This window comes from Notechis scutatus, chromosome 1, assembly GCF_049901735.1.
Source record: "Notechis scutatus isolate UNSWTSFEM ecotype Mainland chromosome 1, rNotScu1.2, whole genome shotgun sequence".
NCBI lineage: Eukaryota > Metazoa > Chordata > Lepidosauria > Squamata > Elapidae > Notechis > Notechis scutatus.
In genome coordinates, this window is record NC_142009.1 from 213289459 (window position 1) to 213361547 (window position 72089).

Below are 72089 nucleotides of genomic sequence, written 5' to 3' on the forward strand. Positions count from 1 at the left end.
TACAACTAAATCATTTCAGATCCCAAGGATGAATTCCAACCCATTCTATTATGCAGTAAGCAATATCAACTGCATGCAGTAAAAAAAAGTCATTTCAAGATACCTTTCTTATCAATTCCAGCTACTGTAGGGCATAGGGTTTTCTTTTTTTTTCTTTTTTCTTTTGTATTATTCTTTTGCTTCTTCTTTGTTTAAGATGACCTCTTTTTCAGAGTTTTCAATGGAAAACTCTTTTATGGAAGTTTTTTTATGGAAGTTTTTTGATCAGCTGCCAGCAACTAAACTCTTAAAATATGAAACATTTGTGAACAGATGGATTAAATATAAGCCTGTGCAAGAAACAGTGAGCGTATTTTATATCCTAAGGGTCAAAATATCCCATCAAATTTACCTAAGCCATATTTGGTAGGACTTTAAAAAGAATCAGTGCCACCAGATGCTCTCTTTGATCGCTCTGGTTAGAGGCAAAAAGACAGAAGGATTGGGAAGCAGATATCTCTGAGAGCTTAGTAGTATTTGTGAGGTTTTTGACTAACAATCCATAAATGGTTGACAAACTTTTTTTCCTCATACATGGTGTCACCCCAGTGTAAGAAATAATCAAACATACCGAAAATTAGACAGCTAGACCATTTAAATTATCCTGTGCATGTTCACTGTAGATTTCATTTTCTGAACTTGTTTCCCTTCAAGTATACTAGAATAGCAAGGAGCTTTGGCAGTGATCTACTGTGGCAAGTTCTTGTATTAAATAGAATTGCACTTTACCTCTGCAGGTGGGGGGCAGAGCAGGCATCACATTCTACCTTTTATGTTTGCAGTATTCATTTTGCTAAAACACTGAAACATTGAAACAGAAACATTTTAGAGCATTGAAATTCTCTGATGACACATGACAATCATTTGTGTGGTCAAAGAATGTTAACTTGCTGTGTGAGTAATTTGATAAATCCCTAAAAAGATCACATCTTCATTTATCATTCTGGCAGCATCGTTTTGCTTGCATCATTTAATGTGCCATAAAGTAGCCCATTTGGAGGTGAGTCAGTGATGTTATTCCGGCTTAATTTATGTTTTTTTTAATTTTTATTTCACTGATATCCTGCCCTTCTTCCAGTGACTTAGGTGGATTCTTTGCATGTGTACATCTATAGAGACACCACAACTGCAATATAGAGACCATAAGACATTCACAGTATATTTTTTTAAGGGATCCATTGAATTGTTCCAAAAATGTAGAGATAATTATTCTTAAAAGTGCCTTCTGTTTGTAATATTTCCCTTGCTGTTTCCAGAAGAGACTAATGCACACTTTAAGCCATATAATATTTTCAATGTTTGTGCATTTTCCATTGGGTCAATTTGCCATTTCAGTTTAACTATAATGATTAAGCTGAACTTGTGGCAGTGTGCATATGGGGCGGGGTTGCTCTAGTCTAGTAGAAAGGGTACAATGAGTATTAAATTGTGTATATGTGTAAATTAACTGTGGCTGTTCCTTGGTTGAATGGGATATAAATGGGCCCTGGTGGCTCAGTAGTTAGAATGCAGTATTGCAGGCTAATTCTAATCACTGCCACCCGCTTGGCTGATGACAAACAGTGTTTCACCAAATAGGCCAGGCAGAAGGGCATGGGGTGGAGGGGTGGAGGCCCATTGGCCAAGAGGAATGGCATGGGGAGGGCCAGCTGAGGAGGAAAGCTGAGGTAAATGGGCAGAGCCTGGAGAAGGAGGTACGGCCAAGGGTAGGAACCTGAAGGTCCCATTCCACACTGGAGAACTACCTAGCCTGGAGTTCAATCCTAATGGGGCTCAAGGTTGACTCAGACTTCATCCTTCTGTGGTCAGTAAAATGAGGACCCATATTGTTGGGGGCAATATGGTGACTATAAACTGCCCAGAAAGTGCTGTAAATGTATTATGGGGTGGTACATAAGTCTAAGTGCTATTGCGAACTCTATAAGCACAACATGTCCCCTGGGTAAAAGATAGAATGCTGAGAATTGGCAGTCATCTTGGGGGCTTGGTTGCTATTTAGATTGATCTCGTTCTTCTTGATGAGTTTTTCCAAGTCCATGTATATGATTCTGGTTTACGTGCCTCCCTTATATATTTTTAAAAAGTTGTTTTTAAAGAAACCACTGTTCCCCCTGTACATGTGCTTTGATTTATTCAATACACTGGAAGATCAGTGTCTATTAAAAACTGGTGTGGTAGGTGTTAGATACCCACAGTGGGACCTATTTTTTGAGGCCAAGCTTTTGTTTAAAGATGAAAGCTGAGATTATAGATATTCACAAGCTCAAAACCTACTGACTTGCTTCAAGTTGTGTTTGAGGGGGTGAGATCGACTTTTATCTCCTACCTCCTTTCCCCAGAATTCAGTAGTGATGTTCTCAGAGTTTTTTGAAATGGTTTCATCATGTTTTTCTGTGGATCAAAATTCTCATTCCATCCAATCTGAATGCTGTCCTTATAACCAAGTCAATTATAAGCTAAAATAACTTCGCTTACTGAAAGACAAGATTTGGATAACAAAATATTTCTTTTGTTCTTTTGAGGCTCACCAATCCAATGTCTGTGTTATACTTTCAAAACAAATCTTGTATTGCAATGAAAAATAAAATACGATCCCACATTCCCAATATTTTAAGAGTGTAGAGAGGCCTTAGTTCTAATTTATCATATATCTCATTGGTCTATTTTTATATATATACAGTATTTAGTTCTTTGTGGCTAAAATGCCCAAATTCCAGCTACTGATCCATGGATTAAAGTGATATGTTTAGGGGAAAATGTTGAAGTTAAAGATAATTTGCTAAAGTGTAGCCTTGTTCCTAGGCCTGATTAGCACTATAACCATATCAAAAGGATGAAGCATTCCGTGTTTCTGCCCAGGTCTGATTATTTTATCAGTGAAGAAGAGAACATTTGTAAAGGCAAAATGCAGGACCTTTCAAGCATAGATTTATTTTACAGTTAAGATACTATCCCATGGCAACAAGTGATAAATGTATGGAATTGCACACAATCCAAAATAATCCTCTTTTTCCTCGTTGTTTCTCTGTCTTTTATTCTCCTAGCCAAGATGAACCCCGCTTGATTGAGGCACATTCAGCACCTCAAAGAATTAACTTAACAAGGGCATTCAATGGGTAAATCAGCAACAAAGCAGTAAGATTTTTCCCTTTGTAGATCTTGCAGAAATGGAAAACTTTTTGGCCCAGTGACAGATGTGGAATTTTGAATGCAGGTTATGGTCTCTTAAGTCATGAAGGAGGAGAGAGAGTTGCCCAAAAGGTGAAGTTGTTCCAAAGCAATTCCCTAACATCCTAGCAGCTCTCTGCAATTTTTGTTTAATTCGCACTCTATTCCCACAAACCCAATCAGTTAGCAGTTGCCCAAACACAGTTCCCATTTGATGGACTTTTTGATTTTCTGAAAATGTCTCTGGGGTGTAAGTAGCATTATTAGAAATTCAGATTATGGCTGTTTTCTTTTCTTTTTTTAATTAAGAGAATCTAAGAGAAAAATGAAATCAGGGATGGTGGTAGGAGCCAAGGAAAAATTACTGAATACCCAGGTGGTGTTGCTTGCAGCATGCCAAAACTGGATGCAGATTTTATTTAAAGTATTTTTTTTTTAATCCCTTCTTTCCACTGCAAAACTTCCCAGAAGGCTTGCAAAACAAAAATTGCACGCAATTTGTTTTGGCATTTGTTTTAAGAACTGATACAGTTAGAAAGAAGGGGGGAGAAAGATCAAGGCAGCCTTGCTGTTTTTCAAATTCCTCTAATGCCAGAACACTATGAAATAGGATCTGAAAGCAACTGGACTTTCCTAATTTTTTTTCTTTGAAAATGTTTCACTTCTCATCTGAGAAGTGAAATATTTTCAAAGAAAAAAAAACACCCAAGTGTTCTATTGCCAGGACAAAACGGACTAGAAGACCGGAGTTGAATTCAGCTCTTTATTAGCAACCAGTAACTTCAACTAAAGTCGAGCCACGGCAGCCCTTTTTATAGAGGATGCTCGCGGCTCACAACCAATGGCGTTTATTTAAACTTCCCGCCACTTAGGCGGCCAATCCGAAACTGTCGTTATTAACCAATCGTTAAGCTATGTGGACTAACCAATAGAAATGTGGTATTAGAAGTATGTACATGAATACACTACAACCAAGAAAGTCCAATTGCCTTTTGGAAAAGCATCTTTGGGACCAACCATGACCTGGATGATTAATAATTTCCACAGATCTCTGAATAGTCCCATTGATATGATGAAGGCAAGAGGTATGATGGACTTTCATTCTTGCAGGGGAGCAGCTAAACTAGGCATAAACAGGCAGAGAAAGGAAAATTCTCAAACTTTTCTATAACTATAACTTTTCTATAGATACCAATAAGATCCCTTTATCCTTCAGTCTGAATTATTTCAGGAGCAATCTTCTTAGTCTTTTGAAATTTACCTTTCAAGAGGTCATCAACCTATCACACACTTTTTGTTTTGGCCTTATGTTTAGCTAAATGTCATTACTTAAGCTGGATACATCAGTGAGTCTGGGCTATTGCTTATGACTTTGATCAATTATTTCCACCTGGATGGGGATTGTGTTGTATTGATCTTTCCCTGCCTTTAAAATAAGAACAAAACTGCAGGCTTTCCATCAGGGGTGGGATTCAAATTTTTTAACAACCGGTTCTGTGGGCGTGGCTTAGTTGGTGGGCATGACTTGGTGGTTGTGTGACTGGGTGGGCATGGCTTGGTGGTCATGTTATTGGCTGGGCGTGGCCAACTCAATATCACTCACATCGAGGCACGCATCTCCTCGCCTCGCCTCTCATGGCTGTGGGGATGCTGCAACAGTCGTAAGTGTGAAAAATGGTCATAAGTCACCTTTTTCAGTGCCACTGTAACTTTGAATGGTCACTCCACACAAGCAAAGCACCAGCAAAGGAGGGAAAAATAACTCCAGAGAAGTTCCTGAGACAGGAAGTCCAGTCCTGCCAAGAATGTAAAAAGGGTTGACGGAGAGGCAGTTTCTGTAAGCAACACCAGAATGTTTCCTTCTTCCTGCCTTCCTTACAGGATTAGTCCAGTAATTTCTTCTAACAACCGGTTCTCTGAACTGCTTAGAATGGTAATAACCAGTTCTAGAGAATAGGTGGGAACTGGTAGAATCCCACCCCTGCTTTCCATCCATTGTTCATAAGATACTAATGACACGTGTGCATGATTTAGCAAAGCAGGCACTTGTGGGATCCTTTCAAAACAAAATGGTAGTATTTTCAAACATCAATATCAACACATTTTAAATAGTCCAGAATCTTTCAGCTCAGGAGTCAGTGAAATAAAATCACTTTTAAATGTCAAGTTAAATATAATTTAAGTACGATTACAGAATAGAATAAAATAAGAGTTGGAAAAGACCTTGGAGATCTTCTAGTCCAACCCTCTATACCCAAGTAGGAGACTCTATACCCATGATGGTGAACCTATGGCACGCATGCCACAGGTGGCATGCAGAGCCATTTATGCCGGCACGTGAGCTGCAGGCAACCTTACCTCACTGTGCATGCGCATGCCTCACAGCTGATTTTTGGCCAGTTTGAGGCCTTTTTCAACCTCACAAAGGCTTAAGGAAAGCTTCTGCGGGCTTAGCAGGCCAAAAATTAGCCCTGTTTCATCACTTCCTGTTTTTCTGAAAATACCGGAAGTGATGAAACTGGGCTAGTTTTCAGCCTGCAAAGCCTGCAGAAGTCTTCCTCAAGCCTCTGGGAGGCCGAAAAAGGCCTCAGACTGGCTGAAAATCAGCTGTGAGGCACAGTGCAGGTAAGGGGGCAGCAGAGGCAGGTGGGGATTGTGCGTGCATGTTTAGGGGGCATGGGGGCACATTGCCTTCTGGGTGCTGGCACACGAGTGCAAGCGTGCAAGCGCACGCACAGTTTTTGGCACAGGAGCCCAAAAGGGTTAGCCACCACTGTTCTATACCATTTCAGACAAGTGTCTCTCCAGTCTCTTCTTAAAAGCCTTCAGTGATGGAGCATCCATGATCTCTGAAGGCAAGCCGTTCTATTGGTTGATTGTTCTCACTGTCAGGAAATTTCTCCTTAATTCCAGGTTGCTATTCTCCTTGATTAGTTTCCATCTGTTTCTTTTTCCTTCCTTCGGGTAATTTGGAAAATAGGTTGATCCCCTCTTCTTTGTGGCAGTCCCTCAAATATGGGAAGACTGCTATCATGTCACTCTAGTCCTTCTTTTCACTAGACTAGCCATACCCAATTCTTGCAACCATTCTGATAGTTTTAGTCTTCAGTTCCCTAAACATCTTTGTTGCTCTTCTCTGCACTTAATAAATACAATAAATAAATATTAAACATAATATTAACATAAATGCTTCATCCCTGCAAATCTTCAAGGGGAGAAATTTATTTCAACCAAACTTTGAGAAAATCAAACTTTGCTTCATCAAGCACTTTGCTTGTTTGTAGGAGTTTCTAGCTTGTTTTGCTTTGATCTGCTTCATTTATCTCCTTTGGCACCGCACACTTTTCTCTGATGTTGTAATACCCAGAAGAGCTTCTGCATAGGCACAGAGCCTGCATAAAAGCTTCCTCCAGATTTTGCAAACAATGGAGAAGGCTGCATACATAAAGTAAGAAAAACAAAAAGGCACTTCATTGTGTTGCCTCTCTACCTTGACAACAATAATTCTTCCATCATGTGAGAAGCAGCTCATTGTTGAGGCCTGTCTAATGCAAAGAACTGCAGAAACTAATGATATAAGGAATGAGGCTTTGTAGAAAAAAATATACTTCCATTTTTCAGATCGTACTTCAATCTCATCTAATTCACTTTTCTTAATAATGGACAGACAATTAAGCATGCTCTTAAGAATAAAAAGATTAACAAGGTCAGTGTCAGCTTTGGAAACCATATTTTTCTTAGAAGCTTCCACACTGCCACGTTCTAGTGCCTTGGAATTTGGGAGGGGGGATCTCATAGAGAGGAGGAAATTAGTCATAACAACATTTTTCTTCTCAGTCAAGGACATGTTGTCCTGCACCTGGAAAAGGAGTAGTAGGAGGAAGGTCTCCAGTTGGGACAGATGGTGATTGGACCATGTGATGGACTGATGGGTGCAGGGGATGGGGTTTTGATTTTCAATTACCAAGGGAAAAACCCAGAACTCTCAGATTCGGTTTTCCCAGATGTGCCAATATGACAACTCTAATAAAATGGAACTTTGAGAAAATGTTTGTCTTGGAGTCTTTGGGTTGGAGTTCATTACTTGGAATGCTGACAGTCTTACCAAAGGCCTACATGGTATATTTAAAGTAATCTTCCCTTTGAATCACATATAGTCAACTAATATTATATACCAACAGACTGGTTCAGTCAATGTTCAGATTTGTTGTCAAACAAGAATCTAAATCCAAACACACAGACGTGATTACCTTTTCAAAGGAATTATTCTACCATTTTAATGTTCTCAGATATAGGGTTCTTTTTGCTGGAAACACCCAGCCCTGACATGCAGTTCAAAGTCAGCTCCATGATGATCTTGAACTGCATGTGATCGATGTTCCTCTTTCTCTTTGATCGATGTTCCTCTTTCTCCCCTTCAGCTAAAGAACCAACTGAGATGAATATGATAAGAATATTGAGCCAGGTAGCCCAGTATTGGCTCAGTTTAAAACATCTTCCTATATCTCATCATGGCTTCTAATCCTTGTGAAGATTTAAGGGCCAAAAGCAGATAGAAATAAGTGTGGGATTCTACCAGTTTGGACCAGTATGGGCGAATTCCTTGCTCCAAAGATTGAATGGCAGTGAACCAGTTCACAGGCCCACCCGCCTGTCCTTGCTCTTTCCTGTGCCTTATTTCCTTTTTTTAGAGCACAGCTGATTTGCGCGGCAGAGCGGTTTGCTGTGCTTCAGCTGTTTTATTCACAGGGACTGCAGTAGAAGGTAAGTATTAGAGCTTTTTTAAACGCAGTGCGCATGTGTGCGCACACAAAGCATGCAATCACTGAACCGGTTGTTATACCGGTGGAATCCCACACCTGGATAGAAAATAGGAAGAGTGACTGGTTATGTGTCATCAAGTTGGTGTTTTTAGTGACCACATAATTTTTTTCTGGCTCCAGCCTAGTCTTTCAGATCTTCCAACATTGCACCAATCACCACTATAACTGAGTCCATTCACCTTAGTATTGATCATCCTCTTCTTCTCTTTCTTTCACCTTTCCCAGTATTAGAATCTTTTCCAGAGAACTGGATCTTCACATAATGTGTCCAAGTAGAATAATGGAATTTGGTCATTTGTGCCTATAATGAGAACCTGAATTTTGTTGTTGTTGAACCATTGGTTGTTGTTGTTTTTTCTTTCACAGTAATCTCAGGAGTTTTTCCCAACAACAAAGTTCAGAAGTGTCACTATTCTTTCTATCCTGCTTCTTCAAAGTCCGACATTCACTTGCATAGAGTGTCATATGGGTTTACCATGGCTTACACAGTTCAGATCTTTGTAGGCATCAACTTATATTTGATTATATCTTTTTTCCAAGGATTTCATTGCTACTGTACCAGTCTGCAATGTTTTTTTTTTTTTTTACTGCTGGTTCCTTTATTGTTGTTAGTCAGTTATAAAAGGCAGAAGCTATCCATCATTTCATATCTTCATTGTCAGTTCTAAGGCTGGATTGTTGTACCTGTTGTCATTACCTTTATATTCAATCTTCATCCCATTTTACTATGCTCTTTGACTTTCATTACTCATTTGCAATTTCAGCTATCACAGAATGTCACCAGCATAGCACAGGTTATTGATCTTTCTTATCCTGATTTTAAAACCAAATTTACCATCTTCTAATCCAGCTGGATATCCAATATACTGTATATTCAGCACATACAGTAGGTTGAATAAATAAAGGAAGAGTATACAGCCTTATCTCCCTCCTTTTGTGTTTCACCATGTTCTAGGGCTTCCTAATAGAATAGAATAGAATAGAATAGAATAGAATAGAATAGAATAGAATAGAATAGAATAGAATAGAATAGAATAGAATACTTTATTGGCCAAGTGTGATTGGGCACACAAGGAATTTGTCTTGGTGTAAATACTCTCAGTATACATAAAGAAAAGGAACATTTGTTAAGAATCAAGAATCATAATGTACAACACTTAATGATAGTCATAGGGTACAATCAACAATCAAATCATACTAGGAAACAGTCAAGTGGGAGGGGTGATAAGGAGTGATGAGAATATTAACAGTAATAGTAGTGTACACTTTGTAAACAGTGTTGAGGGAATTATTTGTTTAGCAGAGTGATGGCTTTGGGGGAAAAAACTGCTCTTGTGTCTAGTTGTTCTGGTGTGCAGTGCTCTATAGCATCATTTTGAGTGAAGGAGTTGAAACAGTTTATGTCCGGGATGTGAAGGGTCTGTAAATATTTTCACAGCCCTCTTTTTGACTCATTCAGTATACAGGTCCCCAATGGAAGGCATGTGGGTAGTAATTGTTTTTTCTGCAGTCCTAATTATCCTCTGAAATCTGTGTCTGTCCTGTTGGGTTGCAGAACCAAACCAGACAGTTATAGAGGTGCAGATGATAGACTCAATAATTCCTCCATAGAACTGTATCAGCAGCTCCTTGGGCAGTTTGAGCTTTCTGAGTTGGCGCAGAAAGAACATTCTTTGTTGTGCTTTTTTGATTATGTTTTTGATGTTAGGTTTCCATTTTAGGTCATGTGATATAGTACAACCTAGAAATTTGAAGATCTCTACTGTTGATACTGTGTTGTCTAGTATTGTAATGGTGGTAGTATGGGAGGGTTACTTCTAAAGTCTACTACCATTTCTACAGTTTTGAATGTGTTCAGTTTCAGATTGTTTCGGTTACACCACGACGCAAGTTGTATAACCTCCTGCCTGTATGCAGATTCATTGTTGTCTCGAATGAGACCAATCACTATTGTGTCATCAGCAAACTTCAGTATTTTAACAGATGGATCATTTGAGATGCAGCCATTGGTATATTGGGAGAAGAGAAGTGGAGATAGCACACAGCCTTGGGGGGCCCCTGGGCTGATTGTACAGGTATTGGATGTGATTCCGCCTAGCTTCATTCACCTGTTGCTTCCTGTATGTTAGGAAGCTTATGACCCACTTACAAGTGTGTTCAGGTACTGCTAGTTGGTTTAATTGTCTAGAATGATAGTATTGAATGCTAAACTGAAGTCTACAAAGAGGACCCTTACGTAGGTATGTGGAGATTCAAGGTGTTGTAGGATGTAATGCAGAGCCATATTAACAGCATCATCTGTCAATCTATTTGCTCGGTATGCAAACTGCATGAGATCTAACAGCGGATCCGTGTTGGTTTTCAGGTGGGACAGCACAACCCTTTCAAAGATTTTTATAACTACAGATGTTAGAGCAACTGGTCTGTAGTCATTCAGTTCCTTGATGGAGGGCTTCTTTGGCACTGGGATGATGGTACAACATTTGAAGCAGGAAGGAACATAGCACATCTCTAGTGATCTATTGAAGATTCGGGTGAAGATGGGGGCCAATTGGTCAGCACAGACTTTTAAGCAAGAAGGAATAATCCATGCATAGGTTTTATATGAGAAGAATTAAATGTTCTGGTATTCCTATTTCTTATGCACATTCCACAGCATGATATGATCATCAAAATCAAAGACCTTTCCATAATCAGTGAAGCACATATTGACTTCATGTTGGTACTCTTTGATTTTCCACCTCCAGTATCTTCCTATGTTACTGCTACTCAGTATAGATACTTGCTTTAGCTGGGATGACCTTCACAATTTGCAGGTGACACTCTTGGGATTATATAGTCTTGGCATCCATTACCAGCATCCTTTGCTCATTCCTCCCACACCTTCCCGTAATAAAGCTCCCATCATTGTGCTTTGTTAATTAGTAAGCCAAAAGATAGCATTGAAAACAGAATAAGTGCTCCTCTGGGTGATATTACCCTTCTCTAGACTAAAATGATTTTATTCATTCATTGATTTCCACATGTCTGTACACATGATCATCGAAGCGAACCAGTTCGCTGCCAGTGATCATCGGAGCTAGGGATTCGCCTGAACCGGTCCGAACTGGGAGAATCTCACCCCTGGATCTATGCATGTGTTTAGAATATTGGCATCAGCTGGAGCAGCAGGTGTCCAACCTTGTCAACTTTAAGTCTTGTGGACTTTAATTCCCAGAATTGCGCAGCCAGGATGGCTGGCTAAAGAATTCTAGAAATTGAAGTCCGCAAGACTTAAAGTTGACAAGTTTGGAGATGTCTGAGCTAAGGGAATAGAAACAAATGCTATGGTGCTTACAACATTGTCCTGGCCCTTTTGTATGTGTGCTGATACCAGATGCTACAAAAGGGATGGGCTTCTCATTTTGATGGTTGTCATGCATGCACATATAAGCACAAGATGTTGCTGGTTTGATTAGTAGCAGATTTTGCTTTCTCAGTGCCAGTTCACCTGCATTTACTTGACAAACATTTCCTCTTAAGAAAAGATCCTTAATTTCATAGCAGGACTATGCTTTCACTACAGAAGTACACATCAGCCAGTTCACTGGGGATGCTGGAGGTTGTATTTCAGCAACATCTGGAGAATGCCTCTGCTTTATGAGTCCAGTCAAGAATCTGAAAGCATTCTTCAGAGTGTAAATCCATACAGAGCAATGAAGCACGTTTTATAACCATAGATTTATTTGCAGGAAATATATTAAAGGGGTAGCAAAATGTAGCTTTGGAGTTAAAGAAGATGTATCCTTGTATGTTGGCTTGTGAAGGAAGCCCAAGCAAATGACTTCAGATTAGCAACATCTAATATAGGCAGGCAAAATAATAGGTGAAGGGGAAGATTACAAAATAACTCTGATTATTCCCTGTTGTCTCCTTAGTCCATCATGAGATCCTGAAGATTCCGGTCTAATGGATCCAAGCTTTTAAAACAAATCTCTCAATAGGGGTAGAAAATTTCCACCATGATTTGTTTTCACACTGGGATCCATTGGTTAAATTTCTATACATTGGTATTTAAAGGGCAAAAGTTATGCTAGAAAAAAAAAAACTGGCAATCCAAAGTTTTAATTTTGTCTCAAGGGAACATATATCTTTTAAAATGTTGATAAAACTACCATATTTAAAAAGAAGGAAAATGTAATGACCACATGATGTGTTATTCTTTGCACATGACAAAACATGGACTTTATTTCCATTGGGGTAAATATTCAAGAGTAATTCTCATAGTTCAGATTGTCTGCAAGGCCTTATTTTTTTCATGGTGATGTTACTTTCTCTGTCCAGAAAGTCTACTAAGTGTAAGATATTTTATCTGTTACTTTTGAGTGACTGTAACATTTCAAGTAATTCCAAAACAGACTCATGCAGTATAACCTAATATATAATTAGCATCTGTTGGGTGGCTTAGTCTTCTGGCACATCTCCAGCTTCTGCTAAGGATCTTAGCATGAAATAAGCCAAACCAATTTGTCTAGGTTCTTCAGTGAGGCCATGGCGGCTTGCAAGGCATTAAAACAATTACATATATTTACGCAAACAACATTACCTACAGCTCATAAAAGGAGCATTTTGTTACATGGTGAAATAGTCCAATGAAAATAAGAGAAATCAGGCTGAAAAGCCACTTGCAAGCAACTCTGTACATTTGTTACTTTATTTTAAAATGGATCTATAGTTTTCTTTGAAGAATGCACTTAACATAATGACAAGGCTTAATTTTGATAAGATATCTTTCTCTTTCAGGAGGATTTGTTTTGAGATTGGTAAGAATTGTTATCAATTGCTAAGAGCTGATGGGAAATAAAAGAAAGATAAAAGAACATTTGAGTGCAATTGTTTTGCTTCCTGGGAAATGCTGCACATGATTATTTTTTTCCCAATGTCCTGTTTTCCTAACAATATGTTCTATCTTTATGGTCCTTCCCCTGCACATCATCCATCATACCAAAGCATATTCCCAAAACACTTAATTCATCACCCAGCTTGTAGGGTCATTGTTATAGCAATGTCTGAGTCTCTGGCAAAATTATCCTGGGTTTGACAATCCAGAGAACAATTGTTGACTCCCTGCACCCAAAGCCAGTGTCCCTATCTGAATAGTTTATGGACATTCTTGGCCCAATGAAGATGCTACTTGCTCATCACATCATCCTTTCTCATTTCTCTTCTTATTAAGAAATTTTTAAAAAGTTGCTGGTTGGGCATGTCACAGTTATGCATTTATGTTGGTGGAAGAAAATGATGCTTATGTAAAAACATGGCCATCTTTAAATATTAATTTATTCTAAAGCAGTGTTATGTCATATTCAATAGATGACAGATATCGGGTTATTTAACCCAACTGGCAGACTTCTAGATTTAAAGGGTCTGTGTTCTTTTCTTACAGGGGCTAATATAAATATTTTGCAACCTGTAAAGCCAGCAGAAACATCTAAGTGTATAGGTTGTCACAGATTTGTAAATTTATTTTTAATTGTGAAAGGAACTTTTTTCAATGTAGGTTCTTACCGAGGGTTTGGGGGCATCAAGACCAGACTGACTAGTTAGTAGAGGGGTTGAATATGTACAGAAGGCAGCATCTTGGTGAAAGTTAGTGTGCCAGATAGATTTCCAGCAAATGCATCTCCATAAAAATGGGGGGGAAATCTGCACCTGCTGAAAGCTTAAATATCAGAGTCAAGAATCAACTTTACTTTGTAAATTAGTGCTTGCCAATACGGTGCCCAACCACAGCAACCTACTGGCCTGCAAACTCTAGTTTATTTTGCTGAAACTGACAAGGAGAGATTCCCCCCTCCATCTATATAATTTCCAAACTGAGGCACCTATTTTGCAGCTGCTGGAAATAATAGGTTAACTGTATTTATGTAGATAAAGTCATGGCTTGCTGGATCATAATTTCATCAAGGGATGGAGCCACTGAATCTCAATAAATATTTTTAACATTTATGTTTTAATACATAGGTTTAAAGAACCATATCAACAATAGAAGATTATGAAAGATGAAAACAGAATTATCCTCTATATTAGTAGCTCTTATGTCTTTATCGTTAGCCATTCTCATTCCAGGTAGACGAAATAATTTCAAAAGCCATATTAGTAGGTGTATTTTAAAAAATTTCACTGCAATCAGTGTTATAGGAGAAAATAATATCTCATCACCATTCAGATTTATGAGCACACAAATTTATGAAAGTTTCATTATGATTACACTGTTATTATTTCAATAGATTCTCCATTCTACTTTTGACTTGGGAGATATAGATATAGATACACATGTAGATATAGATATATATCTTTCATTTATTCTATTCCACATACCTTTTTGTTATATTTATTGAGTGTATTATGCTGTTAGTAGCATGAACCATTATAAATACTAGGCAAAAATGGCCTTTAATAAAATAACTAAGGTATCTTGAGAACATGAAATGACATTTACAAGTTAGGAATAATGGGTTCATTTTTAAAAAAGAAAGATAAGTCCTGAAAAATTAAATAAAATATAACCCTATAATTACAGGTAGTCTTTGACTTACAACAATTTGTTTAGTGACCGTTACAATGGCACTGAAAAAAGTTACTTATGACAGTTTTTCACAATAATCACCTTTGGAACTTCTCCATGATTATGTGATCAAAATTCAGATACTTGACAAATTGTTCATATTCATGACAGTTGCTGTGTCCCAAGATCATGTAATTAACTTTTGCTATGTTCTGACAAGTAAAGTCAATGGGGAAGTCAGGTTCACTTAACAACCAGGTTACTAACTTATCAACTGCAGAGATTCACTTAACAATTGAGGCAAGAAAGGTCATAAAATGGGGCAAAACTCACTTAACAATTGTGATTGTAAGTCAAGGATTACCTGTATTGGTTGATATTAGCTGTGCTCAATCACATTATTAAACCATTCTGATTAAACAATTTTTATTAGGGTTACAGCCTAGCATTGCATTATCAAACCATTCTAATTATTTTGTTTCTTGGCATCATAGCTTACATATCATGGTTTGTCTCTTACCACTGTTTATGAATACAGCCAATGGTGGTTTATTTAGCAAGTTTTGCAGGAAGCATAAAACCAGTCACTGCATTAAAAATTTACCAGAGATCAGCAAAATCAATGCCCCCCTCCATGAGTCCGGCATCCTGGCTGCCAATAAGACATCATTAAAAACTTCCACCATAAGAGGTCCAATTTGTTCTGCAACTGCCTTGTACAGCTCCCCTGGAATCCCATCTGGCCCCGGGGCTTTATTGTTTTTCTGGTTCTCTATTGCTGATTTCAGTTCCAACCAAGTGATGTCTTTGTTTAATAGTTCTACCATTTCTTCCCCAATTGCTTTATCCTTCACTTCATCTAAATAGTTTCTTATTCTATCCTCATTAACTTATTCCTTTTTATATAACTCTTCAAAATACTTATGGGCAATTTCTTTTTTCTGTTCTATCTCCTGTTGTATATCCCCCTTTCCATCTATTAGCTGGTATATCAATCTCTTTTCTTTCCTTTCTTTTAGTTTGTAAGATAGCCATCTTCCTGGCTTATTAGCATGCTCAAAATAAGTTTGTCTAGTCATATTCAAATTTATAATCATTTTCTCTTGTTCAATTAAATTCAATTTATGTTTAGCTATTATTATCTGATTTTGCAATTTTGAATCCTTTGGGGTACTCTGTAATTGAATTTCTAGTTCCTTAATTTTTTGTTGTAATTTATTTTGCTGGGCATATTTTTCCTTATTCCTCTTGGCATTATAAGAGATTGTTATACCTCTTATTACTGCCTTCATTGTATCCCAAATGTTTTGTTTTGTAGTTACTCCATTATCATTTTCCTTTAAGAAATAATTTAATTCCTCCTTGAGTTTCTTAGTATATTCTTTTTCTCTTATTAATTGAGTATTTAACATCCATCTTTTATTTGGTTTTTCCTTACCCTTCCATATTATCTGAATTGGATTATGGTCTGCCCATTCATTAGGTAAAATTTCAATGCCTTTTATCTCATTTGCTATTTCCCCATTCATCCATGCCATGTCAATTCGTGTCCATATTTGATGCGGATTTGAGTAGAATGTGAATTGTTTTTTCTTGGGATGTAATCTTCTCCATATATCAATCAAATTTAACTCCTTCATCATTTCCCTACATATCTTGGGAAGCTCTCTTTTCCCCCCTTTATTCTTCCCCCCATTACTGTGGTCTTTTTGATAATCAGCAATAGAGTTGAAGTCTCCTATGATACAAATATTTCTTTTTTCCAATCCTACTATTTTTCCATAAAGATGCTTAAAAAACTCTTTTTGATCTCCATTCGGGGCGTAGATTACCACTAAGAGAATTGGGATAGGATTAATCCAGGTCTGCAAAACCAGAGTTCTTCCCTCAGAATCCGACCATATTAAATCTGCTTTCAAATCCTCTTTAACATATACTGCAATCCCTTTCTTTTTTCCCGTGTCTGCTGGTGCAGTAAATAGCTTCCCTAATTTCGGACATTCTAGGTGTTTTTCATCAGTTTTCTTTATATGAGTTTCTTGTAGGCATATTATATCAGCATTTTGTTTGATTAGTTTAGCTAATATCCTTTTCCTTTTTATTGTCGAATTTAAACCATTTATATTAATTGATAGTAGTTTCTTTTCTTCTTCCATTTAATTAATTCTGTTTCGCTCTTTGTCTTGTAATGACTCCGGTCTCTCCTTGTGCCTGAAGATGTGTAGTTTCTTCTCTCTCCTGATGTAAATGAATATTTCCTTGATTTCCTAAAGTTCCATCTTTATTTTTGTGATAACCTTGATCTTCCTGGGAGTTTGTTTCCAGTTCCTCCTTACTGTTCTGGTCTTCCGGACCTACCAGCCGCTCATAGAATTCCTGGGCCTTTTCCATGGAATCTATTTTAATTTTCCTTTTGTTCCAAGACACTAACATCCCCTCTGGGATTAGCCATTTAAATGAGATTCTTTTCTGATTTAAGTAAGCTGCTAAGAACTTGTAGTCTCGCCTTTGTTCTCTTACTCTTCTTGGTATTTGTTTGAGAATCAAGATTTCTTTACCTTTGTACGTGATTGTTTCATTTCTGGACATCCTATATATGATATCCCGGACACTCCTTCTCGTAAATCGTATATGGACTTCTCTTGGACATTTGTGGCATCTCGCATAATTAGTGCTAACCCTATAAACTTCATCAAACTCCCTTAAGATGTCATCTTTATCCTTTTCCAATAATCCAGCCAGTATTTCCGCCATTAGTTGTTCCAGGTTTTCTTCTTTGGATTCCACTACAAAGGAGGATTCGGATCCCCCATATATAAACAATTATAGGCCGATTTCACTTTTAAACACTGACTATAAAATATTTACTTCTATTATAGCAAGTAGACTAAAAAGAATGTTAAACGTGCATATACATGAAGATCAAAATGGATTTCTCCTGACCAGACAAATTAGGAACAACTTTAGAATAGTACTAGATGTCTTAGAATTTTATGAAGCCCACCCTGAAAAATAAATTGCACTTATGTTTTTAGACGCAGAGAAGGCCTTCGACAATTTAAATTGGCAATTTTTAATCCAAAAAAATTATAATATGAATTTAGGCACCAAATTTGAAAACATTATAACAACTATTTATGATACACAAGCTAATATTACAATAAACGGGGAATATACCCGCCCAATAAAAATAGAAAAAGGAGTCAGACAGGGCTGCCCACTCTCACCCCTGCTCTTCATATTATCATTAGAAACATTATTAACGCGAATTAGACAGAACCCAGCAATAAAAGGATTAAAGGTTAAGAAAGAAGAATATAAGTTGCAAGCGTTTGCAGATGATATGATTTTTTTTCATTAAGGAACCAATAGAAAGAGGGCAAAAATTGATGAATGAATTAGAACAATTTGGAGCAGTAGCAGGACTCAAAATTAATAGGAAGAAAATTAAATTAATGACTAAAAATTTAACAGAAAAACAGAAAATAGAATTAGAAGAAGTTATGGGAATACAAGTGATAAAGAAAGCTAAATACTTAGGAATATGGTTGACAGCACATTGTAAGACACTTAAGGAAAATAATTATGATAAATTGATGGAACAGGTAAAGAAGGATTTAGAAACATGGGGTAATCTGCAACTTTCATTATTAGGCAGGATCGCTGCCATTAAAATGAATATTCTTCCAAAATTTCTATATCTATTTCAGACGATCCCAATTAAAGTACAAATTTTTTTTTTTGAAGAACTTAATAAAATAACTGTTAAATTTATTTGGCAAGGGGAAAAAACCTAGAATAAATTTAAAGGCACTGCAGGATATGAAGAGCAGGGGAGGGCTGGCACTTCCAAATTGGGAGTTGCATTATATTGCTGCCTCTTTAGTATGGTTGAAGGAATGGGTGAATTTAACTAACAAGAGAATATTATTTTTAGAAGGCCATGATTTGCAGAGGGGGTGGCATGCTTTTTTATGGGATGTAGGGAAAACTAGCCAGAAATATTTCCACAGATTGCTAATCAGAGACTCATTATTAACTAATTGGAAGAAAATACGGAAAAAAACATTATTTAAAAGTACCAATTTGGATTTCAACAATGGAGGCGATGATTCACCCAAATAATCTGGATATCACTAAAATGAGTAAATATAAGGACCTATTGGATACACAAGGAAATTTGAAATCACGGCAAGAACTTCAAGAGCGGGGACTAAAAATTGATCAGTGGGCATACCTTCAAATTCAAAGTAGACATAAACAGGACAAGAAAGAATTCAGAATCAACAATAAACTCCAGCAATTAGATAAAATTTTATTAGGATCAGGCAAAAAAAATATAACAAAATTTTATAATTATTTATTAGAAGTAGAATTAGAAGAAGAAATTGTAAAAGGAGGAGGAATGTAGGACGTAGCATCACCCTAACAGAATGGGGAAAGGTCTGGGGTAGAAATAATAAGATTACAAAATCGGTAGCATATAAAGAAAATGCCTATAAAATGTTTTTTAGATGGTACCTTCCTCCTTCGAAATTGGCAAAGATGCACCCCAATATGAGTCCGAATTGCTGGAAATGCAAAAAAAAAAAGAGGGAACTTTTTTCCATATGTGGTGGTCCTGTACAGAAGCTCAAAATATTGGCAGAAAATTAGAAATTGGCTGGAAGAAATGACAAGAGAACAGATCGAATACAAACCAGAGTCCTTTTTGTTAGAGATCTTTGATAAACAAATATCAAAAAAAGCGAAATACACAATAATACACATTTTGACAGCAGCCAGATTAGCTTTTGCCCAATGTTGGAAGCAGCCCCATGTTCCATCAGAGGAGATGATCATTCAAAAAATTTCAAGTTGTGCAGAAATCGACAAATTAACTTTGGCATTAAAATATAAAGACACTTCAATATACTACAACAGCTGGAACTGCTGGTACAAATGGATAGACCAAAGATAGACTTTACACTATAAGGCAAAAGAGGATAGGATAAATCCATAGTAGTGATACACAGATATATGTAAGGATTAGGTGTGTGTATATGGCATAAATTAAGGATAAAAAAAAGAGGTCTTACAAACTGTTGAAGATGAATGTTTTTAATTGTTTTCTATTTTTTCTTTATATTTTCTTCTCCCTTTTTTCTCTTTTTTTTTTTCATTTGTGTATGTGTTGTCGGTTTGTTTTAATTGTAAAATCAATAAAATTTATTTATTAAAAACAAAAAAATTACCAGACTACTTTTTCAAGCTGAAGTTAGGAATTCAAAATAACTATCTAGGACTGATTATATGCATCATATTTTTCCCTGTGCAGTAGTTTGTTTTTGCTAAAATATAATTCTTACTTTTCACCTCATTTATGGAGAAATTTGCAAATGTTGGAAAGTGCCTATAAACATACTGTTGTATTGCAATAGTGAACCTGTAAAGCCCCAGACCTGTTAAAACGGAGGAATCAGAAAAAAAAGATGAAAATTCTAACTAGGCACTAGATATATAGCCGACTACCTAGACTTGCTTTAATTAAGTATTTCAAAACTCTTTCTTTGGATGGACGGCTCAGTCAATTCCAAATTGTCTTCCCCTTGGATGTTTTCAAAATCTCATTTACTTTCCTTCCCATTTATGTTATGTTTTCCATATTTTCCCCACTGTCTTCAGACCAATTTAGTTTGGGGTGAATAGGGTCTATTTAGGTAATGGGGAAAATCACAAATAAGGTTGTGAAGGAATTGACCTCTGTATCAAAACAATGGTTGTGTATACCAAGTGCTACTAAATTTCATTAATAGCGGCAAATAAGGAGATGCCTCTTCCTCTATGTCTTCTTCCTCTATCTCTTTCCCTCTCTTTTTTAAACTTGTATTAGCAAATACAGGCTTCACGCTAATAAGAAGGCTGAAATATGGACTACGTGTGCTTATAATCTTTCTAATGATGCAACAGGTTTTTATTGATTTGCCAGTCCCCACAATTTTATTTTGAAAGACCATTGATCTTGATTATACTGTTATATCAGGTGATCTTTGCTTACAAAAATTACATAAGAGAAAAGGATCAGGCAAAAGTAATATCTGCCTTTACTCTCTACCATTTATTATTGATATTCCAATCCTAATATTTCTTCTCATTTCCTAATCCAATACAAAACACTTTAATATGAAGCAGCTTTCATTTTCACGGAGGGCAAAACCCTTGGCTGAGATGCAAGAGGAAGTAGGGTTGTTTTTTTCCTTCTAATCTCTGAATCAGTGGGTGTCTTTTACATGCATGATTAAAAAATGTCAGGGTTTGGATTGGCTGATCCTACCTGTTATCTGACATTATTCACTCACAGAGAGATACACACATATACCTTTCTATCAGTGGTGGGATTCAAATTTTTTTACTACCGGTTCTGTGGGCATGGCAGGGGAAGGATACTGTAAAATCTCCAGTCAGAGGTGGTATTTGCTGGTTCTCCAAACTACTCAAAATTTCTGCTACCAGTTCTTCAGAACTGGTCAGAACCTGCTGAATACCACCTCTGACTTCCCCCCGTGATACTTCTTCTTCAGTTGGCATGGGAAAGGATTAGGTGTGAATAAGGCACTGGGCAGAGTTCTCAATGATTAGAACCAGGATTTAGTGGATTCAGATAAACTCAGCTACCTAGTCCACAAGAAAAATGATAACAACACATCAGCCCAAAGGAAGAGAGCTGGACGAGTATCATATTGCTTAAAAGAATGCCTTGGAGTTTCAAGCTATTCCAGAATAATATTCTATATTCTAAAATATATTTGTTTCTGTCAGAGGTCTCCAATCCACAGGCCGCAGCCCATTACCTGGCCATGGTCTGTTCAGAACCGGGCCACCTGAGTGTTTGGAGAGCATAAATGCATGCATGCACAGCTCTTCTTGCACAAGAGATGGGCTGGTTCCCCTCTCCCCTCCCCTACTGGGCCACCACGTAAAGGTGTTGGGGACTGCTGGTTTATGTGACCAGTGCTAGTTGTGTTTGAATGGAAACTGGAGGCAAGAAGTCCAACCTTGTATCTCTGGTGACCAGGTTCCAAACTTTGCCAAACTTTATCAACCTGATGCTTTGTTGCTCTGCCAGATGAACTTTCCCAAATTCTGGATGTCCTTAACTGGACTGTATTATGCCTTTGCCTTGTCATTCCATTACAAGTGCTTCTAGTAATAGTGAGTTTGGACTATATGATTACTCTGTAAATATTTGAGAAAAGAGATGATCTCTCCAGGGATTTAAACAAGAATTTTTCCCAGCAATGCTTGGAAACTGAAGTGGGATCTCCTATGTGTAAACTATGTGCCTGACCGCTGAACTCCTAATCCTTTTCCTCTCCTTTCAGTGAAGGTCCAATTGAAGAAGGCATCCTGCCGGATGATGGCTCCTGTCCTAATTAGGTTATGGCCCAAGTAGCCCTGATTTTATTTGCGTGAATACAGTGCCTTCTCCAGAATGGGTAACAGGCTGATCTGATTATCTGATCTGGCTCATTTATTAGCATTTCAAAGCATTGTTTCCTATGTTGGGGGGAAAAAGAACAGAATAAGAGGCAGACAATGAAAACACAGAGTCAGAAAAATTATCATTTTTATATGGTGTTGGAAGTTAAGACCCACCCCTCTCCTAGGAAAATGAAATATTTTAGGATATACTAAAAAGACAGAGTATTTCCCCTAAAAGAAAAGTAGAAACTCAGAGGCAGAAACTCAGCCCCACCCCACCCTCCACCTTTGCTAATGGACCATTACTCTGGGCTGGGTTAGTCTATTTTACATAACAAAGATTTACTCCAGGTAGAGCTATAATAGGAATTGCCCAAAGCTCTTTCATTATCCAGCAAGGCTCAACCAAGCCTGGGACTCAGGACAGCCTACAGAGTGGCCCCATGGGAGTCTGACAACAAATCAGAATACAAGCTCAAATTCAAATCCAACAGAGGGCATAAAACCAGGGACTCTCAGTATCTCTTCCCTTCTTTTCCTTCATCCAACATCTTGAAGCATGCGATTGTCCTTTTCACTTTGGAGCTCCAAGCCATGTGGTCCTGTCCACCATTAAACTGTTAAGTTTGGGGAATAATGGAGACCAGACATCTGACCAGTGACTTCAACTCTTTAATAATAGTAAATAGAACAGAACAGAGCAAGGCTATGGGCAACAGCAACCCTTTTATAGGGTTACCTTTACCTTATTAACCAATGACATGTGCAACAAGTTCAAACTTATAACCAATGAGAAGTGTCAAAATAGTGGCCAATCAGGGACTAGTTATGGACCAATCCCTAGTTGTTGTATAAGGGCCAATCAGGTGTGCAGGTTTCTAAACCCTGATTTGCATTTATGCTAGTAACTTTTATTGATTCACAACACCCTCCCCTTGGGTTCCGTTTGAGGAGCTGTAATAAAATCCTCAAGATAGACAGGCCGTTTGGTCTGTCTGGATGATTTCCGTGGCTCCACCGGCTTTGGTCTAAGGTCCGGTTCCGGTGGAGCGTTTGGATGATCTTTATTAAATTCTGTTTCGCTGCACGGTGATTCCGTGCTGCTTTCACTGTGGTTGTCTCCGCTACTCCGTGTTTCTTGGGGGTCTTGCAGTTCGGTTTCCCCGTATTAAAGTTCCCTGAAAAAGTCAACTCCCTCCCGCTTCAAGTTCGGTGTTTAGCTGGGCCGTAGGGTTTCCGTTGGCCTGCTATTTGTCATATCAAAGTCAATTTCCTCGATATTTCCTCCCCTTGAGTTGGTGAACCCGGGAGTCATGGGCGCTGGGTGGTAATCTCGATCGGAGTTGGTCTATGTGGCGTTTCCACACCCTCCCATCGTCCGTTAGCAGGCGGTAAGATCTGGGCCCGTAAGGTGGGTAACGGTTGCGGGTATCCATAATGGGTCGCCAGAAAAGTTTTTGGCAAAGATTAAATCGCCTACCTTAAATTCCGGCATTTGCTGCTGGAGCCGAAGGGCTTTTCCGGTGCGAATGCGGGGTGGAGTCGGTCAAGGTGCGATTGTAGTTTCCGCCCCATAAGAAGTTCAGCGGGCGTTTTGTTGGTCACGCTGTGGGACGTGATGTGCTGCAACAAGAGAATTCGATTGATTTTCTCGTCGATGTTGCCAAATTCCATTTTGTGAAGGGTCTTTTTTACAAATTGTACCATGCGTTCTGCACGCCCATTTGCTGCAGGGTGCGCGGGCGAGGTTAGAGCATGGCGGATGCCCCGATCAGCAAGATATTGTTCAAAGGGTAATGCAGTAAACTGTGGGCTGTTGTCCGAGACCAACACGTCCGGAAACCCGTGTGTGGCAAATAGTCTGTTTAATTTATTGATAACTGAGTCCGTTGTAGTTGTGTTCATTCGATGGATCTCAAGCCAATTTGAATAGGCGTCGACAGTAATAAGGAAGGTGTGTCCTTTGGTAGGTCCCGCAAAGTCAATATGAATACGGGACCAAGGTCCCCTCGGAGTTTCCCATTCGGTTGGGCTTGCTTTAGGCGGGGCATTGCTGACGTCCTGGCAACGTTGACAAGTAGCGACCCAGGCCTCGATTCTTTTGTCGATTCCCGGCCACCAAGCGTAGCTGCGTGCGAGTGCTTTCATCCGCACGATACCCGGATGTCCTTCATGCAATACCGCCAAAACAGTTTGTTCCAATTTGCCAGGGATTACAACTCGATCGCCCCACAAAATACAGCCTTTTTGGGAAAACAGTTCGGTTTGGCGGGCTTTGAAAGGCGCCCATTGTGGTGCTATTTGGTCCGTCGGCCACCCCCGTTCAACCCAGCGTAGGATGTGTTGCAGAACTGGGTCACGTTTCGTTTCAAAGGCAATGTCTCTAGCCGTCAATGGTGGTGCATGTAGAGCTTCGATCTGTAGTGTTGAGATGGTTGGGGCTGGATCTACAACAGAGTCTGGGACCGGCATTCTGCTCAATGCATCAGCGTGGAGAATTGATTTCCCGGGCGATGTTGCAAGGTGTAGTTGTAGGCCGCCAAGAATTCAGACCAACGGGTCATTCTGGGGGACAATATATCACGGGGTTGGTTTATTACCCGCAATGATCCCCAGTAGTGGTTTATGATCAGTAATTATCGTAAACGCACGGCCATAAACATATTCATGAAATCTTTTAACTGCAGCCACAATAGCTAAAGCTTCTTTGTCCAGCTGACTATAATTTCTTTCAGCTTTAGCTAAGGTTCGCGAAAAAAAGCGATGGGGGCTTCCGCTCCATTTGGTATCGTGGGCCAGAATTGCCCCAACCCCAAAGGTGATGTGTCACACGTGATAGTGAGCGGAAGAGTCTCGTTGTACTGCATAAGTACAGAATCAGAAGTTAGCAATTTCTTTACTTGTTGGAAAGCATATTGTTCCCGTTGTCCCCAAACCCACGTTGCTTTTTTTGTCTAATAGTCTATGCAATGGTTCAGCTACCGTTGCTTTGTGGGGTAAAAGACATTATAGAAATTGATAAGTCCAAGGAACGCCTGTAGGTCTGCCTTGTTCCTTGGAGTGGGGGCCTTTAATTGCCCTTAATTTGTCTTGGTGGGATGGATTCCTTGGCTGTCCAGGAGATATCCCAAAAATTCTACTTTTCTCGTACATAACTGGCATTTATCTTTTTAACTCTGAGGCCTGCGTGTTGGAATCTTCGTAAAACCTTTCTGAGTCGTTTTTCTAGAATGTCCTTGTTAGGGCGGCGATGAGTACATCGTCGAAATATGGTACGACCCTCTTATCCCTTGTAACAACCTTTCCATTAAGCTCTGAAAGATTCCGGGGCAACGCTTACCGAACTGGAGTCGGGTTGCATTTAAATGCGCCCTATGCGTTACGATAGTTTGCGCCTCTGCCGTGGTTGGATCTACAGGCAATTGTTGATACGCCTGGGCTAGATCTAGTTTAGCTAAAACTTTCCCGCCACCCAGGGAATGGAGCAAGTGTTGCACTACCGGCACTGGATATGCACTTTGCTGCAGTGCGTGGTTTAAGGTGGCCCGGTAGTCTCCGCAAATTCTTAGTGACCCATCAGGCTTGATAGGCGTCACTATAGGGGTTTCCCAGTGGGCGTGGTCGGTGGACTCCAGCACGCCCTGCGCTATTAGCTTATCGAGTTGTTCGTCGATTTTAGGCTTCAAGGCGAATGGCACCCGGCGCGGCTTAAGGCGGATGGGTGTTACCTCTGGGTTCAAGTTAAACGAGATCGGGGTCCCCTTGTACTTGCCTAGTCCGTTCGCGAAAACGTCTTGGAATTCTTGCACGAGTGCCTCCTCCCAATCACTGCTCTCGGCTCGATGGACTCCGGCTACAGTGATTCCGAGCGGCCTGAACCATTGAAGGCCTAAAAGACTAGGCCTGTTGCGGTCCACGACAGTCAGTGGTAGAGCGACGGTACGGTCCTTGAAAGAGATCTGGAATCTGCGGGACCCGATGACGGGAATTCGGTTACCCTGATAGTCTTTGAGTATAACCCTTTGAGGGTTAAGGTCTTGGCGGCGAATCGTTGGAATGAGCTGTTGGAGCATTTTCCATGACACCATCGAGAGGGAAGATCCCGAGTCCCCCTCCATAACACAAGGTTTGTTTTCGATGGCGACCTTTACTCGGATTTTTCCGGCATCAAGGGATGTAGCGTGGCCTATGGTGATTGTTTGGTGGGTCTCTTCCCGCCTGGTTTCTTCACGCCTGGTGGAAGTGGTGGACGGCTTGTTTCTGTAGGAGTGGTTTCCCCATTGGTGGTTCAGTTTTTCTCGGTGTGTGCCGAAGAATCCGGAAGACTGGCATTCGGCCTGTCGGGGTTTGGAGTTTTGTTTGCTTCTGCAAACCTTTGCGATGTGACCTCGTTTCCCGCAAATGCAGCAGAGTGCGTCGAGGAATTTGCAGCTGGATCGTGGGTTATTCGCCCCACATCCTGCACACGGTCGGGATGAGGGTTGTGTGAACTGGTCTCGTTCCGTTGAGTCGGTTGACCTCTTCCTCATCGCTTTCTGATGGGGATTCTAGGTCTTCGTGGTGAGTCGATACCGGGTGTCTCTCTGAGCGGCGAGGTATCATTGGCGAGTTGATGTAGCGGTGCGTTGGTGCGGCGCATTCGGCGGCCGACTTCTTGGTCGCCTCCGCTGCCGTGGCTTCTTTAAGGGCATCGGTGAGGCTGATGTCCCCTTAGCCATAATTTTGCTCTGGATCGTGCCGTCTTCTAGGCCCAGAACCAGGCGGTCCCGGAGGGCTTCTTCTAAGTTGGCGAATCCACAGAGGCCTCCAAGGTTGCGGAGGTCCGCGATGTAATTGGCAAGGCTTTCGCCTTTCCGTTGGTCCCTCTGGTAATATTTGTGTCTTCTGACTAAGGTTGGCACGGTGGGCACGTAGTGAGCCCGTAGTAAAGGCTCGAGGACGTCCCAGTCCATCTCTTTTACCTCGGCTGGCTTGGCAAGTGATTTTGCCATTTTAAACACGGTAGAACCGCAGTGAGTTAGAAAGATAGCTCTTTTTTTTCCGGTTGTTGCATCTTTCAAATTGTTGGTCTCCAGAAACATCTGGAACCGATCCATGTATGACTCCCAGTCTTCGGTTTCTGGGTTGAATGGAGCGGGTGGTACTGCAGCACCGCTGGCCATGTTGCCGTTGATGGTGCGTGTTCGACCACGTGCTCTGTTGGTTGCTCTGTAACTCAGTCAGCTCTTCGGTCTCCGCATCCCATCCTCGTCGCCAGTGTTAAGTTTGGGGAATAATGGAGACCAGACATCTGACCAGTGACTTCAACTCTTTAATAATAGTAAATAGAACAGAACAGAGCAAGGCTATGGGCAACAGCAACCCTTTTATTGGGTTATCTGTTACCTTATTAACCAATGACATGTGCAACAAGTTCAAACTTATAACCAATGAGAAGTGTCAAAATAGTGGCCAATCAGGGACTAGTTATGGACCAATCCCTAGTTGTTGTATAAGGGCCAATCAGGTGTGCAGGTTTCTAAACCCTGATTTGCATTTATGCTAGTAACTTTTATTGATTCACAACATAAACCATCTTTCCAAACAGCCTCTATGTTTCCAGTGTCTTTTTCCCCACTTGGAACTGAACCCAGAAGGATATTTTTTCAACAATAATTACCTATAAATCTGATTTAATGGATAACAGTACAGCTTAGAAGTAGAAACACCCAGCAGGAAGGTAAGCTTTCTGATAGTATGACACTATCAGCTAGATGTGGTTGTATCACTGCACGGTTGCTAATAGCTAGACATTGTAGCAGATCAGCCAAAATTCCAAATAAATAGGATCAACAAAAGGCTAGAGGTGGGAAGGGCTAGAATAACAACAGAGTGTGAAGTGGAGCCCAACTTGCAATCCAATTAAGAGAAATCCAATTTACGGGAAAGGTGAAATTTCCTTTCCTCTCCCTCTAATTTTGACTTAATTAAATACTAATGCAACAGCACTGTGGAAAGTGATTATGAGGAAACCGAAACATTCCTATGCTAATGTGAAAAAACAATGGCTCAGAGAAGTCCATGGCCAAGGGCAAAAGTTGAAAAGCACCTCATATCCTTGTTGCGATTTTGTGACAGGAATTAGCCATGAAATGAAGAGGTGAGAACAGTAGAATTTTCTCTGCCTTCCCTTCAAATATATCTCTAGAGGAGTGAGTCTACCCTGAGGGTGCCACACTAATCCAAGTTCTATTATTCCAAGTCATTTTTTCCCCATGCATAATTTTTATTAAAACTTTTAAACCAGAAGATACAAACTAGCACGAACTAATAAAAAGAAACTGGGAGAAACAAAAGGAAGTCAAAGGATTTTGAAAAGTTGTAAGAAAAGGGTAAAGTTTAAAGGAAAGCAGAAAAGAAATATAAAGAAATGACTTCTGATATTCTTCACGGCAGTTAGAAGTAGAGGCAGCTTTATCTATAAATCTCAACATTCAAATGTTTTTATCTCTATCTATATTATCTTTCCAATCCAGGAATCCAGATTGAGGCTTCTTTTTCTCAAATATCCTGTCCATTTCCTTCTGGAATTGCTCTACATATTAAACAAAATTATTTTTTCCCTTAAGCTCCAATCACGCTAAGGCTTTTTCATCTCTCTCTCTCTCTCTTTATAACTTCTGTCTTAGGGTCCAGAATTTCCATTTGCAATAATTTGTTTTAAATTTGAGCCAGTTACTTTACAGATTCTTCCATTTTCCTAACTCCTCCTTTAGATCTTTTTTTTTCTCATCCCTGTGAAACTTTCTTCCATTTCCTTCTTAACCATGGCAGTCATATTTTCCCCCAAATTCTTCAAACAATTTCTGTAATAAATTTGAAGAAATACCCTTATCAGAAATTTGTTCTAGAGAACTCCTCTGTCCTTCTCTCAATTTGTTCTTGAGGTTGCCATGGTGACAAAGTAAAAAAAAAAAGTATGTCAGCTACTATGGTGAGAATAAGAGCAGACTTCTTTTTTTTCTGTTTTGGTTTTGCTTAAACCTTTTAGTCTCAGTCAGGTTTCCGTTGTCATAGAAAAACAGTGCACCTCATATTACCCTTATTTTCTTATTTTGTAAAATCCATCAATTATTACTGTCCTTATAACTGTAAACATTCTGGTCTGGTCTGTTGGTCTAATTAAGTTTACTATTTTCATAGATATTTTAGTCAAATATTTCTTCTTTTTTTAAAAAAAAAATACTATGCTCTTTTTCTGTTTGACTCATTCTAATATCCCAATCTTATCAAGCTTTTTGCCATTAAATTAAAATCTTTATTTAGTCCTAAACCCATATTGCATATATCCTATGTTATTTCCAAGTTGACATTATGAATCTTTTCATAGTTCATGAGCTCTGCCTCATCATTGTTACTGCTCACATATCTTAATCCAGCAATTTACCTACTTTGTCCCACTATCCATAGCTCCCAATTGCCTCTCAAGCTGACCTTAACAATAGACTTACAACAGTTCATTTATTGACTCTTCAAAGTTTCAATGGCACTGAAAAAAGTGACTTATGGCCATTTTTCACACTTATGACTGTTACAGCATCCCCACGATGGTCACCTGATCAAAATTCAAATGCTTGGCAACTAGTATGTATTTATCACAACTGCAGTGTCCCAGGGTTGCCTTTTGCAACCTTCAGACAAGCAAAGTCAATGGAGAAGCCAGATTCACTTAACTGTGTTACTAGTATAACAACTGCAGTGATTCATTTAACAATGGTGGCAAGAAAAGTCGTAAAATGGGGCAAAACTCACTTAACAATTGTCTCACTTAGCAACAGATGGTCATAAGTCGAGAATTTATTTGTACTGGATAGGGCACTGGCAAATGTTCAACAGATATTTTCACTGCTTCAAATTTGTTAGCTACCAAGTGGACTTCCCAGAATAAGAGGTTGAATTTGAGGGATTTCCCTTAATCTGGCTGAAATGAAATGGAGATGTGGAAGGCAAGTCTGCTCAAAATAAAAACAAATGTTCCTAAACACAGAATGACCTCAGAAGGAAGAATTGTCTTGCTGGAAGACAAGACATTGCTAACTGAAATGTGAGAGAAGAAATCTCAGGGTTTAAGGATCAAAGAAATTGAGTTTTAGTGCCCTACATTACTGCTGATTTCCTGTTGACAGTGAGCTGTGAGCATTTGCAGCACTCAAAGTGAGGGAAAAAGAGTGATGTTTTACAGCTTCTTTGTAAAATTTTGGAACTCAAGCTGTGCGGCAATGCTGACTGGATTTAAAAAATAAAGTCTTCCAGACACACTTACAAAATATAGGGTGCAAGCCTGATATTATGAAAGCCTTTCAGGCACAACAATCCTTTCTTTGTTACCTGGATATAAGTAGAACTAACATTAAGAAATTGTGAATGTTCTGGAGTTGTCCTTGCTGTGAATATAGGGTTATTATAACAACAACAGCTGGGTTCTTGAAGGTATAGAATATATTTTAAGGTGTTCATGCATTATTCACTGCAAATAAAGCAGCAACAATACTTGAGCTCAGGTGTTACGGATTTGCATCAGTGTCTATTGATACTAAGTTGGAGGTTTCTTAGTTCGATGGTTAGAGGTTTGTCTCCCAAGGAAGCAAAGAATGAAAATAACAAAGATGTATTTGCATCCAAAATGTGTTTTCCAATAATGTCTTGGTGTTTCTATACATGATATTATGCTCATATGAGTCACCTTGATTTAAAGGAAATTTACATGAACAGTATAGCTTCCGTGGCTCTTAATTTATTCCAAATAGTTCAGAAAAGGAAATGAAAATGTGAATGCATTATACAATATTCAAATGGTCTGTCTCTTGTTTCACTGGCTGCTCTGGGCTGCACTGACAGAGAAGCAAGCTAAACATGTTTTACATTCCTATGTAATTTAAATAACCCAGATTCACTTATTAGAAGTACATACATTAACCAGTGCAATGGGAATGGAACAAAATGTTAATGTTTGTAGCTGTTCATGGAGCCACCATATATTAAGAAGGTCTTACACCTACTGCAAAGATTCCAAATATGTCCACTCTTTTCAAAAAGCTGGGAGAACCTCTTTGTGGGTGCTGGTGTCATAGAAGCACCCTACAATATTCTTAGTTACAAGGCATTCTTCTTTCTTATGAAGAATGCTTACTTCCCAAAGGCAAAGGTACAGAACATCTTGACTTAATGCATGTTGTGCCTATTTTTATTTTCAAATCTGTCTCTGTCTCTCTGTCTCCCCCCTCCCCCCGTCTCTCGATAGGTGTGGGTGTGATATGGGTGAGTTTGTAGGTATACATACATGTAGGTATACAGTGCATATGTACTAGTCGTTTGCTTATCTTGGAGAATTGTGTTATATGCTGTTCTCTGTAGGGAATTCTCTAGAGGGAATTTGGGGGTGGAGTATCTATGCATAGCCTGAGACCATCTAAAGCAGAAGACTGGACATTCCATAAAGGAATGGTAAGTGGTTCGCCTTACATTATCTTTTGTTTTGCATTTTGCCTTTTGTTGCATTTCCAGTAGAAAATGTGTAACTTTACACATTATCTAAGTCCACTGCAACTACATAGCCATAAAGGCATTAAGAGTTGTTAACCTAATCCTACGTAGCTTTTTCTCTGGTAATATCACACTACTAACCAGAGCATACAAAACATTTGCTAGACCAATACTCGAATACAGTTCATCAGTCTGGAACCCTCATTACGTATCTGATATTAGCACAATTGAGAAAGTCCAGAAATATTTCACAAGAAGAGTTCTCCACTCCTCTACTCGTTGTAGAATACCTTATGTCACCAGACTTGAAATTCTAGAACTAGAAAACCTTGAATTACGCCGTCTTCGGTCTGATTTAAGCATGGTATATAAAATCATACATTGCAATGTCCTACCTGTCAATGAATACTTCAGCTTCAACCATAACAACACAAGAGCACACAATAGATACAAACTCAAAGTTAACCGCACCAAACTTGATTGCAGGAAATATGACTTCAGCAATAGAGTGGTCAATGTCTGGAATACTCTACCCGACTCTGTAGTTTCTTCCCCAAACCCCAAAAACTTTAACCTTAGACTGTCTACTATTGACCTCACCCCTTTCCTAAGAGGTCTGTAGGGGGGCGTGCATAAGCGCACCAACGTGCCTACCGTCCCTGTCCTATTGTTTCTCTTATTCTTCTTTTATTTTTCTTATATGTACCCATTTCATGTATTCACAACTATGTATACACTTATACTTATTATCTTGTAAACAATTGGCAAATCAAATAAATAAATAAATAAAATAAATAAATTTGAGAATCTGACCTCACTTTTGTCTTGGCCCCAGTTACTTGGGTACATTTTGAATTGAGCTCTTGCTTCCACTGTGGAGGAAAACATTCTGGACTCAAGAGTTATTTTGTACTTTGGAAAGACCAGTGCTTTCTGTATTATTGTGTCTATCGTGGTACCATCTGATTATGAGATCACTCACAGTATTTACAGCACTTTCTCAAAAACAGATTTCCAGCAGTTGGGATCTTTCTATTAGAGCTTGTCTCATGTTTATGTCGTTCATCCTGAAATTAAGACTTAAAAAAAAATATTTTAAGACATACAGTGCTTTATTTAGCATTAACCTATTAATTGATTTAATTCCATGGAAAGTTTCCAGTTTTTATTTTTGTTCTTATAAAGGGGAATATTTGTAGCTCAGAGTTGAAATGAGAGGTCATTGGTGCTCTCTGAACTTGCTTGTTTTCTTGCTGATGTTTCATTACCCAAATTAGGTAACATCATCAGTTTGCTGTCAGATTATATTCTAGAATATTATATTACAGAATATATAGAATATTATAGAATATAAACTGACAGCAAACTACACTCCTTACTAGCACTGATGATGTAATAAACCATCTGCAAGAAAACTGGCAAGCTCAGAGATCGCCAAAGACATCTCATTTTTGTTTTTATCCTTATTTATTTGTAACCTTTACAAATAAAAATAAAGTATTTGGCTCACTGGTATATGTATGTTTGTGTGTGCATTAGGATGGGGTTTTTTTAGTTTTCATTGGACTGTTTTTATTCTGTTCATTATATTGATAATCTTGATCGTACAATGTGAGGACTGTCCTAAATACAGTATTATTGAATACTTACAATATCATAACGAAAAACAGGCTGACTTAATATTTTTAGATGCAGAGAAGGTCTTTGACAACCTAAATTGGAATTAAAGTGATCTACATGTCACAAAATGCAAAAATTGTCATAAATGGTGATCTAACTAACTCATGTGAAATTCAAAAGAGTACAAGACACGGATGTCCCTTGTCCCCTCTATTTTTATTTTGGTGTTGGAAGTTCTGAACAGAGGTATCAGACAAGATGGTAAAATAAAGGGTATAAATATTAAGAAAGAAGTTTATAAATTGAGGGCATTTGCTGATGATCTGATTATATTTTTAAGGACCCCAAAACAATATATATTTGATGAGGAAATTGAATGAGTTTGGGGCTTTGGCATATTTCATAAAATATAAATAAATAAACAGAAAATAACAATGCTGATCAAGAATATGTTTTCTCAGGATAGTGATATATTGAACAAAAAGTCAGGTTTTAGGGTTGAGAAAAAGGTGGAATACTTAGGGGCTATTTTGACAAATACAAATATAAAACTGTTTCTATAATCTTGACCATATTGGTGTAAAATTTCAATGGACAACCTACAAACCTTTATTTAAAAAAAAAACCTAGGATGTTTTCAATGAATAAAACATAACAAGATTTAGCTGGGCTAGTATTTCAACATTCTAGTCATAAGTACTTTGGACATCAGGGTTAATAAAGGAAATGCTAACAGAGCCACAGTTATGCTATGTGCTAGTACCAATTAAAATACTGTGTTTGCTCATTATCTATTTAAATGTTCACATCTTTTAACCGAGAAAAAGAACTATTTTATTAATAGCTTTTCTATCTTCTTGGCAAAGCATTAAAAATAGAATTCAGAGAACAAAAGCTATTGAAATGGTAGTCTTGCACTGAAATATAATCTTTGCTTGCTCTTTATTCAGAAAATGCGATTTTAAATAAATCTCAAAGATCAGTTAAAATATCGTATAAAATTTTGTTTATATTTATGTGAGCTACACCATAATCAGCAGCTTTTTCATATTAGACTTCCTTTTCATTTCAATAAGTAAATCACAAGGTTGTGGTTTTTTAAAAGTTTAGAACCATTTTAGGAAAGAAAAAGAAATGGCAGACAAGTTTAGAAAGTTCAAATATATGCAGATTGCTCCTAACAATCTGCAATTTTCCAGATGGATGGGATTTAAGACTGAATATATTTTTTTGTATTAAGATGAAAAATGTTTCTGAGGCAATACTTAACATTTGCCTTTGGCTGAGAATAATCATAAATGCAATATAGAAAATGCATTCTTTCTGAAAACAATCCTGGGAGAAATGGCACCATCATCCACCCTCATCTCTTCCCTCCCCCCCTTCCCCCCGCTCCAATCTTCCCAGAACAGTTCTAGAGGGTTGCGCAATGTTCCTGGGCAGATTTGGGAGATTTTGGAGATATAAAAGAAAGATTTCATTCAATCAGCAGAATGGTCTCTAAAATGCAGCTGTGGGAAGAAACATCCATCTGGTTCATTTCCAAGCCAGGAGAAAGACACTGGAAACATGGAAGCTTATTGGAAAGATGGTTTAATGATGAAGCAGAACCACATGAGTTTTGGGCAGCTGACCACATGGTGTTGAGTGTGGTGGGGGGAGGTTATATCTTCTCTTGGGCTTCCCTTTTCCTGTGTAAGAACATCTATTCTATTGACTCCCATGGGGCCATGTAATGGTTATGTAGGGGTCATAGCTGGCTCTATAGGCAAAGTACAAATCATAGGAGTGTGTCTGAGCTCCTAGGTTTGGTTGAAGTTTGGGGTGATGCAATGAAGGGGCTTGTGTTCTTAAAGGTGTTGAGTAATTCCTATTGTGGCTTAATAGTTTTTTCCTGTGTTGGATCTTGGGTGAGTGTATTTGCTTATAAATAGAGCTATCTATCTCTTTATTTCTTAAGTGCTGGCATCTGCTCTGGGCTATTAAGAAAAGGTGGGGGCTGCTTAATCCCTCTAAAAAACATGTTTCAACATTTCTCATCTAGGGAAATGGATGAGAAGAAACTCACAGGTTAGGGAATTTAAAACAGGTATTCTGCCTTTTTAATATTTCTCAAAATATTTCATTCTTCTAGGAGAGTGGTGGATGCTAACTTTCTACACAGCCATGCAGGGAGGTGGGAAACATTTCCACCTCAGAATGTTCTAATTTTAAAATACCTGTTTTAAATTCCCTAACCTGTGAGTTTCTTCCTTTTGAAGTATTTCAAATGTTCTGATAGAGCTAGTTGACTTCTTGCAACTGAATTTCCATTTGTTGCTTCACACTTTGGTTTTTGGTTTACTTTTTACAGACTAGCTAGCATAGCAGCAAGAACCAGTCATCTTTGGCTATAATCAGTTTAAGCTGGATGAGGCTATAAGGGACATGTGATGATATGTGGAAATGATGGGAGATGGAGAGAAGAAATATTGCCTCAGGATTGATCAGATAAGAGATGATGTAGCCCACAGCTATATAGTGGTACCTTAGTACTTATCATTAATTGGTTCCAGGAGGCATAATGTATACCAAAAACAATGAGTACCAAACAATTTTTCCCATAAGGAATAATGTAGCGAATTACAAGGCAGACGACACTAACAAGTTCTAGCTTGTTCAATGAGTACCAGTACAAAATTTTTGCATCAAAATGCATTGACCACCAAATTCGATCAGTTTCAAAGCAGTTGAGTACCAAAGTACCACTGTATAAATGGCAGAGAAAGAAGCTCAGAAAAGACGCACTCATATGCACTTTCACACAGAGAAATTCTCAAGCCATGAATGAGGCCACAGATTTATAAGATTTAGCCTTTCAGTAAGTGGACTTCGCTCATCTGACCTTATTTCCAGTGTGGTCTAGTTGGAAGGCTGACAGGACAAGATGTCAGAAGGAAAGCAGCTATTAAGCATATGGTAAAAAAAAAAGTGAAGACTTCCCATAGCTGCATGCTTGCCAGCCTATCTATAACATTTCTACTATTATCTTGATATTTTTTGTCAAGTGGAAATTGTAGTTCCCCTAGATAACTTGGGATAAATATGTGTTGTGCTGTACAAACAGGCAGTGTGCTTCCATGCATGATTTTGTTTCATGCAGAAGTATTGCTAATATGGGCTTAGATAGATGCAATAAGATTTAGATCAGGGTTGATTTGACTTGTTTGTAGAGCTCTGGCATGCCTATGCCATCTATACATTTTATTTTGTTCTGTTGTGCTAACTTTCCAGAATTCATTAAAAATGTTAAAACTGAAGATTTCATGTTGCTTTGAGTGTTCTTTTTTCTTCTGTTTGAGTTTTCTGATCTGCATTGTGTTGTTTGTCATTCTCATTTTTCATTTGCTAGCTGGTGGTAAAAGAAGCTTTTTTTTTCTTTGCTTTTGTATTCTGAATTGTGTGGAGGGTACGGTTTAACTAGAATGTTCTTATTTTTTTAGGAATGCAGTACCTGCTTTTGTTAAATGCCAAGTGGCTTCTAACTATAAATTAAATACGGAATTTCCCTTCATTCTCTGTTTGTTAGCCAAGTACTTCAGGTATTTAAATAAATTAAATGAACCTTTGATTGTTAAGAACTTTTCAGCCCCACTAAACAGACCAGACTGCAAAACCAACTCCAAAGAAAGGCTAAAACTATTTTTTGTATTGTGATTAGCTATAATAACAGAATCTTGCAAGATTGATTGTGCTCTATCTCCTTTTTCTTATATGTTACTGATTCAGGGTCATGTCTGTCTAAGTCATTTCTGAATATTAGTTTCTTCTTCTGAACTTAAACATGTTTTGGCCTCTTTTGCCTGGACAATGATTCTTGCATGTTTCTATCAAGGCCATCTCCCTTACTCTCTGTAAAATTACAGGGACAGAGGATTGTGATTCAATATGCTTCAATTCTTTCTATGGATGATTTTTTTAACATTCTTCAAAAAAGTTTTAAAATAACCTCTTTGACCATTTTGTTTGCAAGCTGGCTGGTTGATAATACTTAGTACTTAGTATGAACAGTTCCTCTGCTTTTGAGGAATGAAGGTAGTAAGACAAGACTCAGCCATTTCCAAAGTAGAGAAAACCATTATATCAGCACAGATCATGTCTCTTCCAAGACCTTCAAAGATACCCTTCATATTGCAGTGGATAAACCATCTCTGTATATATGGCTCTATTCTTATCTGCAATAAAGACATTGATCAAGTCTAAGGGACTTAAGCTAAGTAAGTCAATTCCTGAATAGGCAATTCAATGGAAAGCTGTCACGCTTCTGAGGTAGACCAGGCCAGGAGTCAAAAAACATGAGAAATACTAGAATTATACTTTATAGGTATAATAACAATAATCAAAGGAGAAAACCAACCTAGAACTAAGAAGACATTTCCTGATAGTGAGAACAATTAACCAGTGGAACAACTTTCTTCCAGAAGTTGTGAATGCTCCAACACCAGAGTTTTTCTAGAAGAGACTGGACAACCATTTGTCTGAAATGGTATAGGATTTTACTCAGTGATGAGATTCAAATTTTTTTACTACCAGTTCTGTGGGCGTGGCTTGGTGGGCGTGGCAGGGGAAGGATACTGTAAAATCTCCAGTCAGAGGTAGTATTTGCCGGTTCTCTGAACTGCTCAAAATTTCCGCTACCGGTTCTTCAGAACTGGTCAGAACCTGCTGAATACTGCCTCTGGTTTTGCTGCTTGAGCAGTGGGTTGGACTAAAAGACCTCCAAGTTCCTTTCCAATTCTGTTATTCAGTTATCCAATAATCTTGCAATCCTAACAGTGTTTCCCATTCTATCCTGGTTATACCAAAATCTTGAGATTATCAAGCTAAAAATACAAACTAAATTAAAAAATAGCAAAGAAGAAGATGAATCTGGTCAGAAACACATAAAAATGTTACTCATACTGCAAGGGGCTACAGCTACCCTAGTCCAGAGCCTGGAAAAACAGCCAGGGCTTGAATCTTTTAATGCTTAGATGTTTTTTAGTTTTGTTCCATCAGAATGCAGCCAACTGAAAACTAACCACTGTGACTTGAAGTGAAAGGGTTTTCTTCTGAAATCTAACTGCAACACATTTTGCCATTTGAGACGCAGCTTTATAAACCTTTGTGTGCTGATTGACAGCTGTCATAGATTAGACAAATAGTTTAACTAATCACATTGTTTTGTCCTTACAGTGGCCAAAGGAAGCCACAATAGAACATGAATGCAATGTTGTCCTCTATTTTTTCAACAACTGACATTCAGGGTCATTCCACTTTCAAGACTGGCATATATCCATCATATTAGCAGCCAGTAATCAAAGAGTTTATTTAAATCCATTTTAAGGCTGTCAAAATGTATGCCCAGAACAGATCCCATTGTTCAACTACATGCTGTTCAAAGATGTCCTTCATTTTCTATGTTCTGAACCTATCACAGTGGAATTTTATTAGATGATCCCAAGTTCCTGATACTAAACCATTTTTTCCTACCACTTCCCCTCCCCTATGCATAATTTGATATCCTAAGCTAAAGATAAAATTACAAAATTGCATCCTGCTTATTTACATTATTCAGCGGAATTCACTGGAGAAAGAAATTGTGTTGGGAAGAATTAGCAAGCTTTATTGTGTTGGTAAGGAAAATGATATATTTCATTTCTTTAAAAAACAAATCGATATTATATCCTGTATTTGTGATCATCAAGATCATCAACAACCAAAATCTGTTTTCTCATTAGCCTCTCCTTTGAGTTAAGTGTAAGCAATATAGTACATTACCAGATCTTGGCAGCTAGCTGATCATTAGTAAGTTTGGAAAAGAAATTTAGATGTAGTTTTGTATGCCACAATTGCATTCTTCAGGTATTAAGCCTGGATTTATGAGATACCAAAGGTTGAAATAATAGCAATAGCACTTACGTACTGCTTTATAGTGCCTTACAGCACACTCTGTGGTGGTGGGGGGCAGTTTACAATGTCAGCCTACTGCCCCTCAACAATCTGGGTCCTCATTTTACTGACCTCGGAAGGAAGAAAGCCTGAGTCAACCTTGAGCCACATTAGAATTGAACTCCAGGCTGTGGGGTAGAGTTTGCCTGCAGTGCTGCATTCTAACCACTGTGCCACCACAGCTCCTTGTTCAAATGCCCGACATCTTCATTAAGCTTTCATACCATCCTTATTATCCACATAATCATCAGAAATATTTTAAATACCCCCTCCCAATTGTTTTACTTCAATACCGAAAGAAGGAGAAAAAGATGTCACAGTACGAAGTCTGCAGTATGACTATTAGGTGTGCCAGTTAGATTTTAGAACTTTAGTTTTTTTAAAAAAGTTTAGCTCGACAGGTGTTTAGATGTATAAATCATGCTCATAAATTATGTCCCCCACAGCTTTGGTGTCTGACAACAAGCAGAGAATAAGGATGTCACCATTTATCTAGAAGAGTGATGAAAAATGGCATAACTGAAGACCTTGCCTGTCCTTGGAGGGCACTGAAAATGGGGGGAAAAAAAGGTGAAAGATAAGTGCCCTGCAGGAAAGAGATGGAACGAAAAAAGAAAATATGCCCTCATTGACCAGAGATTTAGTGTAGTACAAACAAGTTGAGGATCCCATTCAAGTTGTTTATCCATGATCATAACTCAGAAAGTATTCAGTTTTTAAAAGAGCACTTCAGTTTTTCTAATTCATACCCATTAAGAGGGATTAGACACTCCAAATACTTGCTACCCCTGCTGTTTAAATCCATTTGGTGTTACAAGTAAGACAGGAGAGAATACACAAATCCTAATGACTTCACCAGCACCTTTTTTCACCTTCTCTTGTTTTGCTTTCTTTTATTTCCTGTTATTCAAGGTTTGTATTTGATGTGTAGCTTCAGAAAATACAACAGAGCCATTATTTCTTAGGCCAAACTTAGTAGATAGTTTATCTCCCTTGCCTACTCTAGTTGTTCTTTTTACAAAACTCTATGTGAACAGATATAGACAGGGAAAAAAAACCCACTAGGTAATTATTTTACCTCTTAGCCGTGCCACCTTCTAAGCTAATTCTAAGTAGAGAAAAACTTGATTTGACTCCTTGAAAATAAAATCTATTTTAAAAGGCATATTTTTCCCTTGTTATTGGAAATTCCTAAAGGTGGAATTTAAAAAAAAATTGCACTTGTAATAAAAGTCTGTCAATATCTTTTGGGGAGAAGCAGAGAGGAGAAACAACCTCTGATTTTGTTACTTGAAAACATATTTCAGCTGAATTAATCATTTCAATACAGAGGACATATTTTATCAGCCTTTTTTATTCTCCCAAAACATCCCCAACAAAAGCAAATACGAAACCTAGAAGGCCCTGCTCATTTTTATTCCTTATGAGTTGCTCCAAGACTTTTAATTAAACAACAGTAGTTAATTTATTTACTATAAATAAATTATATGAATTTAAAATATATGTTACCACAAGTTCTTATATTAACCACTGTACTCTTGTCAAAGCACATTAGACAACCATAGTTTGGCAAAGAAACTTCCCATAATTTGGGAGAATCACTGAAGCATCAACTTGATTCTCCTCATAAATTCATCCCCATGGTTTTCAACTTAGGTTACATCTTGAGTGTGACTGACAGTTGCAAAAGTCCCTTTTCTGCCTTTGTGGCATTCACTCTTAGCACACTGTGCATTTGTTTTTCCACAGCAAATACTCCTTCAGTTATATTGTAGTAAATTGCCTTGATCACAGGTCATAGAGGCACATATCTCAATTTCTACTGCTTCCCCTTTCAATAATTCTGCAATAATTCTTCCACTTTCACTCATAGCATCCAGCAAAGGCCTGTGGTAGGGTTGGTTTTACTTTGCTAAGCTTCCAAGTCACAGGGCCTTAGGCTTTACCTGGGAACTCTACATATGCTTAGGAATCTTTGAAGCTGCAAAAATGTTCAGACTTCCCTTCCTGTGTTTGCTCTTTGTAAGCTGACCTGAGCTTTTCTATTCAACCACAACTGTTGTTTATTTATTATAAGGAGCTGTTAACAGTCCTTAGTCTTTTCTCCTAATAGGAATCTGACTAACTCCTGTTTCTGGTCTCCTTTGGTTATTCCTTGTCACATTGTCCTGCTGTGTCACTAATGTTCCTGTTTACTTGTTTCCAACAAGGCAAAGATATTTTTCCGTAGATTTAGACTCCAGTTTCTGGGGAGCTTTGACTCCTCTTCCTTTGGCCATTGTCTTTCCCCTGTGGCAACTCTGCTCAGTCTCCACAAAGCTTTGTTCCTCACAGGAGACACTTTTGAATTTCACTGTGCGCCGTCATACCTGTGCTGCTGCCAACATAGTATGTCTTCCAAACTGCCTTTATTTCTAGCTAAATGAGCTGTGTTGGATAACTGTCAGACTTCTATAAGCAGCATGCTGTCCTTTAAGCAGGTCAAAGCATGAACCAGTGCAAAAAAAAAAAAAGTCATTTGAACAAATCCAGCTATTTAGGTATCCCTGTCCTATTTGACAGTACAGGCAATGTTATTTTGCTGTTGAAGGTTGCCTTCTTTTGAAAAGAGACAATGACAAGCTCTATGTCAGTAGTTGGGGGTGTTTAAAGAAGTTATAGACCAAGATAAGAACCAAAAGGGATGAAACCATCCATTTTTCCCCTTTTATTAAAAATAAATTAGAGCCAGTTTGGCCTAGTGGTTAAGGCACCAGACTAGAAAGCAAGAGACCATGAGTTCTATTCGCGCTTTAGCCATGAAAGGCAGCTGGATGACTTTGGGCCACTTTCTCTTAGTCCAGCACACTTCACAGGGTTGTTGTTGTGGGGCAAAGAGGAGGAGGAAGGAGTATTAAGTATGTTGACTGCCTTGAAGCTATTTGTAAAACTAATGAAGGTGGAATACAAATAAATAAATTAATCTAAAGTTTGATTCTTGTAAAACCAGAACAATGTCAAGTCCCATTAGAGGAATATTTGGGAACTTTTGTGGGATGCAAGGCTTAGAGAACATTTGGGAGAAAAGCACTAAGGGTGGAGCTGAAGAGTCCAATGACAACAAAGAGGGCCAGAATGAACTGAATTGATATCTTTATTAATTTAGGAATTGGCACTTTCTGATGATAAAGCGTGAGGACTGGCCTGCCTTCTCTGATAACCAGACCCAGGAACTGAATTTCTTTTTATTGCCTAGGCATCATTTGCATTATTTGGTTGTTCTCAGAATGCCTTCTGAGTGTAAAATCATTCAAATGAAAATGAAAGACAGTCTGCTATTGCTCATTCATTAATTTTCTCAGCAGTTGGTGCCCTGCTGGCATTTGAAATTAGCGTTGAGGAAAAGTTCAGGAGATTTAGCTTAGTTTGAAATCATGTTTACTGCCATGATTTTCGAGAAATGTTTCAGATAGATTAAATTGCATTAGGAAAGCTAATTGCAGAGGAAAAGAGGGGAATATTAAATGCTAAACAGCAGAGCTCATTTCAAAGCTACAGCATTTTACCAGCTGGGTAAACCCACAGACAGCATGGAAGATTATACCGGAGGCTAATAAAGTGCCATGAAAGTACCTGAATATCACCGCACAATGCTGGAAACCCATAAACCAAAGCTAACTGAAATGTTCAATGACAAATAGAAACACAAGTATTTGGGACTAGTGTTCATGCTTCAAACTAGCCTTCCTTTCTGCGGAGAATGATCACATCTAAATAAATACTCACCTATCCAGTTTTATAACTTTCTCCAAATCAAAGAAATTTGTATTTCAGTCAAGATTGATTGATTGATTGATATTTATAGGCCACCCATCTCACCATCCAGCAAGTCTGGAGATCTTGTCTGTTGTCTATTTTCAAGTTGTCATAAGTATTTGGAACTTGCCCAACTCATTTAATCCAAAGTGTTCATTAGTGAACTGGCTATGAAAGAACACAGAACTAAGTCGAGAATAATTGGAAAGAATTTGCCTGCCTCTCAAAGTTCACCTTTTAGATTTCAAAGCCCTCTTTTCTAAAACAGACCTGCCATACACACATTGACTAGACTTTTTACCCCCTTTTTAATTTGGCAAAGAGAGAGAAGAGACAAAGTCTGGGGTTCCAATCAAATACATAGTATCTTTTTTTTTTTCAGTCTGAAAGGAAAAACCAGATGGATTTGGGCAACTTTTAGAAAGAAAAGACTTCAAGTTGTCAAGACTGCGTACTGTTTTCCCTCTATTATTAAGCAGCAAGGAGTATGTGATTCCTAGCAGAAAAAGAGCACAGAGAAATATAATTCTAATTTTTTCCCCTCACAAGTATTTACCTCAATAAACCTTTCCCCACCAATGTAGTTCAGATTCCAGTCTATTATTTCTGATGGAAAGTAACAGATTCTAGACTATACTGACTGGGAATTGTGCCTTCATGACATCAGTTTATAAAAACAAAATGTTGAGTGATATTACAAGTTTGAAGTAGAATGTATGGTCAGATGTCAACTTAATAAAAAGGAACTGTCCTTAGTTGCATGGATTTTTTTTTTTACTGCTGCTCCTTGGAAGAAAGCTGTGTGAAGAAAGGTGCACTAAAGCTGGACCATTAAAAAGAGGTGTAATTGATGTGCACAGCTGAAGCATTTTGATAATGTCAACATGAAACTTGTTCAGTGTGAGAGAAGGGAAGATTTCTATGCAGGAAGATATCATAATGAACCTCCTTCACATCTGATAGGATTTATAGAATAATTGGAGATCTATAAAAGCCAAAAAAATCTTGTCTTTTCTTGAGTTTTGAGTAGGGAATCAGTATGATATTGGAGCAAATCTATTGCCCAAATGCATTGCTTTCATTTCAGTGATCCTGCAGGGTAACCTCTTCAGCTGGGAGGTATATAACCTACTTCTTATTTCCAGTGTTATAGAAGTATATTTAAAAACATTGGGCAAAGGAACTCAAATGTAATTATTATGGCACTTCAACACCAATCATTTGAAGGGGATGGAGTTAAGCCATCACTACGAACAGAAACCCAGCACAAAATTATGTTGTGTTTGTTTTTTTAAAATCAGGTATTGGAAGCATGTACCTAGAAGATGCATAGAAATGCTGTTCTTGGCATTGATTGGCTATGCAAAGCTCTCTATCCCCTTGATATCAAGGATCCAGCTTTAGGTCTCACAGAGAAACTCTAACAATGAGACTGATGAAAAAATTAATTACTAAGGATCATGCATGCTTGGATTGTTCCTAGGACTATAAGGGGATTGTTTTGCCAAAAAAACATTTGATCATTAAGTAAACAAACAATACAGATAATAAAACATACAAAGAAAATCATAATGTTAACTGGGACAAGATATGGCATAGAACACAAGTAGAACTTTCCACCAGCTACTGCAGTTTCATGGGGTGTTATCAGAGCTACAGATGGAACATATAGCTGGGTAAGATATTCTTTAACACTCATCCACAAACACACAAAGAGAGGATAAAGAAGGGAGGGAGGAGGAGGGGAGGAGGAACGTTGGAGGAGGAACTAAAAATGCTTAGGTCTAAAGGGTGACAGTAGCAGACCTAAGGTTAAAGTTTTGGGTTTGGGAACACAGAGTTTATTTTATTCAGACATTACTTATTTATTTATTTCATTTTGGTGCAGTTAACTTTGAGTTTGTAATTGTTTACAAGTGTAATATGGTTGAAGCAAGTATGTCATTGAAGGTACATTGCAATGTATGATTTTATATACCAGAAACCTCTTTAACCTCATCCACAAACACAGAGAAACAGATAGGAGGAAGGGAGGGAGGAGGAGGAAAAGGAGGAGGAACTAAAAATGCTTGTCTAAGCCTACATGCAGACCTTTTGATAACAGTTATATCTCTATTGGCAAGATTAACAATAGAGAAGAAGCATCACATCACACAATGACATCCAGAAGGACTGTAGAGAATTAAAGCAAACTTGGTGGATAAAAATAATAAAAATAACAATTCACTACATAAATAATGGATGGCCAACCACACAGAAGGGGGAAAACATTCCAGAAGAAAGCCATTGCATTATCCATATGTTCAAAGATTTGCTGGTAACAATGTCAGGAAAGAGAATATGTCTGGGATATTATTTTTAAACAATAGAATAATTGTTCATGTAAAAAAAATTCTCAGAAGGTGAATAGTAAGTACAAAACTAGGAAAAAATATAAAACGTGTATCATTCATTCCAATTTTCTAAAAGGGAAAATACACAGCAAGAGGGAATCCAAGAATTGTCAAAACACAATTCAAAACTATGTTACACAATGTCTCGGGATATTAAATCAGCCAAGGAAAGTTACAGAATTTTGACTGGTGTCAAAAGGCAAAGAAATAAACTAGGGATTGCATATATAATTACTAAGGCCCCCTCCTATGCTCCATTATATTGGATGGAATGCATATGAATATAAAACTTTTAAGGAGAAAAGATAGATAGAAGTTGTTTCAAGCTATAATCTCATCAGAAAATTATCAGCTAAATAAACCTCGATTTCTATTGTGTCTGGATATTTCTATAAAAAAAATAAATTCATGTATCTGGAAGGGGAAAAGCCGTGAAAGTGTTGTGCTTTGGGCCTTGGGGATGGAAAAGATTGAAGAGAAATGATATAGTTCAGCACAAGAGAACAGTTCTATGCAAAGGTGGCAAAATAAAAATGGCCATGCAAGCCTCCAGCAGCCAAGCATGTCAAATGCCTTCACAAAATGTTTCTGTAGCGACTGACCTGTCAGCTCGTGACATCTGCCTTCCAAGAGTATGAGGCTTCCAATGTTCAAAAGCAACTAAAGAAATCAAGCCAGCAGCCCACCATCCTCCATCCCAGCTGGTTCAGCTGCTGCCCTGGGAGACCAAGAGAGCTCATTTGCCTCCGTTGCCATCCCACAACCCATATCATCTTGACCATACTATAATTCACATCAGTTCCCTAACTCCAACAATTCCCAGCAGCTCACTCCCAGTTCATGTTGATTTAATTCATAGGGGGACCAAGAAATTAAGGAATTAGTCACAAGAATAGTCTTTGCTCACCAACCAGTTCCCCATTCAGTTCCTCTTCTGTCTCTTAACCTCTGTGCTTCTGTTTCCATCTCGATCCCACAAACTCTGCTTCAACTTTAGATGTAGCTCCTGCATTATTCTTCAACTCTCCTGAACTAACAACTCAACCTCACAACCCTCCACACTTTTAAAACCTTCACTATGAACTACAACACCAAATCATACTGGAGCTCCTCAAGTCATACCATATACCATTTCCCCTTTCCCACCAAAAATGCTTGGAGGCAATAAGAACCACCGAAAAGATTTGATCCTGAAAGGATATTGTGTCCTTAGACTTGACAAAGTGACGTTTAAGGTAAATATATTTACTGAGGCAAGAAATTGCTCCTGAAGATGTACAACCAGCACCTTCTGTAGGGAATAGAATTGAAGAATGACCAGGTATAAAAACAATTAGGAATGTAAAAGGATTTTGTCACACATCACCCTGCAGGCTAAAAAACAACACACAGATCCCAGTAATTAATTCATCGGTCAGTAAAACAAATCTGATCTTCGAAAAGATTTCAGTCGTCTCAAAGATATGAACTAGCCAGAATGTGATTTTGAAAGATATAGTTTATTGATTTTTAAGAAAGTAATGTGTAACTGTAATAATGGACACAAGGCATGTCCAAGTTCTGCCTAACATAGCTCATCTGAAGCTCACTGTTAAAAACAAGTGTTTTCCATTTCTAGTGATATCTTCTTACTCTTTCTCCATCCAATCTTTATAAAAAGACACTTTGCTGGTAATTGCCAGAACTGATCTTTATCTTTATTTATGTTTCAGGTAGCAGAAATCTGTTTAAATGGATGTTTCTCGATCCCCCTCATGGGTCCATGGTGATGGGAGAGGTTTTTGAAACAAACATTGTCTCCCATACTTTAGATCAGTGTTTCTCAAGTTTGGCAAGTTTAAGTCATGTGGACTTCAACTCCCAGAATTCCCCAGTTTAAAAGAATAGAATAATAGAATAGGATAACTTAACTTTATTGTCACTTTGGATGTGCACTAATCGGCATACATTAAAATGAAGTTTCATTGCATACAGCTCTCAAAAGGTCTCCGCCTCTAATATACACTAGTACCCACATATATGACATGGAGAAACAACATAGTCTAGTTGGCAAGAGAAACAACTCTTGCAAGTTTACCAGACTCACAAAAGAGAAACAAATCTTGAGAGTTTACCAGCTAACATATGCTAGCTGAGGAATTCTGCAAGTTGAAGTCCACATGTCTTTAAATTGCCAAGGTTGAGAAGCATTGCTTAGCCTTAGATCAACTTTCTTCAGTATAGTTGGAGATTCCTTTAGATGGTCTAGCCATAAACAACAAGAATTAGTGCAATGACAAAACTTACGCATACATTCATGACACCATGGTGCATTTCATTGCCATCCACGCACTCTGAACCCATCTTTCATTCGCTCGATCTGCTTCCATTCAGGATACTGTGAGCTGAGCAACCAGACTGCTATGGAGGAAATGCTCAGAGAATACCCATGCAGCTGGGCATATTAAAACTACTGCATCATATACACTTTTGTTGTTGTTTCTGAAAGCCCATGAAAATTCTAACCTTATTCCATCTTAATTCAGAAAGAGAGTCTTGTTTTCCATTACTAGGGCTACTTGGAATTTTTCCTAACCCCTCTTCTCTATCATTGCCCCCTCCCCCTCCCCAGAGGTGGTATTCAGCAGGTTGTCACCAGTTCTGGAGAACTGATAGTGGAAATGTTGATTAGTTCAGAGAACCCTCAAATACCACCTCTGACTGGCCCCGCCCCCATCTATTCTCTGCCTCCCGAGTCCCAGCTGATCGGCTGGGTCTTCTTTTGTTGCCCTGCACAGGAGAATGGAGCTGGAAAGCAGGTTAGTGGGGTGGGGAGGGAATGGGGATTTTGCAGTATCCTTCCCCTGCCACGCCCACCAAGCCATGCCCACCAAGCCACACCCACCAAACCGTGCCATGCCCACCAAGTCATGCCCACACAACCAGTAGTAAAAAAAATTGAATCCCACCACTACCCCTCTGTTTTTCTGTTCAGGTAAGAGCAGATTTGCTTTATTTGATATGTTCAAGATTGTTAGTACTTTTTGTTTCTTTTAGTCTATCACCTCCCTCTCTTAGCAGCTTTTAAGATTTAATTGGAAGACATTTTCCTCAGGTCCTTGACCATCATCACCTTGACTGGTGGCTGGATACCAAACTGATGCGAAGATACACTATACCATTCCACACTACTTTTTCTCTTTCTATTTACTATATGTACAGTGCTACGTATTACGCACTGTATAAATTCTTCCACCAAATGCTTGAGTGTGAGAGAATTGTGCAAATGTAAAAATAAAAAGGACCCTTTGAAACAATTGGAAAACAAATAAATATTTCCTACTCGACTTGCACATATTTAATATAGCACAGTTAAGAAAAGCAGCCAGTGAATTCCCCTGGATTACTTTCCTCTCTAACATATTGCCAGTTCATGGAAAAACAAGCCCCATTACTCTTTTTTTTTTTAAATATAGGCTGAGTCTGGGGTTGTTAAGGAGCAGTTTTTGACAAATGCCTTAGCTTGCCAAACACATGCACCCTCATTTGGTATTCCGAGATCCTTTGGTTGTGTTGATCATCAATGAACCACAGGAAACGGAGATAGTTACAGTGATCTTCTTGTACGAGGAAGGAATAGAACATCTGCTGTATGTCAGCCATGACTGCTATGGCTTCTTTTCTAAAGCGGATGAGCACCCCAAGGAGACTATTCGTGAGGTCAGGCCCTGTCAGAAGGTCCTTGTTCAGACTATTACCTGAACTGCTGAACTGGCTGAAATTAAATTCTTAAATCTTTTGAATGTCATGGGAAAAATAGGTACCAGCTTACAATAGCTTGTCTCCAGATGAAATTAGCTGTTACGTTGGCTCAACATGGTAAACTATATGTAATTATATTTTACTCTGAAGTTAAAATTATGCTCCCAGATTAGACAAAAAGGTGATTAGTTAGTTTGTGGCTCAATGCCACAATGCCTAGGCCAACTCTGCTTGTCTGTAAAAAACTGGACCACCATTAGATGGTAGCAAAGGAAACAGAAAACTGTAAATCTTTGCTGTCATTTAGTGCTTGTCATAAGCTTTAATCATAATGATATATTTAGCATTTAGGCTTATATACTACCACATGGCACTTTACAGCACTCTCTGGACAGTTTATAATGTAAGCATTATTTGCTTATTGTTTCCAACAATCTGGGTCTTCATCTTACCAACCTCAGAAGGATGGAAGGCTGAGTCAACCATGAGCCCTATCAGGATCAAACTCCAGGCATCGGGCAGAGTTTGCCTGCAATACTGCACTCTAATCATTGTATTTCCAGGGCTCATGTTGTTCTGGCTATATCTATAGGTCTCTTTACATAATTTCAGAAAAAAACAAACAATAACCAAACGATTCTTTCAATGGCAGGCCTTAAGCAAGCAAGTTCACAAAATATTTTGTTGTGAAGTATTTATAGTAGCTTTTTTTTAAACTCACCATCTCAACTTTTTTCCCCTCTTTATGTTATTCAATTTCATGCTGCTCTCTCCAGCTTCTCACCATGCCTTGTTTTATTTATTGCTTAATTATTCTGAAATAGTAATAACAAAAATGACAAACGACAAGATATATTTTCACTTATAGCGTACCAGTGTTCCATTTTGTTAAAAGTGCTGTAAAAAATCTATTCCTTTTCACTATAAATATGCTGAGTGAAATAACTGAAAAGAGTTGGACCCAGGCAATAATTTTTTTTTTAAAAAAAACACCTTCTATGGATATAACATCTTAAATTCTATTTAAGCAATTCCTTTCTGCACATAAGTTACAAGGGGCTGATATCAAAGAATATGGCTTGTTTTATATTTTACACATGCCACATGATTTTAGGAGCAAATTAATTTTGCAGTCAAAAGGCTAGTTTCTCTCTCTGAAAGCCTTGAGTATTACAAATAGAGATCAGTATTTAGTTCCAAATAGGAAGAGTTCTTTTACCGAATCTGAATATGGCTGGAACGTATTCTTGAACAAGAATTTCTGCCTAATTTGGAATAAAAGATGCTCTTTGCCAGTGGGTTAAAATAGATACAATGTCTTAAAGGAATTTTTTTTAAAAAAAAGATGAATATCCCAGTTCAGGAGATATTTTGGAGTAAGAAACATCCAGCACTGTTTTCGATTCAGTGTTCCTTCTGAAAAGTTGGAAGAGGAGTCAGAGAAACCTAAGCAAACATAATTAATAATAACTGTCCATAATCTCTTATTTACCAGTTGTCTAATATAGATAGTCCTCAATTTACAACCATTCATTTAGTGACCATTCAAAGTTACAATGGCACTGAAAAAAGTGACTTATGACTGTTTTTCACCCTTATGACCATTGCAGCATCCCCATGGTCATGTGATCAAAATTCAGATGCTTGGCAACTGACTCATATTTATGATGGTTGCATTGCCCCCAGGGTCACGTGATCACCTTTTGCAACCTTTTGCACGAGCAAAGTCAATGGGGAAGCCAGATTCATTTAACAACCATGCTATTAACTTAACAACTGCAGTAATACACTTAACAACGGTGTCAAGAAAGGTTGTAGAATGGGGCATCGCTCAATAACTGTTTCACTGAGCAGCAGAAATTTGGGACACAGTTGTGGCCATAAGGACTACCTGTATTTAGGTTAGGGTCACTGAGTTTATTTTAAGCAGCTTCATATGATGACATGGGGCTTAGGGTTCTTCATGTCTTGTAGCACAATGATGTCCACCTAACTGGTTTTAGAAGCCATGTCCTTATGAAGTTTGTTCAGCTCATCTTCATTTTGTTCATCATTAACCCACTGCAGAAGCAACTCAATTTCATCGTTTGCTATTCTGATTTAAAGTTGTGTTTTCCCACTTCATTCAACCCCAATCTTGCCTTGGACAGGAACGCGATGCTTCATCAACCATGCTGAGGATGATTAAATCATGGGCTGGGACTGCTCAGCTCCCACTGGAAGGGTCTATAACAATTCACTGTGGCCAACTTGCCATGGCCAACTTACCACGACCAACTCACCATGACTAATTCACTGCGGGATAACTCACCACAGGACAACTCACTATGGGACAAGAGTTACACTTATATCAAATAAATGATGGAATAGAATCATTTAAAAAATGGTGCAAAGGGAGAGACAGAGTGAAATGTGCATGGCAAAAATTAAAATAATATTTTATTTATTTTAAATAATTAAATAGAATTGGTAAATTTCCCACAATGAGCTGAACCATGGTGAGTTGTCCAGCAGTGATTGGCTGTGGTGAGTTGGCTGCAGTGAGTTGGCCATGGCAAGTTGGCCATGGCAAGTTGTGCCATTCGGCACTGGAAAGTATGGACCAGCATGAGCATGACTCTTCCATTCTTCTTCCCAAGTACTGTTTTCCAGGATTGTTCTTTTGGGAGGAGTAGAAGAGTCAAAGAGTTCAAACTAGACTTTCTTCTGTACCTAACCTACCAAGTTTTCAAATGTACGAAGCAACTCCCCAGATGTAGAGACATGGCAGGTCATCAACCTGCATCAACCATACTGAGGATGATTAAATCATGGGCTGTGACTGCTCAGCCTCCCTCCCCCCGAAAGGTCTATGACAATTCAGCACAGTCAACTTGCCATGAACAACTCAACATGGACAACTCAACATGGACAACTCACTGCAGAACAACTCGCCACAGCCAACTCACCACAGGACAACTCACTCATCCACCCTCTCTCATTTTCTCCTGATAATCTCAATCCTGGCTATTCAATTGCCTAGCTTCCAGTGCTGGGAAACCTGGAAAGAAAGGGGGGGAAAAGAGGCTAGGACAGATCATATGAATCGTCTCTAAGTTTCAATAAGTAGTTAAAGTCTTCAAGCTAAGGCATTTGTCAAAAACTGCTCCTTAACAACCCCAGACTCAGCCTATATTTTAAAAAAAGAGTAATGGTGCTTGTTTTTCCATGAACTGGCAATATGTTAGAGAGGAAAGTAATCCAGGGGAATTCACTGGCTGCTTTTCTTAACTGTGCTATATTAAATATGTGCAAGTCAGACGCCTCCTTATTGAAGTAGAGGAGGGCTCAGACATCAGGGCGGTAATCTTTATGTCAACGTCTATTTATGCATACTTAAAGAAAGAGAGTTGCACATTGATACAACTGTTACATGGTCTGCCAATTCACTACCTGGTGAACATGAAGACTTCAGGAAGGCGGCTTTAAGCAGGTTAATTTTAATAAAATCAGATGAAGTATAGCTGACAGAAAATAGTTGGGATTGTTAACATTATTGTTGAGCATAAGAGAATTTTGCTAAGACCAGACAAGTGTGAGGACACTTAGTCTTACTCAGATTATTTACCCTTCAATTTAACACAAGAAACTGAGAAGTACATGATATAACACACACACACACACACACACACACACACACACACACACACACACACACACAGTATTCATAGAAAGAATACTGTACATTCCTAAGAAAAGTGGCTAATGTTAAAATCAAGTGGTATAAAGCACTTTGAAGTCAGGGCCCATGAGGCTTCACGCTGTGTACGTAGGTGTGTAAGTGTGTGGTGTGTTTTCTCTTTGTTTCCTGTCATTAGACTTACAATACTGGGGTGTGGAAATCTGGATAAGCATTAGATGGCAGCACAGAGAACCTTATCTCTTTACCACCATTTTATATGCCTGAATAGTACTAGCCCTCTTAATACTATCTGCTATTTAATGAGAAATTAACTTGAAAATTTTTGGTTCATGGTGTTCTACTAGCCATCCACTACTATTTCAGGAAAAAAGAAAAGAGAACATTGCAAATCACACAGGCTGGTTTAAGTTCAGAGTCAGAAAAGTGCAGGTAAATGCCAGGATAGCAAAAGTGATGCAGATGAAAGGAGGCATGGAATGAACATGGGTTAGTGTAAGAGATTAAAGTGATAGTGGAAGATTAAAGGCTTGTGGGCACTTACTAAATATCAGAACAGCATCAGTGGATCGATCAAATAATTGTGAGGTATCTTTTGACAAGAGAGGAATAGAAATCACAGAGTAGCTAGGTATCAGAGGTACATCAAAGTCAAATCATACCAATTAAGGAAGCCAGATGGCCACTGAGCTTGTAGTCTTTCAACAGATGCTGTCTCTATAGATGAATGGGGAAAAAACAGCACGTGGCTTGGGAAAGGTCCTATAAGATCAAGGAAGCGAGTTGAAAGAGATTTTGGATATTACGGTGACTGATGGCTGGACAAGTGAGATCAGAGTTTCAGAAATGGGGAATCCAGAGGCCAAAAAATCTCTTTCTTACTAAAGCAACCCAGGCAGATATCTCTATAGAAGTCTTATTTACAGCTATGCTCAGCATGACCATAGGTGGATGATTTCACCTACATAACAATGAAGTCATCCTTAGCACACACAAGAGATGGCTTGGTACTTATTCAATCAATAAGATTTGAAAATGAAGTCAAATGTCTTGGAACATTGCCGTAATTGGCAAATGTCATGAAAAACTTTGAGCAGAAATATACTAATGTTTCTTGCGGCCAATCATGAAAGGAAAGCTATCAATGCATGATGTTTTTTATTTATTTTTTATTTATTAATTTTTGTCAATTGCTTACAAGATAATAGGTATAAGTAAAAACATAGTTATGAATACATGGATACATATAAGAAAAATAAAAATAAAAGAAACAATAGGACAGGGACAGTAGGCAGTTTATGCACACCCACTACAGACCTCTTAGGAAAGGGGTGAGGTCAACAGTAGACAGTCTAAGGTTAAAGTTTTGAGGGGTTTGGGGAAGAAACCATAGAGTCAGGTAGAGTATTCCAGACATTGACCACTCTGTTGCTGAAGTTGTATTTCCTGCAATCAAGTTGGTGCGATTAACCTTGAGTTTGTATCTTTTGTGTGCTCTTGTATTGTTATGGTTGAAGCTGAAGTATTCATTGACAGGTAGGACATTGCAATGTATGATTTTATATACTATATTTAGATTGGACTGAAGACGGCTTAGTTCTTAGTTTTCTAGGTCTAGAATTTCGAGTCTGGTGGCATAAGGTATTCTGCAATGAGTAGAGGAGTGGAGAACTTTTCTTGTGAAATATTTCTGGACTTTCTCAACTGTGTTAATATCAGATATGTAATGTGGGTTCCAGATTAATGAGCTGTATTCGAGTATTGGTCTAGCAAATGTTTTTATGCTTTAGTTATTAGTGTAATATTACCAGAGAAAAAGCTACGTAAGATTAGATTAACAACTCTTAACGCCTTTTTGGCTATGTAGTTACAGTGGGCTCTAGCACTTAGATCATGAGAGATGAGAACTCCAAGATCCTTGACAGAGTTTGGATCATCAACAAGGTCTTGACTATTCAGCCTGTATTTTATTTTCTGATTTTTTTTGCCAATATGTAGGACAGATCATTTATTTGTTGAGATTTGAAGTTGCCATTTGTTTGACCATTCTGATACATAGTCAAGGTCTTTTTGAAGGGTAGCAGGATTGTCTGTGGTGGTCTAATATTGTTGCAGGAGTTGGTTTTAGTTTCATTTTTATTTGCTTCTTGTTTATCTTGGCCACTTGTCAGTTTGCTGGGTTAACTTGAGCATTTAAAAATATGGAAATGGTTGGGCAATATTTCAGTTTTTTCAGATTTTCCACAGCAACTTCATTCCTTTTTTATTTGTTTCTAGGCACAATTTCTCCCAATTATGCATCTTTTAAAAATTTCTGAATAAGCCTAAAACGCATGGATGTTAAAAAGTCCTTCTTTCATATCTTTCTCAGTCCAATTTCAAGTCAAGATGTTTATATCCTGATAGAAGCATTACTGCTTCAGATACAAGAATGCAGAGGTGGTATTCAGCGGGTTCTGACCAGTTCTGGAGAACTGGTAGGGGGAATTTTGAGTAGTTCAGAGAACTGGAAAATACCACCACTGACTGGTCCCACCCCCATCTATTCTCTGCCTCCTGAGTCCCAGCTGATTGGTTGGGTTTTCTTTTGTTGACCTGCACAGAAGAACAGAGCTAGAAAGCAGGTTAGTGGGGTGGGGAGGGAATGGGATTTTGCAATATCCTTCCCCCAAGAGTGAGGTGGGAATGGAGATTTTACAGTATTCTTCCTCTGCCACACCCACCAAGCCACGCCCACAGAACCGGTAGTAAAAAAAATTGAATCCCACCACTGTGAGAATGGGCTTTTAGCTATCATCACACTTGAATATCTTCAAAGTGAATGAACCATGCTAGGACTCATGCAAACACATGAGCGTTTCTAAGTGTGAGCAATACAATCATACTGGAGCAGGAAATAGCATTTCAAAACATAACTTCAGCAACAAATAATTCATCACTCTCTTTTACATGAATTTCTGGATTGCTTTAACTAATGGACTACTAATGTTGAAACATTCTGGAACTATTAAATAAAAGAAACAACACACCAGCATTAGCAGTTTTGAAGGTAACTGAATTTTGCCAACAAGTACAGAAATGAGGAGAAATTATAGTAATTGATTTTCTTTTCTTTTGGTGAAGAGGAGAAGGGATGAGGTACTGAGTATTGGCTTTCAAATGAGTATTAATTGGCAGACAATTCTCTGTATTCAGTTATTGGCCAGAAAAAGCAACTGCTAATTGGTTGAGAATTATCCATAGAGTCATAAACACATAAACATGTCCATGTTGTGCTGAGGTGGGAATGTATTGAAAGGAATCAGATCTGTCAAAGACATTTTTTTAACTGGGCGATATAAGAATCAAAAAGCCAGTGACCTTGAAGTACACTGAGATTCACAGCAAGCCTCTTTCTCTTATATTCTAATCCTTGACAAAGGCTCCAGGATTATTTTTTAAAAACAATTATCTTGATTTTCAACTATTTTGTTCCATTGCTTGTTTTGAAATAAAGCATGGAGTAGCTGCTCTGAGCACTATTTTAGGACTGAAATATCAAAACACCAGTCGGAATTTCCATAAAACATGGGCGGCAAATGCTTTCTGCAGACTTCTCTCAAAAGTGCTTTTTTAGCAAATAAATTTAAAGGTGGGTGGGGCGGGAAACTTCTATCCTAAGCATTTCACCATTTATTGCTACAAGACATCTTGGTTAAGAAAAATGCCTTTTCCATTCCCAGTGTGATCTGGCTTTAGTTGGTCTCCAAAATATGAGTAATAACCAACAGGTCAAGCACTGCCTTGGACTGCAGGACAGGAGAGATTTTTAAGTGATATATTTTGGTGGGCTACCTGTGCCTCCAGCCATTCTACCATGTAGTACTTTGTATCTATGTTTCTTCCATAAAGCAGAAATAAGTTGGGATTTATCAGGCATCTTGACATATTAGTGGATATGTTACCTAAGTAGTCTATATCTATCCTAGTTCAGGATATTAGCAGAGGTCTGATAACATAGCAATTTCTTGCATTAAAGTACAATATAAAGTACTTCACAACATGACAATGCATTTAGGACCAATTACAAATTTTGAAATACCCTGCTCTTCTTAAACCTTAAACCAAGGGCTGGGAGACTGGCAGTGAGGTTAATGGAGTTTAACCTTGTGCTCTCCTTTGTGGTTCATATCCAGAGTGGACTCTCTCGCTTGCAATTTATATTTCAAAGAGGTTTAGAAAAGCATGCAGAAGACAGCTTCTGCTATTCTTTCCTACTGCTTAAATATAGTTCTGTTGTAGGTAGCATGACTTTTTTTTTAACCAATAATATGCTTTGTTCTACACTGGTTGTACTTTTTTTTTATACCCCCCCCCCCCAGTAAGGTGGGTGAATCTATATGCAGCTTGTAGCTCCATTTTTTTTTATTTTTTTGCAACCTTCAAATTAACCCTAAAATGTTAATGCAGAGAAAGTTCTTGACAATTTAACTGGAGTCTTTATATTTAAAGTTTTGGAAGATATGGACTTTGGGAGGAGAAATTTATTCAAGGGATTAAATCACTCTATAGATCTCAGCAAGCTCATGTTATTATTAATGGGGTTTGGATTAAGCCATGTGAGAGTTAGACGGGCACAAGACAAGGATGTCCAACATCTCCTTCACTTTTTAAAAAAAAGTTTTGGAAATTTTGACTAGAGACAGGAAAAAAGAAATATATAAATTGAGAGCTTTTGCTGATGATTTAGTTTTGATTCCCTGGTGGTGCAGTGGTTAGAATGCAGTATTGCAGCTAACTCTGCAAACAGCCAGGAGTTCGATTCTGATGGGACTCAAAGTTGACTCAGCTTTCCATCCTTCTGAGGTAGGTAAAATGAGGAACCAGATTGCTGGGGACAATATGCTGATTCTGGAAGAGAATTCTGTAAAGCACAACTATTCTGCAACACACACACACACACACACACACACACACACACACACAAAATAGAATGGAATTTTTAATGGAGAAGCTGAATAACTTTTTCACTTTAACTGCCTTTAAGATACACAAATGAAAGTAGCTCTAAAATGTGTTGAGATGTAATTAAAAGATCAACTGATTTGGCTGGCCTTATATTTCCAACTATTTGGCTAGTCCCTGACTGCACCAAAATAGTCACCCTCCCTCCAAGTGACATTCTCTTATCACCAGGCTTCTACCAAAATGTTCCAAAAAATCCCAGGTGAATATCATTATTACCCATCCTAGGGTGATAATTTTAATTTTAGCTGAAGAGTGTTTACCCTTATTTACAAGTAGGAAAGGCCATCAGTTCACATATTACAATCGCTAGCATCATCAACGCCAAGGAGAAAAATGCTTGATCTAGACCAGTGGTCCCAACCAGTGGTCCACGAGAAAATGTAGGTGGTCCACAAATATATTATTTGCATTTTTTATATCGCACTATATACTATTTATCTTTTTTTAAAAAAAAATCATATTAGTGGTTCGCAGGGGTCCAAAAGGTTGGTGACACCTGATCTAGACTATCCAAACTAGCATTGGCAGGTAGATCTCCAAGGGGTGCTTCATCTGGATGATGCTTTGATTAATGTGCCTTTTCAAAGCAAAGTCAATAAGCCAAGCAACAAGTTCCTTCTTTTCATCAGAGTGGAAACACAATCCTATTTTGCCCCAATTCACTTTCTGTGAAAACAGGGGTGCATTAGCATAAACCATTGTTTGTGCAGTGGGTTGATGGTCTAGTAGTCCAGGAATTAAGGCACTTGCTAGAAACCAGGAGAATTACAGTTTTAGTTCCATCTTAGCTATGAAAACCAGCCAGGTGACTTTGGGCCAGTCATTCTCTCATCCCAACCCACCTTACAGGTTTATTGTGGGGGAAAATGGAAGAAAGGAGCATTATGTTCATTGGCTTATTGACAATGAATACTGACATATTCATTGATTCATTGTGTTATTTATAAAAATAATAAAGATGGGATTTTTAAAATTACATTGTTTCCAAGTCATTTCTTCACCAAGAAAGAACTTGATTGAACTCTTTTCAACAGACCAACATGCCCCTAGGATGTACAGCAGACTATCCATAATCTTTATAGCAAAAGCAATAGAAATAGCACTTCCACTTTCATACCACTTCACACTGCTTTTACAGCCTTCTCTAAGTGGTTTACAGAATCAGCATATTGCCCCGACAATCTGGGTCCTCATTTTACCAACCCCAGAAGGATGGAAAGTTGAGTTAACCTTGAGCCTGGTGAGATTCGAACTGCCAAATTGCAGTCAGCCGGCAGTCAGCAAAAGTAGCCTACAGTACTGCATTCTAACCATTGCACCACCAGGGCTTATTCAAACCTTGCATGAAATTCTTTGAAAGCTACCAACTAAACTGAGCAAGGGAACAGTACACTATAATGTTAGGTCTGCACTCTGAAAATGGTTCAAGCCAATGGTTAATGCAAAAGTAGCATCTTCTCACTATTCGTTAATATAGCCTGTCTTGTTCAAGGCTTCCACATGAGTCTGGAAAAAAGAAATCTTGCCATTTAAGATATCCAGTCAACATCACTCTTAAAGCAGCAGCACTTTTCTTTCACATTCACCTAGCCTTAATGCATATGTCCTCTACATATTTGAAATCTATTTAATGCCATGTTGGAGGGGTGTGAAAAAAAAAGTTCTATGGAAAAAAAATATCCATCAGAAATCAACCACATTCCTATGCATTCAGAGTGACAGGATATGGAAACAAAAATTTCTACTTTCTTAACCAGTTGTTTGAAGATTGTGATCTTTCTGGAAATGCTGAATACATGATAAAGACTTGGCTTCTTTCCTAAACAGTCACAAAAAAATGGCAAAGACAACATCTCCAGTTCCACTGCTCAAAATCCTATTCCCCTCCAAACTCTCATCTCCGGGCCATTCTGGCTAGCATTAATTTCTCAAATGAAAATAGATTTTACATTTAAAATGTTCCATTAAGTGCTTCGGAGAAGCTATATTTCTGATTAATTTTAGTTTTCTCTGGTATTGGGATGGATATTATATATCAGGCATGAAAAGTACATTAGAACTTTCAAAAATACATTTGGCATTGATTTTTATGAATATTGTATTTGTATAATTTTCTGGAAGGAAGATCTTACTCTACGTTTTGACATGCCATAATTTCTGCTTTCTACTCGGTATCAATCATCCCTGAGTGGAAAACTGGCTCAGCCCAAATACTCCTCATTTATTCTTACCAAAAGGAACCATTTCCAGCTTTTTTCATTTTATGGAGGAATAAAATATGAATAAAGATAGGTACAGTTAATTGCTGTCTAGATACGTTTTATAGTGATGTACGATCACAATAAATCTGCTTTGCCCATATTTTCAATTTTAGCTCTCTCCCAAGTCATTTTTTAAAGCTCAGTCTCAACCTACAGTGATTACAGGGATAAAACAATGCAGAAGTCTCTGTAATAGCATGGCTAGGCTAGCGAAATCTAGCAACTGTCCTAGAGGACAGTCTAGGATTTGTCTACAACAGTTTCTCCTCCTCAGGGACTTAAATATGTGTGGACTTCAATTCCCAGAATTGCTCAGAATAGCTGGCTTGGAAATTCTGGAGTTGAAATCCACATATCTTAAAGTTGCCTTTCTCTAAGCCTTTTAGGGTTGCCTTATAGAGTCATAAAATAACAGAGTTGGAAGGGACCTTGGAGGTCATCTAGTCCAACCCCCTGCTCGAGCCTTTCTATAAGCCTTTTTTTTCTTCTAGTTTCCAAGTTTCATCTGTATACTTTGTATTTCCTAATACACTTCAATCCAAGCAACCAACCCAGGTCAACTTCTAAGTTAGCTTCTAAGCCCACCAAGGGCTGGCAAATTAAGCCATTTTCCAAAACTTCCAACTTTTAACTATTTATAAAAATAACTTGAAGATGAGGATTAAAGAAGTTAACATTACTTATCCAGCCATTTCTTTTTCAGAAAGGATTTCATCTTCATTTTACATGTCTGGGATTTCTTTCCAATAGCTTTTTTCTTTATGGCAGCCATAATTGATCCACTGACATTATATGGAAAATTATTTCATTTTAGCACTTTCTTGATTTTTTTTTTCCTCCCAGGGTTGCATTGCACTATTTCCTGTGTTTATTTTCCTGTAATTTCAATTGTTTTACAGACCTGGTTATGTCTTCTTCTGCTGTTGTTGCTGCAGAAACATGTCACTGAATGTCAAGGTAGACTAACAGTAGAATATTGGTGGTGACTTCAACCTGCCTATGAATGAAGCACTCAGATACAAGAAGCATTCCTATATTAGAAAATAAGAAATGCTGCTTATTTCTCCTAAAATTACATTTCATGGATCAGCTGAGCTGAAAGATAAGGACAAAGCAACAGAAGTGGCAGTTCTACTGTCAGCAAAAGTCCATAGAAGTGGAGGAAGCATTGCCAGCCAGCAATTCATTTGCTTGACTGCAGATTTAGAAGCAAATGTTGGGCATCATCAATCAATTTGAATTTTCCTGTCTAGCAACTTGTTCTCTGTTGGGGAAAAGGCTGACCAATGCAAGCTACTGAGTGCTGCTTGTTTTCATTACTACTACTACTACTTCTATTACTACTACTACTACATCATTTGTGTCAGGAGCACTGAAGTGCTGCTGAGTCGAAAGGATTTGCCAGTGGGATGCCTAGTTGGGGACTCCTTTCATGTCCCCATTAAATTGTCCCTGAAGTGATACTCATCTGTCTACTCACAGTCATCCCCTTTTGAACTGCTGGTTGGCAGGAGCTTGAACGAGAGGCAGGAACCTACCCATCACGCAGTATCAAACAGGTTTTAAACATGAGCCTGCCAATGGTCACCCTAACCATGTGAGCCAAAGTGCTCCCTTTCCCTGTCTTTCCTATGACCAGTTCAAGTGATTCTAGGACATGCAGACCTTTACAAGCTTACCCAAGAAATTCTGGCCACCTCAGTCTATGCTAAACCTAAGCACTTTTCACCACCCTCCCACAATTCCAGGCTACTTTCCCGAATTGACTGTCTCACCAAGGATCAGCTGGTTGTCTTTGCAAAAACTCAGAAATATAGCCTAATCTAGGCAGTTCTTTACATTTCATTGGGCAAGCAGTATTTGGGGGGAAATGTTTATACAACCACTTGAAAATATGTGTAGGCATCTCTTGAAAGCTCTGAAAATCTTGCAAAGAAGTCGCAAACTATCATTTTTCAACTTAATAAAATAGCTTTTCCAGATTGTGCACCTGCTTTGGAAGGTGTGCAGAGGTAGTTGGGAGAAGCTTTTGAAGTAGTCCCATGAACCTAGAAAAAGATGCAACTGCTTTAATGCTTATAGTTCGAAGTGGTGCTTAAGAGATATGACAATTGAACACAGGATTGTTTTGGTATTCAATGCCAGCCTTCATTGGAGAGCTCTTTAAGGTATCTACACATTCAAAAATGACACAATAATAATAAAATTTACATAAAGTTAAGAAACAGAGCCATTCAAATCCCAAGGACCTTGCTTTAATGAGCTCTTATATATTGTAAGGGTCCTATATTTTTATATCTGATTGTTATAATATTTTTTTATTGTTCCTTGCTCCAAATTGTTAATGAATATGCTTTTGCTACTTGTTGGTCCTTCTGCTGACAGAGCACATACATTTTCTTTGATTAACATAATACAAAAGATTTCCACTTGCAATGTTAATGTGGCATTCATGTGTACACATTCAATATTTTACCTCTTATGGTGTAACCCAATTTATCAACCCTAGTAATTTATTACTTCCCAGTTTTCCTATGTGCTCTACAGTGGAAATCAAGTTCGTTTTGTTTTTGTCTTGTTTTGCTTATTGTTGTGTTACTTTAAAGGTGCCAACTGCTTATGGGATTAGTTGCAGATTACCAGGGGCAAGAGAACAGTGGGTTGTAGGAATAATTTGTTTTCTGTAGGATTAGGTCGACTTCTGATTTTTACCTTTGACAACACTCTCTTGCAAATCTCCTTTCGTTATCAGACTTCCTGGTGGAAAATGGCTTGCAGCTCCCTTCTTCACAATTGTATCAAACACAAAAGTGAAAGTCTAGAAAGGGCTCCCTTATTAGCTTGCTTAATCAGACCTCAGGAAGATGGTTTCATCGTGGCATCCAAGATATGACAGCTGCAAGATGTCTAGTCAAACAGACCAGTTTTGCCTATGACAGCTTTTCTATGCATGTGAATTAGCAGCAATCACATAGATTGGTTGGTTTCACTGATAATTATTTCAGGTCACTTGGCACATTGTCTGACACACACCATATGCTATGCTTTTGACAAAATCAGTTGTCTGTATATCCTGAAATTTTACAAATTGAAAAGGTTCAGGACAAAATTCCCCAAACTGATGATATGGTCATCGAAAAAATGCACATACAACAAGAAATACAATCAGGCTAAGAAATTAATCAGACTCAAGAAGGAGAAGAAAAAGAACTGATAATATGTGCTTAAACTCAAATTGTCCCAAAGATGCTTCTTCCAAAAGGCAACTGGACTTCCCTAGTATTTTCCTTTGAAAACATTTTAGTTCTCATCTAAGATGTTTCTTCAGTTCTACATCTAAATTCTAAGTAGAAGCTTCTTGGCTGAGAATTTAAACATTTTCAAAGGGGAGGGGGGGAAACAAGAAAGTCCAGTTGTCTTTTGGAAAAAGCACTTTTAGGACAACCATGACCTAGATGATTGAGAATCTCCATAAACATTTAAACTCAAATTGGTCTGAAAAAGGGTGGGATTCCTTTGGTTTTGCCAGTATAGGCCTAGCTATTGTACTGTATTGTACAGTTCTTATGGTGTATATCCACATTCTTTTTATCGAAAGATGTAAAACTCAGAAGCTACCTTGCAATGAAATGTTAATATGATACAGGGTTGTTGTTGTTTTTTTGATGTTTTGGTATTATATTGCCCCTTAACATAAAGTAGCGGCCTGCAAGGGGAGAACCAGATGACTTCATTTCATTAATCCGTTTCACGGTACAAAGTGTTTTTGACATTTCTCCTTGTCTTTTATTCCCCGCATTCCTTTCATTTCCCTGAAACACACACACACACACACACACACACACACTTCTTTGTGGGTGGATTGTCACTGAAATCAATGCATGCATACGTACTTATTCTCTTTCAAGATAAGCAACATCATTCAAAACATGGAAAAAGAAAAAAGAAAAAAGAAGTGGTAAGCAAAAAAATTCAAAAGCAGGAAATAAAAACGAGAGAAAAGGAACAAAACTAAATCCAGCTTACAGCAATACCTTTTGCTATAAATCTCCATACCTTTTCATTATTGCAAGCCATTCCTCCTTATCTGCAACAACCATTTATTGCTTTGCACTGCGCCTTTCATTCTTTAAACTTCTCCCATACCTCCATCCAACCTTAACTTTCTCATTCATCCCCTTCTCTCAAGCTATTCACTCTTCATTCACATTTTTTTTGCAATTTGCTCCATTTTTACTTATCATCCATTTCTAGTCAACCCACGTTCATTCACCATCCATTCATTCTTGCCTTTCTTTCTTTTTACATTTCTTAAGCACATCATTCCCATTGCATCCATGTTATACTTTTCTTTTTTTCTCCTGACATTCCCCATTGCCTCTTCCATATAGCCAAGTGGGAGGAAGCACACTCGTAAGAAGTACACCCATACTTGCTTCTTTTAATGTGCATTCACCCACACAACTGACTATGTATTCATACTTGTATTTCCATTCATATTTTCTGACATATGCTTTAGCTCTTTCATGCATAATTAAATTTATGCTTTTATCTTCCTGCTTGCTTTTATTAGATCAGTTTAGAGCACCTTCATTTGGGTCTATTATGTTATTTCACTTTCTTTAAATTTTATGATGACCATCTGTTATGTTTTCTTTTCTTTCACTCATTGTTATTCTTTTTTTAATCCACTCTTCTTACATTCCAAATTGCACTTTTCCATATGTCATGGTCATCACCGATTAGTCTATGAATATATTGTTTTTCATTGTCTATATGGTTAAAGATTTTCTACAATGATTGTATGACAAAGGAAACAGAATAATATGACAGAGGGACTAGTATAGGTAGCAGGAAATGTTGCAAGTGGTATGTATACATCATGTCATTTGCAGAACCCTAACCCTAACTATAAGTCAGTTTTGGCACATTTTGGCTGGTATGTCAAAAGTCCAATTTTACTCACTGGACCTAATTGAATGTTACATTTATATAGCCACACAAATAAAGGTTCTTCACCAAGGCAGTGTCATGCCCTTGTTGGAATCTGATTCTCAGGGGGAGGTCAAGCAGCTGACAGGGAGTGGTAGTGTGGCTCCGGTGGCTGTGGAAGAAACTGGGGAAGGGCACAGTCCGGCTGGGCATTCAGAGGAAGACCCAGGCCCACCCCCTCTTCATCCTAGGGCATGCAAGGAGGAATGGAGAAGGGAGCAACATGAGTTATGTGTGTTACAGGAGAGAAAAGGGCCCTGATTTCCTTCATTAGCTGCAGCTGGGAAAACAGGATTTTAAAAGGGAGTTTGCGCACAGCACCTTTCTGGAAGCAAAGCGTGAATTATTTTGGTTTGTCAAGTCTTATCTGGGTTCTGGCATCCTCCCAACTGTGTGTGTTTCATTATCTTTTGAAGTCTGCAATTCCTTATCCTGCCTTGTCTCGTTAATTGCTGCAGCATAGTTTGTGTTGGTTTTTATTTATAATTTACATGTACTTTGGGTTCGGACTGAATTTCTTCCCTTTAAAAACTGTTATTGGAAGAGTTTTTTCTCCAGCCGATGTTAACTGGACATTGGGGGCCAAGTTGGAGGTATTAAAGGACTTTACCTACTTTGTGACTTTGTTGCTTTTGGGCCACGCCCTGGGTCATCACAGGCAGTGTATCCTACTTTTGCTCTTATATATTTCTGAGTACAGAGCTGTGTATGTGTCCAAGAATGCTGCTATATTCTTGTAGAGGATAATAACCCATGTTTTTCTCTTAAAATCAATAAAATCTAGGCAGGGTTATTTTGAGTTTCTTTCTCATGCTTGCTTCAGTTTCTGAGCTGTGTATTCTCTGAGTTTCTCTGAGTTCTTCCTTAACAATACTTCTTTGCCCAAGGTCACCTCTAAATTCCTTTATGATGCCACCCCATGGCTTCAACTCCTGCTCATAACTACCATCCAATATCTCTTAGCATGTACTGCTGGTGTTCAGCTGTTGGATTAGGTAGACTTCCAATCTCATACAGCAAGACATCTGTGCTCCAATTTCTGGTTCGCTTCTAACATAAAACAAAGAGACACTTCTGTGGAAATAAGTACTGAATCCCCAGAGGAGCTCAAAAACCTTACGGGCCATCAGTGTGAAGACACTCAACTGTTGATTTTACCTTTTTCCACTTTCAAGAACTGTCATAAATAAATACTCAGGAATGACAGCTCTAATGCCTTTAAAGGTAAAGAACAATCTAAATCTGAGGAAAACCACCTGAGTAAGCAAAGCAAACCTTTCACCTTTGTGTAATTGCATCTCATTGACAATTCATTCTGGATCCAAAATTGTTTGATTGCTATTAAAACTTCTTCTAACAACATTTCTTTTTCAAAATTATCAGAGTTTAATTGTGCTCTCTCTCGGGTTTCAATGGGTCTCTGGGGAAACATTTAGCCACATAAATTAAATATGAAACACCAGCATCTAAAGGTTAATTATTACATTTTAATGTCTTTCAAACTCCTATTAAAAGACCAAAATGTCTTTTTAAAAGAATGTAAACTTTTTTCTTCCTTTGGAGACTTGAATAAAAACAGTGATACATATTGGTAAATGATAAAATTCCACCGTATATCAATATGATGTTGATCCATTAATTAAGATTTGGAGGGAATATATATAATGCTCAGTATAATATGTCAGTCTTCTTGAGTTGTCCCTATTTTCCCTGAAACATTCCCTGTATGTTCTTCAAAAACTATATGGCAGTCACTAGATCATAAAATAATCCCAATAACTGAGTCCCACAAGGGAATATCAAAGATTTATATGTAAACCAGTCCTCAAGAAGGAAATCCTAAAAGAGAAAAGAACAAGCAGACAGTTGATATTCATAACTTCTACAGAATAATATAAATGCATACCCTCATTTTCTTCTAATTTTATATTTACTGTTCTCTTCAAAATAGCCTTGTAGGATCTTTGATATGTTAAGCCTATAGACCTGAAGTGTTTATGGCAATATGTCACCCTTCAAAAGATATAAAGGAAAGAAACATCTTATTAAACTGCTGCACAAATAATTTATTACACAACAGAGCTCGTTGGTGCAGCTAACCACCTACCAGTCTTTCAAAGTAGGTAAGATTTTTTTTTTTAAAAAGAATCCCCAGGATTCTTGGAATGTTTCCTAACGCAGTTCAGATCTTGTAACAGAATCTTGAAAGCCTGCCAAAATGCCTCTCTATTTCAACTTATGCTCAACAAAATAAAAACAAAGTTTTATCAGTTTCTTTCTCTTGGTTTCTACTCCTCCAAGACACAGATATATCTTCTACAGCAATCTCCTAATAGTTCTATAATACCTCCTTCCTCTTTTTTTCCAGTCACTGCTTACTATAAATAATCCTTAGTCAATATTGTTTTCAGAAAAGGTAGGCTATCAGCAAAAAGTCTATGTAGTTTAATGGCTTACAGCAGTGGTGGGATTAAATTTTTTTTACTACTGGTTCTGTGGGCATGGGTTGGTGGGCGTAGCAGGGAAAGGATACTGTAAAATCTCTAGTCAGAGGTGGTATTTGCCAGTTCTCTGAACTACTCAAAATTTCCACTACTGGTTCTCCAGAACTGGTCAGAACCTGCTGAATACCACCTCTGGCTTACAGCTATTAGCATTTCTCTTTCAAATGTGCTCCTCTTTAGACTTCTTCTAATTCCAGTAGCAACAATTACTCAAGTGAAGAGGAACAAAATGCTACATTTGGACCGTAACTGCACAATCGCTTTTTTAAAATTCACTTCTGACTGAGTTTATTTTTCAGAATGAATAAAATTGATCTCAATTCTGTTGTAATTAAAATGGATCCTTCTCATTTTTGCACACTAGTTGCTGGATGGCACAGCTTGCAGAACAAGAAGTGTACACTTGTCCAGTTCAGCATAACATGTATGATCCCTTAAATGCCCCAGTCTTCCTATTATATTGATTATATTATTATAATCTTATTAGTATTATAATCTTATATCTTATCATTCTTCCAGAAAATTAAATATGACATGCTTAGGACTTCCAGATGATTTTCCAAAGAGATACTGGGTATGTCTCTAGCTTCACCAAGGTTGATTTCTTATGTGGCCCCCTGTAACATTCTGATCCATGTTCAAAGAAATATTCAAGAGCAGGGGTGTCAAACTCGCATCATCATGGTGTTGCGATGTGATGTATCATGACTTTTTCCCCCTTCGCTAAACCGGGCATGGGCATGGCCAGTGTGTGATGCATCCGGCCCATGGGCTGCAAGTTTGACAGCCCTGTTCTAGAGCAAAAGTCTCCAAACTTGGCAACTTTACCACATGTGGTAAAGAATGTGCCTGGCTGAGGAATTCTGGGAGTTGAGGTCCACTTAAAGTTGCCAAGTTGGAGACACCTGTTCTAGAGGAATAGGAATAGAATAGGAATAGAAATGTTACTTTCTATAGTTCCAAGGATCTGAATTTATAATTCAAACTCTTGTGTGTTTGGATAGAAATTTGTCCCATTATAATGGAATTTTTCTTGGAAAGTTAGTCTTGAGGAGGCAAGCACAGAATTACATTGTGGAATATTAAAATTAACTGCAGTCCAGGAAGGAGCTGAACCATAAAGATTTGCATGAACTTTTCATACCAATATTTAAAATCTGCTTTGGGGGGTAGGGAGTAATTATCAGGTGAATTAGAACATGCCATCTCACAGATAGTCTGGCATTTATATCTTGCTGTCCAAACAGTTAAAAGTAAGACATTGCTACAAAAGAGAGAAGTTCTTTTTTTAAAAAGTGGAAACCTAATTTTCAAATGTTTATTGTAGGTTTTTAACTTACTCACTGTACTATAAGCCCAGCTGATTTAGTTCAGTAATTAAACTTATTGATGTCCTGAATTGATTCAGCAAATGGATTTTTTTTCACTCTGACCTTCTCAGCTTTGCGTGAATCATACAAATGGTTTATTTCATGCATTGTGCCCAAGAAATGTATGCAATATCCACTGGATAAATCTCTGCACAATATATTCTCTTCCCAGCGTTTTGAATCATGGCTGAGCACGTAAGAAATATTTTAAAAAAGCTCCTAACAGTCAGCAAAATATGAAATGTATTTTTAATCCCATTCTAGCAGATCAGATCAAATAGAGAACTTTAGCACGAACTGCATGCAAATGCATTTTTGTTGCAGGTATTGGAACCTGCTTCACCTGGGCTTACCAATTGTAGGCTACAGCCAATTCAGACAAAGCCTAGGATGTAGCTGAGCAATAAACATACTAAGGTGAGGATTTAAGGAGGGGAGCAGGATTTATTAACTTCACATCCTATGACACAAAGGTACAATAGAACCAGTGGTGGGATTTAAAAAATTTTACTACCGGTTCTGTGGGCATGGTTTGGTGGGAATAGCTTGGTGGGCGTGGCAGGCGAAGGTTACTGCAAAATCCCCAATCCCTCCCCACCCCACTAACCTGATTTCCAGCTCCATTCTCCTGTGCAGGGCAACAAAAGAAGACCCAGCCAATCAGCTGGGACTCGGGAGGCAGAGAATAGATGGGGGTGGGGCCAGTCAGAGGTAGTATTTGCCAGTTCTCTGAACTACTCAAAATTTCCACTATCAGTTCTCCAGAACTGGTCAGAACCTGCTGAATACCACCTCTGATAGAATGTTGTATCTTTATTATTGGTATTGAAAGTGGTAAGCCTTGGATTCTTAATGAAAAACCCTAATAACTCAAGCTTTGCCTTAGGTAGGGCTCCCCTAAAAAGATCCATTTTGACACATCTCTCAATTCTCCTTCCACAATTTTCAATTTCAGCAATCCTTGAAAAACCGATGAAAGTGAGTGTTTTCATGGTGAGATGTATGTAACAAAGATTTGTGGAGATTTTATTATGAGAAGCATGCCACAGAGAAAGGAGACAAATACTACTTGGGAGAGACAGGCAGGCAGGCAGATACAAACCAAGAGATAGAAAATGAAATGTTATCACTACTTTATTTAGCTTTCTCAATCCTATTATCTATCTTAACCTCTCTACTTTGTTTTTATATTTATGCAATTAGTCAGATTGGAATATATGTTTTGGTGCCCTATCAGAGTGCACATTTAACTAGCTTCCTCAAAGTGCTGAATGTTAGGGATAACATTGTTTACCCTAACTGGTTTGGGTAAAAATAATAAATATGGCATCATGGTTTGTTTGTTAAAGTGTGTGTAACTTTAACAGCAAGAATGTAATTAAGGGTGTGGTTGTAAAAGCACTATATAAGAAACGAGGCAATTGCAGCTCGCTCTCTCTGGCTTGAAGATCCCTAATTACTGGATGGATTGATGACTGCGTTCTTGCTGGAACGGGAGAGAAAAAGGAGTGTTGATTTTTCTCAACGGAGAGAAGATAAAGATTGGACTGATTTATTGTAAGTGTACTGACATTGGCTATTCAACACGGACTTTGCAAATAGAGTATCCCCGACAAGACTTGACTGAAATTGATATATGACTAATGGACCGTTTATTTTGACTATGCTATAATTCTTAAATGGAATAAACTATAATTTTGATAGCACAAGTGTATCTGTATTTTTACTGCGTGTTAACTAGAAAACTTATCTCACACATTTACCTGTCTTCCTATCTGACTTCGCTGCACGTTCTGTTTAGTTTGTTTTCCTTAACACCCGTTGGGGAATCCAGGCTTAACACTGATTATGCATCAGTCAATTTTTTAAAAAAATTTGGCATGAAGGGCTATTTCCACTCCATTTCACATCCCCAGCTCATAAAAGTTAACATTTCATAATGATTAGGGTTTTTTCACACTTTTTCCACAATTATGATTCAGCTGCAATAGTTGTGACTACTGATGGCTTAACATTTTGTTTAACAAGGTTGACTCAGCCTTCCATCCTTTCGGAGTTGGTGAAACGAGGACCCAGATTGTTGGGGGTAGCATGCTGACTCTATAAACTGCTTAGAGAGGGCTGTAAAAGTGCTGTGAAATGGTGTATAAGTCTAAGTGCTATTGCTATTGCTATTTTTCTATGTTTATTCATTATATTTTTTTAATCATTAGAACTTATACAGCAGCAATATTTTTTTTTCATATGTTCTGCCCAGGTAAACTTACAGTGAGACATATGATAAGCAAACATTTTAACCCTTGGTGTTTATTGAGCCCTGAAATTCATTCACTTTGCCTTGGCCTTACTTTGTGAAGATGTTGTAACTTGGATTATTTCATTTGGTTTGAAATACAGTATCTAATCCTGTCTTTTAGTATCTAATCCTGTCTTTCTATGTGGGATTTATTACTCTGGGAATATCCCCCAATATTGTCAGTGCATTGGAATACTGATAAACAATGGAAGCAAATTTCTTCCACCCCAACTAACAATTCATTACTTTGTTGAAGTTTACATTATATCCTTCCACTCCTAAAAATATTTCACTTTAAAAATTTGTTACTATTGAGTCTTAACTGGTTCTATGCCATTCTTGATTTAATTGATAACTGTCTAAGAGTTATCAATCAATCCATTGGAAATCCAAAAGATATAAGAAAAAGGATGCAAAGAACTCCTCAGGAAATTATCATGGCTAATGACTGCTTTAATACAGTTGTGATCAACTAATCTTGGAAGAAGGTGTCCAGAACTTCCCAAGAGGGAAGAGTAAGAAAGCTCCAACTGCAATTTTATAATAGTGTAAGAAGACTAGGTCTATATCATGTAAGACCATACAAAACAGAAATATAGAAAGAAGCTGTTTGGAAGCATGTAAAAGAAAGAATTTGGACAAAACCTAACGATGTCATGCAGTCATTTTTCAGGGGAGGGGTTTTAAGTGTGTGAAGTAAGGTAAAGAATGATGAAAAGTGTAAGCCAAATATATAGTCATTTTGAAAATATGATTCTCCTGATCAGTATGTGAAATTAAAACTTGTTTGCACATTTTTTTCTTAGCTGCTTTATTAGATCCAAAAACAACAGGTCTGAAAACTGCAAGGCTCATTCATATGAAAATCTTGAAGTACAGGTTATGGATGAATCAGCTGGAG